Genomic DNA, 54407 nt, shown 5'->3' on the forward strand with positions numbered 1-54407 from the left:
CGTCAAAGGTGGCATTGGACGTCCCCTTACAATATGGGAGGTTACAGCAGACCCATTTGATGTGATTGTCACAGGACAGTGTGAGACTCAAAAGGCATAAGGGAAATAATTCGCTAAATCTGATGTCATAAAAGAAATTCTTGTGCATTAGGTGAAAAAACCCACAACGATAAAACATAACTGACAAATGGAAAATATTTACAATGTCAAATTTAATGAACCACAGATCAATAAGAAAGCAGCCCAAACCCCAGAAGTAAATGGACAAAGTATAAGGACAGGAATAAACATGTAATTAAAGAAATGGAAGAAACCACAAGAAATGAAAGTTGCTCGAAGGCGCACATTTCCAGGAATAACTTTCAAAAAATGCAATATTGTTTTTTGGCGAACAAATGGCTGGGGGGGAAATGTTCTTAAAATCCAGGGCTGGCAAAGATGTAAGGAAATGTGCATTTCCAAATACGGTCGGTGTGACTTGTTACAAACTTTCTGGAGGGTACTTCGTTCTTTTTTCTTGAAATTTAAATGCCATGTTTGTCAGGTTTGAGCCTTGGGTCAGAGGTGCCGTCAAGATAGGGAGGGAGGGCTTTGCTCCCAGACCTGTGGGTCAGGTGGCCACACCCTGTCCTGAGGACGGCAGGAGGGCAAGGTCGGTGTGGGCTGACCGGATCAGGGTGGTCGGGGGGAGGGGGGACTCTCAGGAAGCCCACGTCTGCTCTTGGCCTCCTAAGAGCAGGACTCCCCCCCTTGCTGCCAAGGCTGAGGGGGCTACCTCTAGGGGGTTTTGTGGAGCCCCCAAAAGATGGCCCTGGGACACGGGGGCTGGGAGGAGCCCTCGTCCTGCGCAAGCCACGGCTGCAGCTGCTGAGGCGACCATGGCAGCCTAAGAGGACCATTCAGATCCCCAGGTTACAGAGGACGAAACTGAGGCTCAGGCGGGTGAGGCCACTTCTGAGGATCCCCACTCAGTAAAGGGCAGACCCCGTCCCCGGGCAGGATGGGAACCACGGTGTGGCGGCATGATTCCCCTTCCCTTCGTTGGGAGAAGTGGCTGGATCGTGTCCTCACCCAGCACTGGGCCTCGTCCTGCTGCTCTGGAGGGGTGTGAGGACCCTCGGAGCTGTGCATGTTCTCCAGCAGGAGGGGCAGCCCCTAGGGGAGGAGTAGGAGACCGCTTCCCCTCAGTCCTGGACCCACCCCTCACCTCCAGGGGCCCTGACCCCACTGTGCTCACCTCCCTCCTCCCCACAGGAGGTTGGATGGCTTGTTCTAGTCTCAACTCTGGGCTGAGGGATCCCGTAAGAATCCCAGGGGGAGCACCTGGCCAGGCTGACCCTGCCCCCTCCCCATCACCTCCTCCAGGGCTGCTCCAACCTCCCAAGAGGCACTGTGGGACCATCCATCTCCCCGCACAGAACTCTGAAAGGCAGCTCTGAACATTCTCCCTTTAAAAAAAAAGAAAAAAAGAGAAAGAAGGAAGGAAGACAGAAAGAAAAGGATGGAAGGGAAGAAAGGAAAGAAAAGGAATATCACCTTGTAATTAGCTCTGATTTTGGCATCAAAGCATCCTGAGGTTATGAGTTCTAAGATATTTCATTTGTTTTGACCTCATTTCTATTTCTCTGCTTTCCTTGTGTTTCATTTTCCATTTCTAACTTTCTGAGCTGCATGTAGGCTCAGCTGCTTCTAGATCCAAAATTTACCCCAGAGGCAGTTCTAAAATTTCCACATGGTTGTTTTTGCTTGAATTTTTTCACTTGTTCCTAGTTTCACTGACAGGCAATTACAGAAAATAATCTCTGTTATTTGTACTTTTCAAAAATTTTTGAGGTTTTTGTTGTATAACAGTCCAAAATGGTGACTTCTAATGTTATGTGGTCACCTGATGTTATTAGCATATAGATTTGCATTTATTTTAATTTGTTGAATATTTAAATTTATATAACACGTATTTATATTTTAAATTATGTAATTTGTAATTCAGATACTCCTGTGGACAGTAATTTTAAGCTTTCCTTAGGGAAAGCCACAGACAAGAGAGAACAAAAATGTGTGAATACTCAGGAATGGCAAACGGTGGTTTCCTCCCTCCCTCCTTCCCTCCCTCCCTCCCTCCCTCCTGCAGTCCAAGACTTGCATGGATCATGGAGCACCGTGCCGCGGGCCCTGGGGACATGGGCCGGGGAACCCAGGGGTTACATGTGGGAACGTGCTCACAGCATGAGCAGTGAGAGGAAGGGCTCACCAGACAGAGGGGACAGTGCGGGCAGAGGATGGGAGATGGGTCCTCAGAGACCACAGAAGCAAGGCTTCAGCAGAAGGCAGGAGGGTTGAGAGTGTGTGCCTTTATTGTTGCTGTCCTTCCCTGCCCCCCTGGTTACCAGGCACAGGTGTGTCCCCTGGTCTCCTCCCTGTTGTGGCCCAGCAGACCATTGAGGGTGGGGGCCCTTCATCAGCCTGGGGAACTAGGGAGGACTTAGCCTCCCATGAAGCTGTTATAGCGGCAAACCTAGGAGATGCTGCGGAGTTTCATGGCAGGAGAACCTTCCGTATGATATGAGGCCAAGTCTAACTCTCCCTGGATCTCAGTGGGAGATGCTGGAGGGTGCTGTGGTAGGTGTCCTGATAATAGTTCTCTTGTTTCTGATGGACTCGTTCAACCAGTGGCAGACATTCTTTACAGGGAGCTGAGAAGCATGCCAGTAGCAGTTCAGCACTAATTCTAGGAAGATGTAAAGCCCTCATCAAGTTTTGTCCTGGAATAGAAGACCAAAGCCCAGAAATGTCAGATGTCCTGGACGTGTCCAAAATGGATCTGGAGCTACAGAGAATGATTCAGAGATCTTGGAACATCCCAGTGCAGGGGGCCCTGGTCAGGGAACTAAATCCCACATGCCACAACTAAAGATCCCGCCTGCCACAGCTAAGACCCAGCGCAGCCAAACAAATAATTAATTAATTAATATTTTTTAAAAAAACACACAAAGCTCTTGGAACAAAGCTGGAAAGATCCGTTTCTTCTTCTCAAAACAGGATTCTGTCCCTTGAACTGAAAACTCATGTTCATTGAAGGCTGAAAGAAACAACATCACCTCCAGACAGGAGGTGCAGGCCCAAGACAAAGAATATCGGAAACAGCGATTACACCAGAGTTTCCAGCAGGGAGATCAGGATGGCGGAGTAGGAGGACACCGAGCTCACCTCCCCCCACGAACGCATCTGTAATACATGTGGAGCAGCTCTCACTGAAAACTAACAGGACTTGCAGAAAGCCTCTTCCCCAGTCAAGGCTGTAAAGAAAGGTCCACATGGAGTTGGGCAGAAGGGAGAAGGGATCAGGTCAGGAGCTGTGCCCCTAGCAGGGGACACAGAAGAGGAGGAGGACTGCATGGGCTTGGAGATCCTCCCTGGGGAGTGAGGGGTTTGAGCCACACATTGGACGCCCCAGCTCTGGGGTCTGATGCGGGGAAGACGAGTACCCTTAGCTGGTTTGAAAAGCCGTGGGACTTACTGGAGGGCTGTAAGAGACCTAGACACCACCCTTGAAGAGCGCACACATACTCGTGCTTAGTCCTGGGAACAAGGCAGAGGAAGCAGATGGAAACCTCCCCCGGGCTCTGGCCAGTTTCATGCGTACCCCAGCCCACAGCGGGAGCCTGCCCAGCCACTCTTGGCTCTGGTGCAGCTGTCCCCCAGGGCAAAGGCTGCCATTGCTAAGGAGAGAGCACACTTGGTGGGGGGATGAAGATGGCTTGAACCTGGCCCTGGCTCCAATAGGGTGAGGGCTCCTGTAGGTGGCGAGCGTGCAGAGACAGCAGGTCAGCAACGACCGGGGCTCTGACGGGCTTGCTGGAACTGTCCCAGAGCGTACTGCAGCCCACAGCGGGCACCTTCTGCAGCCTGTCTTGCTCCAGTGCTGGAACCAGCTGGGACCTGACCCTCAGGGCTTCTGCACCAGCACCTGGGGCCCTGACCATGCCCCCAATAGGGACTGATGGCCACTGAGCAGAGGAGACACCCCTGCTCACAGCTGGCTCCAGCTCTAGCCCCTCCATCTCCAGCCCTACCCCCCACCGAGGTGGTAGCTGCCAGCACACCCTGAGGGAAGATGTGACCCACGCTCACTTCCACCAGAGCCACTGGGCACACGCAAACTGCTTAGGAGCACTCTCACACAAGGACACACCTTCAAGACGGGGGTAGGTTACTAACTTTCACCTAATTTTATAGAGACGGTTAAACAGAATGAGAAGACAGAGGAATTTGTTTCAAACAAAATAACAAGAAAAAAAATGCTGGAGAAACAGAGAGATTTACCAGATAAAGAGTTAAAAGCATTAGTAATAAGAATGCTAACTAAACTAGGGAAAAGAATAGATGAACACAGTGAGAATTTTAACAGAAAATATAAAAAAGAACCAGTCAGAGAAGACTACAATAACTGAAATGAAAAACAGAAGGAATTACCAGCAAACTAGGTGATACAGCAGACTAGGCGATACAGAAGAATGCGTAAACAATCTGGAAGATAGAATAATGGAAGTCAACCAATAAGAACAAGAAAAAGAAATTTTCTAAAAAGGAGGATTGTTTAAGGGGGCCTTAGGGACAACATCAAGTGTACTAACGTTCACATTATGGGAGTCCCAGAAGGAGAAGAGAGAGTGAAGGGGGTAGAAAATGTACTTGATGAAATTATGGCTGAAAATTTCCCAAAGCTGAAGAAGGAAACAGATTTCCAGGTACAGAAAGCACAGAGGGTCTCCAACAAGATGAACCCAAACAGACCCACACCAAGGTATATGAAGATAATTAAAATGGCGAAAGTTAGAGAGAATTTTAAGGGCAGCAAGAGAAAAAAAAGATTCACATACAAGGGAACCCTCATCAGGCAATTTTTCTGCAGAAATTTCACAGGCCAGAAGGGAGCTCTTACAGCTCAATATAAAAAAACCCGAACAACCCAATAAAAAAAATGGACAAGACCCGAATAGACATTTTTCCAAAGAACACATACAGGTGGCCGACATTCACATGAAAAGATGCTCAACATCACTAAGCATCAGAAGATGAAAATCACAACCACAATGAGATATCACCTTGAACCTGTCATAATGGCTATGATCAAAAAGAGAATAAATAAGGAGTTCCTTGGTAGTCCAGTGGTTAGGACTCGGTGCTTTCACTGCCATGGCCCGGGTTCAACCCCTGGTCCGGGAACTAAGATCTCGCAAGCTGCGCAGCATGACTGAAAAAAAAAAATCCACAGAGAGAGAGAATAAATAATAAATGTTGGTGAAGATGTGGAGAAAAGGGAACCCTAGTACATATACCATTTGTGGGAATGTACATTGGTATAGCCACTGTGGAAAACAGTATGGAGGTTCCTCAAAAAATTAAAAATAGAACTACCATATGATTCAGCAATCCCACTCCTGGGTACTTATCTGAAGAAAACAAAAACACTAATTCAAAAAGATATATGCATCCTAATATTCATAGCTGCATTATTTACAGCAGCTAAGATAAGGGGCAAACAAAGTGTCCATCAACAGAGGAATGGAAAAGAAGATTTGGGACGTATTTACAATGGAATATTATTCAGCCATAAAAAAGGGTGGAATTTTGCCATTTGCAGCAACATGAATGGACCTGGAGAGTATTATGCTTAGTGAAATAAATCAAACAGAGAAAGACAAATACTGTATGTTGTCACTGATATTTGAAATCTAAAAAACAAAACTAATGAATATAACAAAAAGGAAACAGACTTACAGATACAGAGAATAAACTAGCGGTTTATTTATAGTAGAGAGAGGAGCGGGGAGGGGCAAGATAGGGGCAGGATTAAGAGGTAAAGCACTATCTTTAATATAAATTGGTGACAAGGGAATATTGTACAGCACAGGGAATACAGCCAATATTTTATAATAACTTTAAATGGAGTAGAGTCTATAAAAATATTGAATCACTGTTGTATACCTGAAGATAATATAATGTTACAGATCAACTATAGTTTAATTTTAAAAAAAACAAACAGAGCTTCTAGACTTGGGTCACACATCTGATGATCCAGATGGAGCACTTATCAGGGAGCACATGCTACCCGAGCCCTGGGCCCTTGTTTTTCTCCCCCCACTTTTTCCCTCTGTGGCTGCCAGGTGTTCCCTGCCCCTCCTCTTCCTCCACGCTGTCCAGTGAATCCACATGTGGAGTTCATGGTGGGAGGATGTTTACTTCCACCCCTTCCTCCAGGAAGCCCAGGCGGGGCCCTGAGCTGGCTTCTCACCAAGGGGTCTTTGTCCTCCCTGTCGTCCTCCCTCAGGGGCTGGGTCTTCCCTGAACATGCTCATCCAGAACGTGCAAATGAGTTACCTCCTAGCTTCATGACCAAATCCCAAATCACACCAAGGCCCACTATAATAGCTCACCTTTGTCCAAATGTAATTTTGAATTATCTATATTTGTTTTTAGTTTAAAGAACTCTTTTTACATAAGTTTTTTACATTTTCTCAGATTGTATCTCAATAGAATTATAAACAAACTTCTGGATAGTATTTAGTAAGTAGCGGGTTGTTTTTTTTTTTTTCTTTTTTTTTTGCGGTACGCGGGCCTCTCGCTGTTGTGGCCTCTCCCGTCGCGGAGCACAGGCTCCGGACGCGCAGGCTCAGCGGCCATGGCTCACGGGCCTAGCCGCTCTGCGGCATGTGGGATCTTCCCGGACCAGGGCACGAACCTGCGTCCCCTGCATCGGCAGGCGGACTCTCAACCACTGCGCCACCAGGGAAGCCCAGTAGTGGGTTTTTAAATGATTCTCTTCATATTTTAATTTCTAGAAAATATAACGGGTTAAATTTAAGTTGATGACACAATTCACTATTTCTTAAACAACTATTCTCTGGGAGGAGTTCAACCACCAGAGACACTGGAAATATCAGAACACCTTCTCTCTGCCGATGCTTCTGTGTTGCTGGGTAATAAGAGAACAGTGGGGATGATGTCATGGTCTCTGTAGTTGATTAAAGAATGGCTGGGCTGTGCTGATTGTGTGGGGAGCAGGTGTGTGGAATGAGGGGCCCAGGGGGCTCCTGGTGTTCTGGGCCCAGTAGAGCTGCTGCCCTCTGGTTGTCAGGGCCCCTGGCCAGGGCTGGACTGAACTCAGTTACTCAGGGCTGCAGAAGGTGGGTACAGGCTGGGATTCTCAGCTCTGTTCCACCTCTCCAGGGCATCTGGGTCTTTTCAGCTAGAGCAAAGAGCCTGCTCCAGTGGCACCACCGGCTGTGCAGTGCACCTGCTGAGGGCCTTGCGGGCAGCCTGTACCAAGCTCTGGGCCAGCAGCCTTGGGGCCGGAGGCTGGGGTATAAGTGGCTGAGCTCAGTCTAGCTGAGCCAGGATCAAGCATGTCCAGGGATGGGTGTGGATTCTAGGCAAAGAGCAAGGCTGGAGCTTCTGGGGGATACAGTAAGCCGTCCTGGCACCTGAGGCTTGGATGAGGTCCACGTTGCCAGAGTGACAGTCCAGGAGGAGCCCATCCAGGGCCTGAGCCATGGCTATGGGCAAAGAATGCACTGGATCTTCAGGGAAGCCATGCCTAAGATGCTGTGGGATCAGATGGAAAGACGTTTAAACCAGGCTCTAGAACCTGCAGGCTGGACCACTTCTAGTAAGTTATGGGAACCTCACTGAGACTCAGTGTCCTTCTCTGCTCTAAGGGGGTAAAGATGGGCCCTGTCTTCCAGTGAGTCTTGGAGGGATATGGTAGATGTAAATGTACCTAGCAGGTGTTCAGGAATGGACACTGGTTTATATCAGCCTTCTCTGGGGCACAGCACTGAGTCAGCCTCTGTGGACAAACAGGGATGGGACGATTAGCAAGAAGAGCCCTGACAAAGGGAGGCCCACAAGGGTGAAGACTCTGTATCAGACTAGGTCAGGAGGAAGCGGGGAATAATCCTCATGGATACAACCAGGGGAGTCAGAGGATTAAGTCAGGGCCTATCACAGCACCTGATACAAAGTAGCCCCCCGTGAAGGTGGAATCAATGAACCTGGAGGGTGATGTGCGATGTTTGTCTGCACATCCTCTCCTTTGACTGCAGTTTTTCATTCAGCCACCAGAAGGCAGAGCTGACCCATACATTCCTCGTGGGATCGAGGCCAGGCTCCCTCTTGGGAGTTCTATTGGGGATGATAAGCCTCAGAACTCAGGGAGCACCGTTCCCCTCTGTAGGTACGGAAGCCATTCACAGCCCCTGAGAGGTCAGAACCCTTTTCTCAACATTCCATCTCTCTGGAACAAAAAAGTCCAGTTGAGGCAAATGTTCCTGCGCCAGTCTGATCAGATGTCTCAGGGCTTTGGTGTGCCTGTGCCCCCTCTCATCCCAGGGAGTACCCCCTTCTTTCTCCTTTGTTAGGGGTGCACTGTTCTGGGGGTGGGGAAGGATTATGCACATGAGAGACTGACCCTCAGGTTCTTCAGGAAACCCGGGGGGGACACAGATGCCATCCAACATTGGTGTCTGCTCTCAAGTGGAACTTAGAAGGGAATGGGAATTCCTGATCAAGGACACTGAAGCCCCAGGCCCAGGTGCCATCCCCCACCCTGCGGCGAGCCAGGCCTCAGGGGCACAGCTGGGAACCGCGGGCTTCCTGAGTGAGGATTCTCCCCAGGGTCATGAGTCTGAGGCACAGGCAGCAGCATTTGTGGCACTGTGTCCTACCACTCCCTGGCCTTTTGTGACATGTACCAGCCTGGGTCTCCTTCCCCCCGTGGGCCCCTCTATTCCTCCCATGTGTCTCTCCCAATCTGGCTAACTCTCCTTGGTTCTCCGGGGTGGACCTCAAGCTGTGTGCAACCCTCTGCTGGTCTCTCAGTTCCCTCTGCATTCGCAGGGTGTGCTTGCGTCCTTGTGGGTCTCTGATTAGTCACCTGCTCCCTTCCCTGGTTCATGTTTATCCGAGACACTCATCCTCAGGTTACCCTTCCACACTTCACAGGCAGAGGCTCTTTCTCCTCCAGCTTCAGTATCCCTGTTGCTCCTCGGACCAGGCTGGATGCTGGGTCAGGATCTCATGCAGATTCCGTGTTTGTCCTATGGATGTCTGCAGGGCTGTGTACAGACAAGCCACGGCAGTGGGCACAGCCCCAGGACAGTACCGCTGGGTTGCTGGGACAAGGCTTTGTGGTGGAAGCAGATGTGGCTGGTGGCCAGTGGCCCTGCAGTGGTCATCTCCATAGTTGCACTCCTGAAGGCCCTGCCTCTCTGAATGTCCCTGCAGGCCTGGCTCCTGACCTGGGGCAGTGTGGGGTCCATGGCCCAGCATGTGCCCTCTGGTCTTGAGTTGGGGCACAGCCATGTAGCTTAGGAGGGTCCCAGCTCTGGCACATGGTGGGGCTGTGCTCGCTTTGCAGAGGGCTGAGTTCCTCTGGCTCGGGTCATATATGAAGCACAAATTCAGTTTTTTATATTTATACTCACAGTCATAATTTTTATATTAACACCATCTCCCAATAAACCAAGATGTGTTTGGTTGAAGCTGTTTTAAATACATGTTGACTGGAAGCTGGAGTCTTTATTTGTTCCTAGTCAGTTTCTCCCGGGTCAGTGAGTAACAACTCCAGCACCCACCCAACAGATCCTCTGCTACAAGGGGCCTGGAAAGCAGCAGCCACACACCAGGGGGTAGTTTCGGAAGAAGACCCTAGAGTTAGGAGTGATGCAGATGCCAGGGAAGCCCTGCCTGCCCCCGCAGAGGGCGGGCATTGGACGGGTGCCTGAGGAGCTGGTCCCTTCACCTCTACAGAGGTGGGACACTCCGGCAAGGATCAGATTTTCCCCACACCAGTCACCCTGCCAGGAGCTCTACCTGAACTGTCACCTTTTATCATCTCTTCAGCCCAACCAGGTGGAGCAGCCTGTGGTCTGGCTGCCCTTCAGGATACCCTGAGGGAGCAGGGTGGGCGGTGCTGAGACCTCCTTCTCGGGCCCCATTCTTGAGCCACTTTTAAGCTGAAAGCTCCAGAGAATGCCCTCTCTTCTTGAACATTCAGGTCTTTTAGAAAATGAAACCCAGACCATAGCCAGTCTTAGGCCCACAACTTGGCCTGAGGGGACATCGCTCCGACATCCCAGATCACTGGGACAAGCGTTGCAGGCCTAAATGCCGAGAGGCTTTGGTCCCTTCTGAAATGTTTTCAAAAGTCTAGAATGAGTGTGTTGAGGTATTGTTGCTGTAATCTGAGGTTAATTAAATATAGGTGGACTCACAGAAGGGCACTGCACACGAGAGAGTAGAACACATCCAGGCTGTAGGACCAGGAAGAAGGAGCCTCTTTAGAGAGCTCTGTGGACACGCCCACAGCTGACGCCACGGTGTTCCGGGGCCTGGCTCCTGGGTGAGCCAGGAGGGGGCCGAGGCTGTCACGGGAGGGTCACATGGGTGTCAGGATGTGGGCTCAGGTGTCCTCTGAGGACAGTGGAGGCACCGGATGAATGCAGTGAATGTGGGGGAGGAGTAGGGAGATCCATGATGGGAAAAGTCCCTTCAGTTCCAGTGAAAACACGAGGCTGGGATCAGACCAGAAGCTGGTTGTTCCATGAAGCAGGGCGAAAAGAATCCCATGTTGTCCTGAGCCTGGAATTCCTCCCAGGGGAACAGCTGTGACTGTGTAGAGCACATGCTAATGTACCTGTTTGATTCTGAAGACCAGGGCCTCCTTGATCCCGTGATGCACTGGAGTTAAACTAAAGTGTTGTCCATGAAGAAGCTTGCAGGCCATTGAGAGTTCTCTCCTGTCGCAGTGTAGGTGGCAGACGGTTTCTCTAGCTCCCTACGGCTGGGACCCAGGTGCAGCCCACCCTGCATCTTTCCTGGGGAGAACCCCAGCCTGCTTGCTGCCAACCGCTCCCTGCCCCTGCTGTCTGCCTGTCCTGTCCCGTCCCACCGGCTGCTCTCAGCTTTGTCTCCACCAGGCAGCCTCAGGTAAACAACCACCAGGGCCTGAGCCCTGGCTAGTGCCTCCTCTCTGGGCTTTGCACGTGTTTGCAAGGCATCTAGAGCCCACTGCCCCAGAGAAATGGACACTTAGACTCTGTGAGAAGCCTGTGCACTTGGTCACCATCCCTGCTTTGATGGACACTCATCCCCAGGAAGGCTGGTCGGGACCTGCAGCCACACCTGGTCCCTTCCTTTGCTCTGTCCTACTGGGTCTTACCTTGCTGTCCTCCCTCCCAATGTAGCCATGGAAACTCCTCAGGAGAGTCATTCTAGTCCAGGTGGAGGCAGGGATAAAGCAAATCCTGGGCTTTCTCACCCCCGGCTCCTGGATGTTCCCTGCCGCTTCAGGAGAGCTGGGGTTTGTTTTAAATACCAGCCCCATTTGTAACTCATACACTCCACACTTCAGCCCCTGCTCAAAAGCCACACAGAGGTCAGGAAGACTTTTCATCCATATCTGAGCCAAAAATCAGCAACTTTGACAATGTGGGCCCAGACTAAACCCATAAGATGACAGCAAGCCAGAGGAGGTCTCTCCTGCCTCCCCCAGAGCCTCTGCTTGATGGTACCTGCAGGTAGGTTTGCCAGATAAAATATAAGATGCCCAACGACACCTGAACTTCAGATAAACAATGAATAATTTTTTAGTATAAGTACGTCCCAAATGTTGCATACTTACAGTAAAAAATTATGTGTTCCCTTGTGCACTGTTGGTGGGATTATAAACTGGTAAATGGGTCTAGCCACTATGGGTAACAGTATGGAGGTCCCTCAAAAATTTAAAAACAGAACTACTATATGATCCAGCCGTCCCAGTTTTGGGTATATATCCAAAGGAAATGAAAACAGGTTTTCAAGGAGATATCTTCACTCCCATGTTTATTGCAGCATTATTCACAAGGATGGAAACAACCTAAGTGTCCACGGATACATGAATGGATAAAGATGTGGTGTATACATACAACGGAATATTATTCACCCACGAAAAAAGGGAAATCCTGTCATTTGCAGCAACATGGATAGTCCTTGAGGACATTATGCTAAGTGAGATAAGTCAGACAGAGAAAGACAAATATTGTATGACATCCACCCTTTGTTGTGTGTGGCAGAAAAGGCAGTCAGAACACTCCAGACAAGAGAAGAATCATGCTCAGAGGAAGAGCGCCGTGGAAAGCACCCCTCAGTTCTGTGAACTTGGGGCATCCTCTTAGAAGCTGGAGAAGGAGAGTGGTGGAACACAGGATGAAGAAGGAGGTAAGGCTAGGTAAATAATTAATTAGTCATTTTATTAGAATTTTTATGACATACTTTAATATATTGGCATTAAGCCATGTGAGTGACTTAAGTTAAACAGGTGACTTAAAAGATTAAATAAAATACCCCGTGATACTCTTTCATGTTTTTAAGTAAAAATAATATCTGAACCAGTGTTAATTTCTTGATTTTGATGGTTATATTGGAAAACATCTTCATATGGAATATAAACTAATATACTAGGGTGATGGAGTGTCATGTTTGCAACCTACTCTCATAGGTTCAGAAAAAAATTTGTAGTGCACCTGCCTCTTTCTTGTAGGTTTGTTATTACTTCAAAATAATAATGTCAAAGAACCCCAGAAAACCATGGCTCAGGAAGTTATATAACCTGACCTAGGCCACAGGGATAACAAGTGGCAGCTCCAAAGTGCAGCTCAGGTGTGTCTGACTCCTTAGTCCACACCCTTCCCCACCAGCCATGGCCCGGACCTCCAGGCTGCCTCCCCCTAGACCCTTTAAAATCTGCCCAAGAAGACCCCTGCTCCCATTCCTTCACCTGCAGAACCGCATTGCCTCCAAGCCGAGTTGTGGTCCTTAAGCTGGAGCTGCTCCCCAGTTGCCCCAACCCTGCGCTGGCCCTGGCTCCCCATCCTGTGCCTGACAGGGTCGCAGGGCACGTGACAGGCGGCAGCAGGGCAGCTGAAAGCACTCAGGGCTCCAGCGAGGCTCTGACAGGCTCCCTGCTCCTGGGAAAGGGATTCCATTAGCTGAGCTCCCGCTCTCCCTGAGGATCTCAAGATTTTTCAGACCACTCACGGGTAAGCATGGCGATTTCTTCCTGTCTCTGTTCCCCATCGTTACCATCCTTATGTTAGAGATTCCCTCCTCATCAAGTGGCTTGAAGAGGGAATCTTATCAATTAAGGCTTCACGTGTCATTCCACTACTTAAAGAAACCACCACTGCAGGTCGTCAGACATCACCAAGGCCGAGACAGAAACTGCTGTCCTCCTGTGACCTTCCAGCCCCCGCCCTGCTTCCCCACCTCTGAGCCTGCCGGGGCGGAGGGCTGGGGAACCCGCCCAGGGTTCACCTGTACCGGTGAACCATGCTCTGTCAACTCAGCTGCAGGCCCCGGAAGCAAGAGCTGGGGGCTCAGTAGGGAGCCACGCCCCATGACAGACAGTTTGTTCCAGCTCACCCTGACCACCCTTTGGCTTCAGACGTGACCTCTGCACACTCTGGAGCCCTATGGACACTTCCAAGAGCCAAAGAGGCTCTGGAGCTGGAATGGCCCCAGGAGGAAGCCTGCCTCTTTGCTCCCCTGGGAAAAGAGTCCAGCCCTGGTATGTTCTCTCCAGCTGGCGGGCTTTTGGGGGATCGTGATTCTGGGGCTGCGAACGTATCACGAGCCAGGACCGGGAGGCCAAGGCCCAGGAGGGAGAGGGCTCCCTTTGCCACGTGGCTCCATCGGTTCCCGTATAAGCGCTCTCGTTCTTCACTGCTTTGGGGAAAGTGGGTGGAGGGAGAGTGGGTGGCCTCCGGTCCGTGGGAATTGTCCCTTCTTACCGATCTGGAGTTTCTCTTTAGTGGGTTTCCTAAGTGGCCCTCCAGCTGAGTGCCCTGTGGGGAAAAGTACTGGGTAAACAAGATGACAGCTTCCTGCCTGGCTGTCCTGGAGTAGAGGTCCTTGTGGCAGGCCCCTCCCTGGGGTGGAGAGGAAGCCTGGTAGCCTACGTCAGTATAAATGTTGCTGTCCACCTCGCCACCTGGAGGCAGATCTGGAGGCAGAGAGCCACATAGGCTCTGTTCGTGTGGGTGAGTTTAGCCCCACCACTGGGACTTGTTCCACAGAACCCTAACTATGGGTACAGGAAGGTGGGCTTGCGAATATCCTCACCGTGCACCTGGGCCGGGCCCACTGGCCCCAGGGATTCAGCAGGGCCTGCAGGGTGGAGGCAGGGGGAGAAACAGCCTGCCAAAGAGAAAGCGTCCCGAGAAAGCAGGGAGGAGGGGACTCCCTATCACTGACCACCGTGGGGTGGCCAAGACGTGGGCCCTGGTCATCTCTGCTCATCCTCAGGATCATGATCCCTTAGAACTCAAGAGCAACGGGTAGCTGAGAGGATGAGGGACAGATGGAGCGAGTGGATATTGACCACATCCTTCCTCCCAACAGCCTGGGAGGGACAGGCCAGGATTGCCTCCAGGACAGAAGTTTCAGCTGAAGCCAAGAGAGGTGAAGTGAGTTCCCCACGGTCACACAGCGAGGAACAGAGACTCCATTAGAACCGAGGTCCTCTGACTCTCCAGAGCTCTTTACCACTGCTCACCTGCCCAGGTACCACTCCACCTCCAGCCAGAGGGATGGGGCATGAGACCATGTTAGATACCAGATGATGCTGGGAGTTTCCAAGGATAGTATGGGTCTTTCCAGAGCTCCTGTCTGTACCTGCCCTGGCCCTCAGGCTCCATCATGTGCCTGAATCTTGACAAAGCACAGCAAGGGGAGACCTTGGCAAATGCTTCAGGTGAGCCACAGCCTTTCCCTTCCACAGAAGGAGCCGCTGGAGCAGGCACCATGCTGCTGTGCTCTTTGACCCTCACCCTCATCTGGATGGTGGTTTCTGGCCTTGGGTACAACATGACGGAAGTTTGTCTTGGAAGCCCTGGCATCCCTGGTACTCCTGGATCCCCTGGCCTGCCAGGAAGAGATGGGAGAGATGGCATCAAAGGAGACCCTGGACCTCCAGGTACTGAGTGGGAGCTGAGGGACAGTGACCTGTTTTCAGGGGGACTTGCTGTCCAGGGTTCTGGGCTGCGTTCAAGGGTCAGCTGGATGGTGGGAGTTTCCGGGGACCCATAGACTGGAGCAGCCCTGGAGGGTCTACCCTCAAGGTGCCTGTGGAGTGACAGGTGAGTCAGCCTGGCTGATAAGGGAGGTCCAGTCCCATCAGCCCCAACCCACTGTGGATGATAGATAGCATACATCCTTGTCCCCCTCTCTCTGCAGGCCCCATGGGCCCCCCTGGAGGAATGCCAGGCCCCCCTGGGCGTGATGGGATGATTGGAGCCCCTGGCCTCACTGGAGAGCGTGGAGAAAAGGGAGAGCCTGGTGAGAGGGGTCCTCCAGGTGAGCAGGATGTGGCCAGTGGACAGAAGCAACTGGACACCGTGCCCATGTGGTCAGTTACTTGAGGGATGAAGGGGAGCAGACAAAACCACGGAAGTCCCCAAAGGGTATATGTTTCAACCTAGATAAGAGAATATGAGGTTGAGAAATCAGAGGGGTCTGGGCCGTGGGCCACAGCGCAGGGACTGGTGGGTAGTGGAAGTGTTCCACACATCACAACAGCTGATGGGGAGACACAGGGCGTCAGGTGTGGGAACTGGGACAGCACTGCGAGGAGGCGAGGCACTTCCTAGTGCTGAGGCATAGGGGCATTCTGAGGGCGCAGGGGCTTATGTGGACCAAGGACCAGACAGATGATATCACTGGGAACCCCGCATGTCCAGGGCAACTCTGCAGCTCTGAGCAGTAATCAAGGTCCATCAGGAGAGTCAGAGAGAACCACATTTGCTCTTGTGATTGGAAGGTGGGGAAGGGGGCCCTGCCCAGAAACTAGAAAACCCCGCAGAAGTGGACAGACAGAGCCATGAAAGGATATGGCAGGAAAGAAGAGCAGAGAGGGGGCTGAGCAAGTGCGAGGCTGCATTAAAGGACAAGTGTGTAGGGAGTAGGAAACACACTCCAACCTCGGGGACCCTTATGACCTGGGGCCTGGGCAGTGGCTCTAGACAAGTGAAGGGCAGAATGGCAGGCTTGCAGCTGGCCTCACACCTGCTTGGCACAAGTGGGGGTTTTTGTTGGCCTGCCCCTCTTCTTGCTGGGGATCTCTCTACAGGGCTTCCATCTTATCTAGACGAGGAGCTCCAGAGCACACTCCTTGAGATCAACCATCAAATCCTGAAGATGATGCGCGGTAAGGGGATCCCTTGGGACCCTCTAAGGGTAGGGTGTTCCCATAAGTTCTCCTCGTTCTCAGCATCAGGCTCCAGACTCTAGAGACTTGACAAACAAGTGTGGACATGGAGGTCCTTGTTCAGATGTTCCTGAACGGCTCAGAGGAGACTGAGGTAGATGTGGATTCTCTCCCTATGTCCTGGGGAAGCAATGTTCCTGGCTGTACTGCTCTCTATTGAATCCCAGGAAATTGCACAGTTTCAGGCACGTAATAGACGGTCAATAAGTAATTGTTAAATGGGTGAATGGATAATTAAATGATGGGAGCATGGAGGGGAATCCAGAAAGACTAGGATTGGAAGAAGGAGGGAAGAAGGAGAGAGAGGAAGAGGTGAAGAGATTGCAAAGCGCATAAAGGCAGAGAGCATAAAGGGAAGGAAAAGGACTTGGAAACAAAGAGGCCTGTGGCCTGACCCGGATTCCTCTGCTGTCAGTCCTCAGTCTGCAGGGGTCCATGCTGGCAGTGGGAGAGAAGGTCTTCGCCACCAGTGGGCAGTCGGTCAATTTTGATGCCATTAGAGAGTCGTGTGCCAGAGCAGGTGGACGCATTGCTACCCCAAGGAGTCTAGAGGAGAATGAGGCCATTGCAAACATCGTGAAGAAGCACAATACTTATGCTTACCTGGGCCTGACTGAGGATCCCACTGCTGGAAACTTCTACTACCTGGATGGAACCCCTGTGGATTACACCAACTGGTACCCAGGGGAGCCCGGGGGTTGGGGCAAAGAGAAGTGTGTGGAGATGTACACAGATGGCCGGTGGAATGACAAGAACTGCCTGCAGTCCCGACTGGCCATCTGTGAGTTTTGAGCAGGCACCATGGCCACAGGATGGAGAGGGTCCTGCCTTGCCTTTCAGCCCACGTCCTGGGGAATCCACCTGGTCTATGAGGTGCTGTAACACCTTTGTAGCTATAAGAGTTGGAGGTATCTTAGCCACGGCACTCCCCGCTGGGCCCTGACTCCTCCCCCTTGATTACTAATCAGTCTGACTCCCCCCGGAGCCCCTTCTCAGCTTTGCACTCTAGACAGCCACTCTAACTTCGCCCTTTGGCAAGAGGGGGAGGCTTCTTTCTTCCTCTTCTTGTCCAACTCCTTCATTTATAGATGGCAACAGTGAAGTCCTGGGATGGAGGTTCCCTCCAAAAGCACACACAGGGTGCCTGCTTCCTGGCCCCTCTACTCTTTCTTTGCAGCCCACTGCCTGCCCAGCCTTATCAAGATTTAGCAGTGCCGCTCAAGCATAATGATAGATGGGTGGACTTCTGGGAAATTCCAAATGTGTGGAGCTAAGGATACATTCGGGATTATCTGGCAGCCTGAGGTCTGTGGGGCACATCTGCTCAGGCTCTCCATGAGGTCAGAGGGCCGGGTGGTGCCCCAGCATGGTGGAGGCCAACCCACCCCTAGTGATTGGCATGTATTATCCACTCCCTTGACTCTGGGGGTACCAACTCAACTCCCTGACCTAAAAGCAGCCAGCCTATGCCTCTAGGGAAGATCTCACTCCCACCTCAGGCATTACCCAAGTAACTTCCTGCTGATGAACACATCCCCACCACTTCAGACCTCAGTGAAGTGTTTATTGAGCATATACTATATACCAAGCACCTTGACAAGCACTTCTAAGACATCTTATAAACTATGATTTAATCTTCACACAGTGCCATGGAATGAGCATTATTTTCCCCATTTTTTATACAAGAACACTGAAACTTAAAGAAGTTAAATGTTTTGAGTTTTGTTACACGGAGCAAGTGACAGAGGCTGTTTTCAAACCCATCTACCTGAACCTGAAGCTTATGCTCATCACCACCCCATCCTCTCACTGAGCAGAGATGATTCAAGTGTAATAAATCATGAATATGTTAACATGAGTTTCCATTGCTTTGGTTTCAAGAAATATTTCTGTGATTTTAGAAATCAAGTTAACTCTGGCTCTGAGGCCCCGCTTACCTGAAAAGTGGAAAGTTCAATCTCAGGTTAAGCTTTCTTTGTTGGGTGGAAGGGGCAACCTGCTCCCACCCTCAGGTTGTATGGGCAGATGGGGGGTTACAGAAATGTCTGGAGGAACAGAGGAGCATTAGTGTTGATGGCTGGCATCCAGATAGCTCCTGATCTAAGTCTACATGTTCCATTTGAGGGTGGTGATATCATGCCTTCCGTTCCCCACTCAGCCCCCTGGATGTTTGCCATGGCCCAACAGTGGTGGCATTCAGGGCTCTGTGAGCCACCTCAGTCTCAGGACTGCATGGAAAGGGACCATGGCCCCCATGTCCCAAGGCTGTGTGGGAATTGGATCATGTCTCTACTTGCTTGAGGAGGTGACCATATCTATGTCCCATCTCCAGAAAGGTCCCCACTTCTCCCACCTTCACGTAATGCCCTCCCTCACTGCATATACTTCTTTTTCGGGACAAGAGGAAGTTCTGGATCACAATCCACAAAACCAGATGGGAACGAGCAGAACTATTTCTCATTCTTTCATGAATGTCAATTTTTAATCTGGTCACCCTGCCACATGAGCTTAGGGCCCAGCACACAAATTATTGAGCCTTCCCCAAAATTCAAAAAAGTACGGAGAAACATATTTCCCGTATTTTACGGAGGAACAGTCTAAGTCTCTGAAAATCGTTGTCTTCTCATTTCTTGTTAGGTTTATTTTTACTTCCTTTATGGTGTTATTTGCAATTGTTATTATATTATTTTTATCGCATTTTAAATTAATTATTGCTGGTTTATAAGAAAACTATTGATTTATTTTTGGTTGATTGTATGTCCAGCCATCATTTTGGATTCTCACTTTCCCTCTAATATTTCTAATAATTGATTCTCACATTTTATAAATATATGCTTATATTTACAAATGACAGAAGTTTTGCCTGTTCCTCATGATATTTATATTTCTTATATATCATTCTTACCTTTTTGTAGGGGCCAGGAGACCCTATATATTGTTGAAGACACTCAGTGATGAATGTTATCTTTAGGGGCGCATTGAATGTATCATGAGAACATTTCCAGTATTTCAGCATGGAGTTGCTTGTTTTAGGTTTCTGATGCCTTTTATCAAGGCAAAGTTCCCTCTTTTTCCTAGTTTGCTGAGATTCATTTTCATCATGAATGTGTACTGAGCTTTATCGGGTGATTTCTTTGGCATTTCCTTTAAGCTGTTAACATCAAAAGGGTGTCAAGTGTGAGTTGAGTCATTTCTTGTTCCTGGGTACTGGCATCTAGAGCCCACAGGTGAGAGTAAAAGGGTCATCTTTTAATGAGTCCAGGGGGTTCCAGGGACCCCACCATGGAACCTGCAAGGTGAGGGCCATTCAACGTGAGTGGTTTAGTAATTCGCATTCTGTTGGTCAGTATAAGGAAGACTAAAGAGGCGAAAGCAAGCTGACCTTCCATGGGTGACATCTGTACTCTCACAATGGAATTTATCCCTTCCTCTCCTCTCCCTGTGGCATGGGGGAGGGGACTGTCCTATCCTCCTCCTAATTTTTGCAAATAGGGATGCCCGAATTACTTTGCCTTCCTTCCCTCATTAAGTCACCTAAGGCAGGAATCTCCTGTTCTAAAATTGCTGAAGAGCTGAACCAGCAGAGGGCCTGATCTTGCTGAGGCATGGGGAGATGGAGAAGGGGGAGAATAGAACCGTTAGCAGGTGTGTTCTGGGGCAATGTGGATTTCCACCACTTGGATGGAATTTCCCAGGGGCTGCCAACGTCGATGTCATGGAAGCTAGCCAGAGTTTAAGCCCTACTCACGAGCAGATTGCTTCTTGGAACACAGGGACTTGAAGAGCAAGAGACTATGAAGTGACGTGTTCACTGATGTCATGTTGAGGGTAGGGAGCAGGCAGCTGGAGGCTTTTACAGAGCCCCTTATCTGAAGGACCAGCTCCTGGGAGGAGCTGTCATTTATAATCAGTCATACAGAGGGACCCAACAACCAGTTAGGATGGGCCGAGAAGCAGCAGTGTTCCCACTGATATATGGTGCCTCCTGTGAGCAGGTATTGCCACCCTGGGCACCATCACTCTCTCTACCAACCATACATGCAAAAAATAAATAAATAAATAAGAGAGGAGGCACTGTCCACCCTTCACTTCAAGAAGCCGCCACTCTATGGCCAGGGTGGTGATGAATCAGAGATAAAACAGATTTTAGTGACAAAACTAAGGGACAATAATCATTTGGACTATATTTGAACTCAACCCTAGAAAGTTTGTATTCCAAGGGAAGAATAGGTATGAAGAATTTTGAGAGCATGTATTAGTTTCAAGAAAAGGGTGAGCTTCAAGCCTCAAGATTGTACATATCTGCATTAAGATTCTTAAACTTGTTATATATTAAATTAGTGAGTTAACTGGACTATGTTTTGATGTTGAACCATCTTTGCATTCCTGGGATACCCTACGTGGTTTAATGGCTGATACTCTCATCACACTTACCACGTACCAGGTATTATACTTCCATTAACTCATATAATCCTCATTAACCCTATTATGTAGACGTTATTATTACACCCAATTTACAGATGAGAATATTGAGGCACGTAGAGATTAAAGTGATTGTCCAAAGATCATGCAGCCAGTTCATGGCAGTAGTGGGCTATGAATACAGGAAGTCAGATTCCAGGGACTGTGCTATTAACCATGGATGCATGGCTGGACTTTAATTTAAACTCTTTTTTTACTTCAAGCTTTCAGGGGAGTTCCTGTTCGCTCCACATCATTTCATTATTCTGATATTAGTGGCTACTGGGGACATATTCTTCCCACATTTAAAGCTGCTGCTCCCTTAGTGTCCGCTCACGGTCACATGGCCAAGGCAAATATCAAAGGGGTTGGGGTGTTTACTCCACATACTCCAGTGGGAGGCATTGCAAAGTACCATGGCAAAGGGCATGGATATATATTTCTATGAAAAGAAAATGTGGAAATCAGGAGAGTAATTCAAACCACCAGGGTTATGTTTGCCAAATTTGTTTATTTTTGCAAAGAACGAGCGTTTCTGAAATTTTATTAATAGCTCTATAGTTATTTCCTTATTGTAGTTCGAGTTTCACTGTTTAATTTTTATTTATTCCTTATTTATTTATTATTCCTTCTTTATTCCTTATTTATACTGTCTTTTTAAAAATTAAATTTATTTATTTATTTTTGGCTGTGTTTGGTCTTCATTGCCTTGAGAGGGCTTTCTCTAGTTGTGGCAAGCGGGGGCTACTCTTCCTTGTGGTGCGCGGGTTTCTCATTGTCGTGGCTTCTCTTGTTGCAGAGCACAGGCTCTAGGCACGCGGGATTCAGTAGCTGTGGTGCGCGGTCTTCAGTACTTGTGGCTCATGGGCTCTACAGCGCAGGTAGTTGTGGTGCACGGGCTTAGTTGTTCTGCTGCATGTGGGATCTTCCTGGTCCAGGGATCGAACCCCCGTCCCCTGCATTGGTAGGCAGATTCTTAACCACTGCGCCACCAGGGAAGCCCTATACTGTCTTTTTAAAACTATCAATTTATCTGTTGTCTAGAGTTGACAGCATTCCGAGGCCTAGTTTTGAGTCTTGTGTCAGTCAGATTTCACTCTACTTATTTTTCACTGTGTTCAGTAGTTTTTATAAGGTGAATTCTAATTTACCTGATCTTCATCTGAGAAAATCCTGAGGTGCCTGGGTTAAGGGTAAGGTCCTCCATTGCTTTTACGTCCCCATGCTACACTAGATTGTGATGAGCTGGGACCCTTGAAAAACAATTTTTCATCTTGGCATGAAGGGAAAATTTTAATAATAATAATAATAGCAAAATAATACTAATAAGCATAAATTCAAACCCCAGATCTATGACAGGACAGACCCAATGGATACGCATCCTCGAGGGGGGGCTTTGTCCCACCAGAGTCAAGTATTTCTTATTGTCCCTTTGCTCGCAGTGCATATCCCTCCCTCCTCCCGTTCTATCCTCTTCCCTCCTTCTAAAGCCATCTTTCCTCTAAGTCTGTAGGACATATAGGGTCCTGGTTGTATGTAAATCTCTCAGCTTCAGATTTCCACCTTTCTGGGAGGTCTGCTCATTTGCCGTAGGGTTTGAGAGTTCTTTGTCCTCTGAGCCTATGGGCCCTTCGGAGTTGTGTCAATGGCATCAGGAAACACAGCCCTGAGGGGGGGTCTTCTTTACAAGGGGCCCCTCTCAGTGCCTGGCAGCCTCCTTGATAAGAGGAACCTGGGGGGCTTGCTGAACAGGGCACAGTGACTTGAGTACACAAGGGCCGATGACTCTTGAGGGTCGAAAGCAGCAATCACAAGGCAGAGTCCAAGGGAAACGGCCCTACCCCTGCTCCACCGCAGGAAAAAAGCAAACCTCTAGAGTTGTTTGGTGAGACTAAGTGTTTCAAAGAGTGGGTGTAAGTTTGGGGGAAGGCAGGAATCAAAAGTTATATCAGTGACTTGAAAAAGGCCACTTGATCAGCCTCTGGAGATAAGAACCAGACACTCCTGGAAACCCAGGCGTGGAGGAGCCGCAGACTGATCTGGTGTCTGCCCTGCTCAGCGTCTCTGCTTCCCTTCTCACTCTCTCAGTGGATCCTCCCCAAGTGCCCAGCCCTGAGTTACACCCTGGAGACAAGGAGGGGAATCAAATACAGCTCCTGCCCTAGAAAAGTGGACACGATGCCACTTTTGAGGACACGATGCCGGAGGATTCCTCTGTTCCACAAATGTTTGAGCGTTGATTCCGTTTCCAGGCCCTCTTAGAGGTGGGGAAGCAAGATGCCTGTTCTCATGAAGTTCCTGTTCTAAAGGAGTGGGATGGTCGATAAATATGCAACCAAAGAAATAGGACAATTTTACATAGAGAAGAATTATAAGCAGATAACTAAAACAGAGAATTATAATTTTGTGATAGAATGGTTAGGGAAAGCCCTTTCTCCAGCAATAATATTTAAGATGAAATCTGAACGACAACAAGCAATTATGCAAAGATGGAGAGAAGTGTCCTAAGCTGGAAGAGCTAGTGCAAATGCCCATGTTCAGCTTTGAATTTGAGTTGTCTACAAACACTTCCTTTCCTTGTGCCTAGCGCTGCGACGCACCGACAGGGCAGCTGACGAATGTTCTGAATGACAAGGGAGGAATGAGGTGACTCAGTGCTGTAGGTGTTTAACTCCTTCCCTCCTGCTCCTAGTAAATTAAATATGAATGGAAGGGAGAACTAGGCAGAACAACTGATACACAGGTGTACGCCTGTACATGTGTGTCTGCATGAGCACGTGTTTGGTAGGATGTCTATGCATGTCCCTTCCAGAGACAAATATTTGGAAAGAACTGTCCTCTGGGATTCTGATCTATGATCTGGGAATCTGTGATTCTAGAGGATCAGATAGCAGAGCTATAGAGACAGATGCATGGGAGGGAGCAGTGGGAGGAGTCTGGGGTGTTGCAGTAGAGAGCTGCCCCGTGCTAAGCTGGAGACCCCACCAGCAGCCCTGGAGAACTGCCCAGGATACAGCGGTTCTGAGGATGGTTGTTTATTAATCTGGGGTTGAAGGCCAGTCCAGCACTGTCCCTGGTCACCAGACTAATTGGGGCTGACATTGCTGAGGCATCTGCCAGAGGCCTAGGCTGGAGGACCAGCTTCCCTGCCATAGCCTCTGTGCTCTGAGGAGGCCCCTAGTAAGTCATTTCTGAGGACAGAAGAGGAGGCCTCGGCCAAGAGTCTGGCCACTTGGCTTGACCCTGGTGAGTTCCAGGCAGGGGCTGTGGTGGGGTTGTCAGGCCCCCTGAGGGCCTCTGTCTCTCTGACCTGGGGCCTTGTGCCCTTCCTGGATCCAGGTTACCATCTGCAAACTAAAGGTGGTCTTTTCAGCCAAACAGAAGAATGGAAGTGGGGTGTGTATGCCAGCAACATGTTTAGCTCTGGCTTTGGCCTCCCACATAATCAGGGGAGCTTAAGAGAGAGGGAAGGTGGAGAAGATTTGATCAAGAAAATTCCCTTCCGGGACTTCCCTGGCAGTCCAGTGGTTAAGAATCCGTGCTTCCACGGCAGAGGGCACGGGTTCCATCCCTGGTCAGAGAACTGGGATCCCACATGCCACACAGTGCAGCCAAAACAAAATAAACAAACAAACAAACAAACAAAAACAACAAAAAAGAGAGAGCACATAAATAAATTTAAAAATTAAAAATCCTAAAAAAAAAAAAGAAAGAAAGAAGGAAAGAAAGAAAATTCCCTCCCAACTTCCTACTTCTCACTGAGTCCTGGAGGGAAGGAAGGGTTAAGGGAGCTGACAGGCCAAGGTGGCCAAGGACAGATGCAGTAGTTGTGCAGGGACGTTGGAATTAGAGGTCAGAGAGGAGCAGAGGGATAGGCCCATGGGGGCTGGGCTGTGAGGCTTCCTGGAAGGGGACCAGCTCGAGCAAAGGCTGGATGCGAATCTGATGGCTGGATGGGGGCACAGAGCCGGAGAAGCGTCTCGGAAGCATGCAGAGGATCCTGCCAGGAGGAGTATGAGCTGACCCTGCTGGGCCCAGGGTGAACAGAAATTTTAGGAGCCTGGGTTCTGGCTGGAAAAATGGCCTCTCGGTGGAAAATCTCAAAGCAAGGGAAGGAGATAAATCTAAGTGGCAACTGGCCAGGATCAATGACCAAAGAAGGTTCCATTCTCAGGGTCAGAACAAGTTTCCATACCTCAGGGTACTCTGGGTCCCGAGTCCCAGCAAGTGCCTGTCACAAAGTAGAGACTTTATGAAACAGGATGATTGACAAGTTGTTGGGGAAACAGCTGTGATTCTGGGGGTGGTTGGGGCCCTGTGGTGTAAAACAGATTTTTATGCGACACGAGACAACGGATGTTGTAAAACAGGTCCCGCCAAGCAATGGGTCACATGCTATAGTTTGAGTCTACCTTTAGCGTCCATAGGAAGGAGAAGAAGAGGGAAATTTAGGCTACTTAGGCCCTCAAGAAAGGGAGTTGAGAGGAGAGTAGCCAAAGGTCATGCAAGAAATGAGCTCTCTTTGCCGGGCCATCGGGAACAGGGCTTGTGTGGCATTTGTAGACCCTGTGGGCTTTCGTGCTTAGGGCTGCCTAACCAACTAAGCCTTGGGCCCACAGGGCATGAGAGCCCCAGGGAAAGTGGGCCCCTGTGATATTACTCTTGCATCTATATTTGTTTTAGCACTGATCTAACTCTAATACATCTTGCCTGTGCTAGTAATAGTTTTCCTAGTAGCCTGGGAGTAACTCAGGGCCAAGAGTTGTGACATCCCCCTCTGTGTCAGCTGCCCCGAGCACAGGGTCCAACACATCAGAGATGGTAGCAAACCAAATGAGATGGAATTATTTTCTTTGACTTTCTCCACTCTAAGGTAAGGACCATGTTCCTGTTTTTGTCACTTCCTGTCCTCCTTCTGTGTGTGGTGACAACATCCTGCTCAGAAACAAAAGCCTGTGAGGATGCCCAGAAGACCTGTTCAGTGGTGACCTGTGGCATCCCGGTCACCAACGGCACCCCAGGCAGAGATGGACGAGATGGACCCAAGGGAGAAAAGGGAGAACCAGGTATAGGACAGGCCGCTCTGACTTCTTCAATCTTTTACCCCAACGGGAGGGTGTTCTCTATAAGGGATCTGGCACAGAGACATGAGGAGGCTCACCTTTCATTATGGTAGGTGACGATTCATTCAGAAAAACTCCTGTAAAAGGGCATTCTCTCCAAAATAAAGATGCTTCTCTGGCTCTCCAGGATCCCTCACTGCCACCCAGGAATTGGTGATGCTCAGGGAGCTGGCCCTTAGGACAGGCCATCCCCTGAGACGCAGGAGGATCTTTCTTCTTTGGATCACTGCTAGCTGAGTGGTGGTTTCTTGGGGTCAATCAAATATTGAGCTTTTGGAGAAAGAGAATGAGTGACAGACACTGGGTCACATTTCCTTCCTCTTCCAACAGGGCCAGGGCTCAGAGGCTTGCAGGGCCCTCCAGGGAAAATGGGGCCTCAAGGAAATATAGGGAATCCTGGGCTTCCAGGACCAAAGGGCCACAAAGGAGATCGTGGAGACAGTTCGGGTAAGGAGCTCACCCCAGCAAGTGATGTGGGCTGTGGGGACCCAGGACCTGGGAATTCCAGGGCCAGGTGGGAGGTGCCCCGTCTCCTGCTGCCCCACTGGAAGATGCTCAGCTCTGCTTCCTGACCCAGCGCCCTCATTCCTCTCAGTTCCTTGGGGCCCAAGGGGATTCCCACTGGTGCCCGGGTATAGACTTCCGAACCCTGCCTGCCTCACCCTCAGCAGACCTCTGTAGGACATGTGCCCTGGCCCTTCTTCAGCTGCAACAGTCCAGTACGTGGTTCCAGGCTGCAAGGGAGGAAACTGGTCCTCTCTGCTGTTGGATTTTGTCTGTTGTCACAAGAGTGGCATGAAAAGGGTTGGCCTCATAGGACCCCTGGATAATGGGGGACATCACAGCAACTTAGTTCAGAGTAAAATAAATTCAGTAACAACAAAACCAAAAGGATGACCTCTTACTTATATTTGTCCACTGGCCTATCAGAATAATAAACGTATTAAAGAGTTTGCCTAGAATAGGAAATGAAAATATGATTAAGAAAAGTTTTCAAAAAGGAGAAAAATTAGCTGGGCCTTTTCTTATAAATAATTATAATATTGCAATATTTAAGCAGTATATGAAGAAAAGGATCCAGAGCTATAGTTTATGGTATTATTATTATTATTTCCAGAGTTATAGTTTACAATAGTTACTAAGTATATCTGAGAAGGCAAGAATACAGTTTTTTTCCCCTTTTGCTTCTTTTTGTTTTCTTATTTTTCTGGAATACGAATACTTTTCAGCAAGCTCATTTTTTTTTTTTCAAAATACTCTGCTCTCCAATTGAGGGTCTTCTTCTAAATAAATATCCTCTCCCTATTGCTTTATAGTTGCCGAGGCTAAGCTGGCTGACTTAGAGGGACGGATAAGGAGCCTGAAATCACAACTGGATCACATCAAAAAGTGTAAGCTTTTTTTCTGTCCCCAATGTGTTCTTGACTCTAACTTTTTTCTCCAGAATGCTCTAGGTTTTGGGGGGACGGTGGAAAAGAACTTACACTTATGACAACTTATTATATACTAGGTGGGAATTTTCTCATAATTTGGTTTTATTCAATCGTCTTGCCATCCCTATTTGTGGGTATTACACCCATTTTATTTACAGGTGAGAAAAAAATAGGTCCGGGAAGTATAGATAATTCATTCAACAGCATACAGTTAGGAAGTGGGAAGGAGGATGGCGTGGAGGTCTGCTGACTCTGGAATCTTTGCTCCTTCCTTAGCACCCACGGGCCTCAGATGGCGGTCCATGCCTCTTTCTCATCCTGGTGCCCATGTCTGGCAGTGGGGCTCAAGCATGTTTCCCTAGGTCCACCTGTACTGGAACAGTTTTTAACAGATATTTGTCCTAAGGATGGGATATGCCAGGAGAGCCCCGGCTTGCTGCCAGGGACTTGCCTTCCACCTTCTTACTAGGATCTCACCAGAGGTGGTAGAGAATGGGGCTCAACCCCAGACTCCCAAGTTCCCAGAGAAGGGCTTTTTCATCTGCTGTCCCAGGCTGGGCTTGAAGCCAAGTCAACCCCACCTACATTTTGTGATTTCAGTGCAAAGCTTCTCCTTGGGTAAAAAGTCTGGAAAGATGCTCTACGTGACCAATGGTGAAAAGATGCCTTTTTCCAAAGTGAAGGCTCTGTGCGCTGAGCTTGGGGCCACCGTGGCCACCCCCAAGAATGCTGAGGAGAACAAAGCCATCCAGGACATGGCCCCTGACATTGCTTTCCTGGGCATCACAGATGAGGTGACCGAAGGCCAGTTTATGTATGTAACAGGAGGGAGGATGGGCTACAGCAACTGGAAGAAGAATGAGCCTAATAACCATGGCTCAGGGGAGGACTGTGTCCTCCTCCTAAGAGATGGGCTCTGGAATGACATCTCCTGCTCCTCCTCCTTCTTGGCCATCTGTGAATTCCCAGCCTGAAGAGGCAGGTTCCTCCGCCCCCTCCTTGGCTCCCTGCTGAGGTCCCTGCTGCTCTGAAAGAGAATTCAGTGCCATTTTCCCCATGTCCAGTGTTGATTCATTCCTTCATGGGGATGGGAGAAAAGCAAGGGGACATATTTGACTGTGGGGGGATGAAGTGAAAAGAGACTGACAGTGGGGCATGAGGGTTTCTGGTCCAGTCCAGTCCATGGCAAAGGACACCTTCTGTCCTGCCAAAGAGCACAGCATTGGGTCAGAGTCAATCTCAGAAAAAGCACATTCAAACCCTCTCCTTTTTTAGTGAGGACACTGCAGCCCAGCAGATGGATCAATGGAGGTCCACATCTGTGTCCGAGCAGGCAGTGTCTCAGCTTCCAAGAGATCCAATTCCCATTTTTCCAAGTTGCCACTACCTGGTGTCAGAGTCTCCTTCCCATGGCTAGCCCAGCCCTGTCTACGACATGCGTGTTGTTTTTAGCTGTTCATGAGCTATACACTGAAACTGTGACACCTGGCAGTGTCCTACATGGGTGACAGCGAATAGTCCTAGGAATCCCCTCACTTGCCCAAGTGGCTGTGGCCTCCCAAGGGTCATTAGGGTGATCTTGGGAACAAAGGGCAGCCTTCCCTTCCCGCATGCTTTTAGGAGACTCTTTTGATGTTGTGGCCTATGCCGGTATCGCGGGAGGAGGCAAATGGTCAGGCAGGCTGGGTCCTTCCTTACAGGGCATCATCGGTCTTAATGCCTCCATGTTCAACATCCCCTTTCTTCTGTGACATCCTCATCCCATTATAGGTCAATGGGTCCATTATTCTTAGAGACAAGAGGGAAGATCTCCCTAAAGGTGCATTTCACACACTGGGGGGCAAATGAGGCAGCACCGTCCAGTCAGCAAATAAAACCGCCCCTCTGAGCAGAGTTCTGACACCGTCTTGGCCCACAGTCAAGCTCATGACAGTGGATGTTCTTGAGAAATCTCAGGGTGGACGGAGCTGAGATTCTATGGAGCCCAGGCAGCAAACTGGGGGAAGAGGGTGAATTCCGCTTCCAGCTGTATGCCAATCACAAAATGAGACTGAAAATATTTCATGAATGGACTAAGGGCCACTTTAACTTCATGAAATATCTTTGCTAAATTAGTTTTCCATTTTATTTTTCTTTGTATCCGAACTACCAGAGGGAGCGCCTCACACTTGGTAAGTGCTTGATGAGTGTTTGTTGCATGGGTGCACCAAAGAATTACCAAACGGACGAGTGGGTGGGATACTGCACATTGAATATTCTAGGGTAGAGTTCTCTCTGAGGTGTGCTTCTTCTGTGAGGCTGGCGGGGTAGGGGTGGAGTGTGCTGAAGACATTGGGGCTGGCAGGGGGAGGAGGACAGTACCTGTGTCCTCAGCCTCTGGCCCACTTAGACTGTCACATCACTGAATTTTCAACCTCATGAAGCTCTTCTTCAGGCACTGCACTTGGGAGCAGTGAGAAGGGTACTTTCGTGACGTACAGCAGAACCATTCACTGTTTGCACTTCAAATCCAGACTGCTTGCCAAAGGAATGGGAAACTGCCTAAAATTTAGAGGCACATATGAAACCTAGGTAACGTAGGTTATGGCAAATAGAAAAAGGAAAGACCAGAAAGTTTTTAGAAGGAAAGAAGATACATGTAAGACAACCCAGAACAAGAGAATTATCATAATCAAGCATGAAAGTTGCACCTGCATTTTCTCATTGCCAAGACAAAAATGAGAAAATGGACAGGTAACCATTATATCATTCTTTCTATTTTATGTAAGGGGGGACGGGGACCATGTCTACCCTGAGATGATTGTCTCCTTTGTTTATACTGTGTATAAAGGTCAGTGTACAAGACGCAGTCATGTGCTTCACAGGAATTGTTTCCCAGCATGTAATGAGTGCCCCCTCAGTCAGGGAAATGCAACAAAAATCTGTGGATGAGCTCAAATTCTTCCATTTCCCTTTCAGTCTTCTCCTTCTAGTTCCTTCCATGGTGCTCCCTTCCCCCTTCATCCCTCAATCACTAGAGCCTCACATTCCTACTCTGAGAGCTTTCTATGCCACCCAAGACCTGACCCTGCTCCCCTACCCTTAAGTCATCCCCAGTGGACATGAAGCTTTCTCCCCAGGCTCTTGGACATGTGGAGCTGGTTCTCCCCCTGACCTAGCACCTGATCGTCTTTTCAGATCTCCTCTGTCTAAATGTATCCCCTGGCCGGCATTCTTCCCTCAGTCTAGGATTGAGGCAACAACCTCCCTGTATTTACTTCCCAATTCTTATCAGCAAGCAGTGGGCAAATCGGCTCAAGAGAAGGTGGGGTTAACCTAAAAATGGATTCTCATGAGAGTCCAAGGATAGAAACTACAGTTCATCGAGGCTTTCCAAGACCTGAAACAGGAGGGAAATTATGGATTCAAGAATACTGTCCAGACCATCTCTTTCATTCTCTCAAGGGCTGAGGGCAGGCTGTTTTCCTTTACTAAGGGACATATGATGATTGACATCTCTTGCACAGGGGACCTATTGAAGCCAGGTGCTCCAAGGACAGACCTCAGGGGCCTCGGGCAGCACATTCCCCTTGGGACTTCAGGACTCTGAGCAACTTCTTGAGCCCCGTTGTTTGTTCTCGTGAAATAGGAGTCTTCGCCATGGCATGCTGGCTCCCTGGGCCTCAGTTTCCCTATCTGTAAATTGATCAGTAATGGCTTCTCCCTTTTAAAGCTGGATGAATCAATGATCACACACAGATGCAGACCTGCAGGGCCCTTTCAGGCGCAAAGCTGCAGGATCCGAGAACTGTCTTCCGTTTTTGTTACCTGCCAATTTTTTCCAAACTCATTGTGCCCTGAACACTTATCGCCAATTTCTCAGTTCTATAGAAAGTCAGTCTGAGTGAGTTAGAATGGCAAACACACCCTGCTCTTGAGATGGGGACTTTGAGTTTAAATTATGTCTATAAGTCAACAGTCTCCCATGAAGGTATATAGATACAGCCAATGTGATTGCAATTTGCTTCCTTTACTAGAATGAAAATAACTACCAAAACTTGCAACATAAAAGGCCCAGGCTCTGGCCTGGATTCTGGATCCTGGTACGGCAAGGCCTTGTTCCCGCAGGACCGACTTTCTTTGGAGTCTTCCAGCTCTACTGTTCTCACATTTTAGCCATGCCCAAGCCAGAGCACAGGGGCTTGGGGTACCAGCTGAAGGCCTAGCATTCACACTCCTCAAATCCCCTTCCTGCCCAGGACCAGCCTGCCTCCCTTCTCTGGCTGTCAGAGGTGGGCGGGAACCAGGGTTCACAGTTTGCTCATTGCTGTCAAGGTGTTTGCTCATTATTGTGTAACTGAACTATGCTTTAGAACCTGCCAGGAATCAGGGATTTTTTTTTCTTTCTTTTTTTTTCTCATTAACCAGGAAGGGGTTGAACATTATCATGGAGTGTGGGCTGGAGATGCCGGGAAGTGGACTTTGAAAATTGATGTTGTCCTTCTAACCCTAAGTGGCTGGTGGGGTGCTGGGAAACGAGGAGGATCTCAGGGTGGGGTTCCACCTGGACTGGGTGCCCTTAGTCATGGTGGCAACCTGTGCGGGGAGGAGAACAGTATCTCTAACTATGGACCTGTGATTTGTCCAAGCAAATACAAGTGTCATGCTCAAAAGCAGTGAAATGCAAGTAAGCATTTATTAGCCTAACAAACGCCTTGGGCTGGGCCAGCTGTCACCGACCCCAAACCCAGCCTGCCCTGTCCTGGCAAGCACAGCGCTAATGCCACCTCATGCAGCTCTCAGAGCAGCGACCCACAGAATTGCCTGGAATGCTAGCCAAAGTCATAGGCTCTCAGCTCCACTCTGCACCCAGCGAATCAAAATCTCAGAAATCTGTTACGTTCGCGAGGCCCCGAGGTGACCCGGGTTTTTTGTCAGTTTGGGAAACGACTGCCCTAAGAAATATAGTCACCATAGCTGCTTTCTGCCTCCCCCTCACTTTCGCAGGAGGGCCTAGAGCCAGGAAGCCAGGCTTCTCCTTTCCTTGTAGACCCTTCATGAGGTGAAGGGCGTCCTGCTTCCCTCTGTACACTTTTTCTTCCGTGTTTGTTGAGATATAACTGACATGTAGCACTGCATAAGTTTAAGGCGTGCAGCCTGATGATGTGACTTACATACGTCATGAAATGATGATCACAGCAAATCTAGGGACCATCCATCATCACATATAAATAGTGCTTCACTCTATATTGTCAGACCTGAAATAATCTCCTGTCAGCTGATTGACGGCACTAGTAAAAAGCAGCTGCTGACTGAAATCCTTCCCTATGCATTTCCAGGGTCTTCTTGTGACCCCTGGGAGTGGGTCTGGGCCTGGAACAGCCCTGGGGAACGTCAGAGGAGGTGAGGCCCTGGGCAGGTGAGACTCTGGGTGGGGAATTGTGTGTACATGGACTTGGGGGTATTCGCATGTATTTTTGAGCGTGTGTGAGCGTCTGTAGGAAAACCAACAGACCCAGAGCTTGAAGTTCCCAGCATCCTGTTGTTAGGGGCCTCAGCCTCTGCCCTACCCCCAGCCTGTGTCCAAGCTGCTCTCTGCACACCCTTCACTGAGGACCATTGTCTCTGAGTGGTTCCAGGGGCTCTGGGTTCTTGGTTATGGACTCAAGGGTCCGCAAGCGGCTGTGAGTTGTGTGCTGGGACCCGCTAGGGCTCAACAGAGACCGTCTGGGTGCTACTATGATCCTCCGCCCCTGCCAGGTCTCAGATTGTACGTCACCACTACCCCCCACCCCAAAATCCTTATCTGACCACTGAATCAAGGTTGACCTAGCCCCAGTCACCATTATGATGCCCTATTTTATTTTCTTATTGGCAATTATAGTCACCTGAAATCAACTTGACCATTTACTTGTTTAAGTTATGTCAGTGTAGCAAAGTCAACGAAGAGCCAGACCGCCTGGATTCAAACCCTGGCTCTGCCACATTGTAGCTGTGTGACCCTGGGCAAGTCACATACACTCTCTGTGCTTTAGTTGCCTTCTTGGTAAAATTGGAATAATAATGGTGCTCACCTCACAGGGTTTTCATGAGGGATAAATGAACCATACAAATAAGGCACTGAGGTTAGCACTGCCCTGCAGGAACTGCAGGCAGGCGTTCATTCTTGCTGCTCTTGTGATTATTAGGAAATTCGATCACTCACCTCTGCAGTCCCAGGGCCTAGAAAAGGACTGGGAACCACATGCACACTCAATAACTGTTGAATAAAGAAAAGAATGAACAAACGAATGACTGAATCTAAGTCCTCCCCGCAAATGAGTGTGACCCAACTCCCTTCTCTGGAGCTTGACTCAGCTCCAAGCTGGATCAATGAGAGAAGCAGTCAAATTTATTTTGGAACACGGCTGTGGGCACAGCCTCCGTTCTCGGGTTATCGGGTTCAGTGGCTTTGTACCCCGCCAGCTACAGCCTCCTGCTGCCCTCTGCTGGTGTCTCTAAGACAGCGCCAGCAAACTCAGAGCTCATATGGCGAGCCAGGTGAGAGGCGGGGTCCCGTGAGCCCCTTGTCTTCGACTTCAGATGATCCCGTTTTCCTCTCCTCCCTCTTTCCCCGGGTTGCTACACTCCCTTGGAATGCCTTTGCCTAAAAGTCCCTACCCTGCAGGGCCAGATGTCCTCGCCCACTGGGGGACCACACGTCTCTGGCACCCTGGACCCAGACAGCTTAAGACCATGCTCACAGTTACATGGTCATTCTAGATCAATGCACTGAGGCTATGGGCTAAATTCCAGATAAGAGAAAAAGCAGTGCCACTTCCCTCCTCCCTGACCAGGGAGCTGTCAACCCCCTGGAGCCCCAGGGCAACAGGTGTCAAATCTGACCCCAGGCCACAAAGTAAAGGTTAAGGGAGGGCTGAGGAGAGATGCCGAATTCCCTTCATCCTTGCCCTGTTTAATTATGACCAGTGCCTGAAAGGAGATGAATATATTGTTTTAAAGTTCTCTTAATCTTTCTCATGTTTGTGGTTATAGCACCTGTTTTATCTCTACTACTCTGCCTGTTGGTGTTTTGTCTTTTTGGGTTTTTTTACATAGATTTATCAGGATATATTTTTCTAATTTGCCTTTTAAAACGTCTGGTTTCTGGGTTAATTGATCATTTCTTTTATTTTTTAAATATTTCATTAATTTCACTTTTATATTTATTTGTTTTGGCCTTTATTTTTTGTTGTTTTTAAAATTTGTTTTAAAAAGATGAACACTCAATTCAATTATTTTCAGTGCACCTTTTTATGGTTTTTTAATTTTTAATAACAAAAGTAAAGTATATTTTCCTCTGACTATAGCTTTAACTATAGCTCATAGATTTTGGATACTTATTACTGATTAACTTGATTAATTAAATTAAATTAAATTAATTACTATTAAGATTGTGCATTTTTTCATATTTCCGTACTATTGGCCATCAGTATTTCTCCTTTTATAAATTCCCTCGTCTCATTCTTACTTATCCCATTTTTTCTACTTAGATATTAATTTTCTTATTGATTTATCTGTTATGTACTTTGCAAATAAATCAGACTTTTCTGATTTTATGTTGTGTTTTACTTTTTGGCAGAGACGTTTTCTATATTTTTGTGTGTAGATATATCAATATTTTATTTGGATTTTCTTCTCTGATAGTCTTAGATAGCTCTTTTCCCTTCTAAGACTACATAAACCATACTTACATTTTCTTCTGATTTTGATTTTGATATATAACTAAAAGAATCTGACTTCATTTTTCTTCCAAATGCTTAACTTTTTAATTCAGTATTACTAATTGAACAATTCATTATTCTCCTACAATTTGGGTATTCTATTTCTATTTTTATCAGGCATATATAAGATATATATGTATATATATGTATATTTGGACCCGTTTTGGGAGTCTGTGGTTCTTTACATTGTTTTGTCTAGTCCTGTGTCAGTAATACACTGTTGTAACTATGTTAGCTTTCTAAAACCCTTTAAAATAAAATGACCACGTCCATTCTCCTTATGTTTTTAAATTAATGTTTATGACTGTTCTAGGATGTTTCTTCTTTCATCAGAGCTTTGGAATCATTTGATGAAGTCCTCACAGCCTCAATCACTCTTTTTTGGGGGCATTGAATCTTTGGAGAATTCACATCCCTCTCAGACTCTCTGTAGCTGGGGACCAGGCATCCCAGGCTTGCACAAAACCCACCACTGGTTTTCTTCCCTTTCCTGCCCTGGGCCATCTTTCTGGTCACAGGATGCGTTTGCTTGGCCTGAAGTTGTCATCTGACCTTTTGGCCCTGGCCTGGCCCCAGCCACTTACCCCTGAAATGAATGAAGTATTCAGGGGGTTAATAAACGTGCAGAAAGTCTGGCAGTGAGGTCATGGTGCTATTTCCTCATATCAAAGAGCCTGGAAGCATCTTGAAGGCACTTTCTTCAGGCCTACGAATAGACTTATAAGCAGGAATTAAGGATTTCATTCATTCAACTCTTCTACTTATTCACTTGATTCATTCTGTCTCCTTACTAAATAAACAGGAAAAGTACCATTCTGCTCAGGCAGGGCCCTCTTGAGTCCTTCTGTGCCTTCAGGCAGTCTGAGAGAGACTATACTGCTTAAGTAAATGGAGATCAAATATGTGAGTATTCAAAATGTATCCAGTAGGGATGGGCTACACATGCTGCAGTAACAACCCCCAAACCCCAGTCAAAATCCAAGTGGATCTGGGTGATCCCCAAGGGCAGTTGTTTTCCATCCATTTGCTCAGGTGTCCAGAATCCTGGCTCGTCCAACTTAATAACCACCAACACTTCTGTGCTCACCAGGGCAGCAGAAAATTGGGCATTTCAGAAATGTGCACTTGCCCTCAACTGCTTCCATCCAGAAGGGATACATGTCACAGGGTAACGCCTGTCTCCATAAGGCCTCTCTTATTGAAACAGTGAAAAACAATAAAATCTACCAAAAGGTACCAGTTATTAGCTATACAGAGGCCTAATAGTCACAGGCAATTAGATTGAACAATAATAAGTGTCTTGGTCTCTGAGTATCTTGGTGCCTTCACAGGAAGATGGCTCTCCTCTATTCTCCTGGTTAAAAGGCTCTATAATCCATCCACTCATTCCCAATCTACCCCTCGAGCACCTTCACTGCCCGTTGCTGAAGCACAATTCTACAGCTGGCCTCTAATGTTAAGGAAGTGCAGGGCTGTAGCATATGTGAGGGCATGACCAGCTGTTTCCATCTGTGTATCCAGTGCCTGGATAAGTCTTTGGCATATAAATTAATATTTTATTTCTTCTGATAGGTACCTGGTATCTTTGCTCTACTATATAAAACACGAGTAACCCAAAAAGATCCAGTACACGATTAAACTTGAATTAAGGACATCTGGAAGGTAATAGTGATTGAGAATGCTCTGAATGTAAGCAACTCAAATGCCAGTGATTTATTTATTTATTTGTTTGTTTTTTAAAGTTAAGTATTTTTTAAATTAATTAATTTATATATTTTTTGGCTGCGTTGGGTCTTCGCTGCTGCACGCGGGCTTTGTCTAGTTGCGGCAAGCGGGGGCTACTCTTTGTTGCAGTGCGTGGGCTTCTCATTGCGGTGGCTTCTCTTGTTGCGGAGCACGGGCTCTAGGCATCTGGACTTCTGTAGTTGCGGTGCGTGGGCTCAGTAGTTGTGGCTCGCGGGCTCAGTTGTTCCACAGCACGTGGGATCTTCCCGGACCAGGGATTGAATCCGTGTCCCCTGCATCGTCAGGGGGATTCTTAACCACTGCACCACCAGGGAAATCCCAATACCCGTGTTTTACGTCAGTGGAATTCAGAACAAAGATAGAATCCTAGAAAAGTAAACATCAGAGGGCTTCCCATAGGCTGCTCAGTATGGGATGTGGGCTGATCTGGTGACAGGAGGGTTGAGAACCAGGACGCAACTTGAGAATATACTATAAAACAGGGACTTCCTCGTGTGGTTGTCCCCTCTCCAGGTATGGAAGGCTCCCAGCTTGCTCCCATGATGTCACCTGGCATTGCGAGTGTCATAACATCTCTTGAGAATAAGGGTCACACAGCTCTGGCTTCATTTGGCACCTAGGCTACCAAACTAGGGACACGGCTTCTATGGTTGGGGTGGGGCTGACATTGTTTAAGTTCTATGTTGACCTTTGCCCATGAATGATGGTGTAGGAGAGACCTCTGTGCTCAAGAATGGGTAAGGACCTGCATTTTCTGAAATACTTGCCTCGATCCTCTGCTTTAATCGGGCTGTGTCTGCAGAACCCAAATGACCCACCTTACTTATTCTCTGCGCTGGAAAGCCAACCAGAGCCCCGCGGCCTGTGGTGCCGGTTGATCTGAAGCTTCCTCCTAGGCTTTGGGGTCTCAGCGTTCCCGGCCTTCAACAACACAGGAGATTTTTTTTTCTTCCTATGCAGTCACATAGTTCTGCCACTCTTTCCTTCCCTCTTGTCAAGAAATAGGCTTGGCTTACATATTGGGATGAGTAGTGATCACCCATAGAGCATTGTCCAGACCACCATGACCTCGCAAGGATCCCAGTGGCCATACTGTACAGTGTGGCTCCTCCCCAGCCCCCAGGGTGAGCTGATTGGATCAGAGGTGGGCATCTGAGACAAGTAGGTGCATTTCTACATAGTTTTGAATTGATATCAAGCAAGAGTTTCTGATCTCTGGGACACACGAGAGACCTGGACGTGGGTGGAGGAAGCTGGTGTGTAAAGGAGGGAAAGAGGTGAGGATGGGCAGAGAGAGGCAGAAGCCAGGGAGGTGGCACAGCGGTGCCTGTGCACCCCCAGTCCTTCGTAAGTCAATTCAGAATCCTCTGTTCTTTAAGAACACCCTCTTTTTGGCTTAACTAGATCCAGTTGTTTTTCTTATTTGCAATAAAAGCAGTCTGTTCTAAGCTCCAGGCCTTTGTACTGCAGAGTTGTTTGCTCATTATCGTGTAACTGTTTATGTTTCAGAAGCTGCCAGGAATTGGGGATTTTTTCAAGTAACGGGGGAAAGATACGAACAGGGAGGCTGAGCTGCATGCTGTTGAGACGTGTGGCTTTTGTTCTCAGATGTGCCGTCCCATATATGAAGTGTGGCTGCAAGAGTGTTGGGAAGACGGGTAGGGCTCGGGGGTCCCATTCAGAAAGGGCCAGAGAGGGCAGTCCTCCTGGTGCCTGGGAGCAAAGGAAAGAGTGGTAGGTTTCCTGTCTGGGGGAGGGGTATTCGTTGCCCCCTCCCATGAGCCTATGGTTCATCCAGGCGTCATTCCAATTTCTTAAGCACAGACGTCATTTAAATCTTCCTTTGCAGCAGTGTGTCAATAAAATGAACTAAATATACAGAGGCCTTTGGCCTAAAAATTTACAGGCCAGAAGTATAAGCTCTGGGGTCAGATGGCCTTTTTCATGAGCTGTAGCACCGGTACTACCTGTGCAAGTTCCCTCCCTCTCTGTGTCTTAGTTTCCATGTCTGTAAAATGAGAAGGGTTTGAGTAGATTATCTCTGAGGCAGAGTGGAGAACATTCCCGGAACTGCCAGGCAGGAAGAGGTTTGGGGATGAATTTGAACATGGCTGGGCACCCTCTGTGTCTGACATTTCAGAAGGGATTAGGACTGTGCAGATGGTATGTTCTCCCCTGAGCCAACCACAGTCACACTGTCATGGGTAGAGAGAGATCCTGGGCGGTCAAGGGTGAGGGGAGCCTACTGGGTGTAAGGCCACTCAATCTGGCCAGAGAGGAAGGTGCCTCCCTGCCAGGTCATCCCTCTGTAACTGTGCAGTTTCCTAGGCTCAGGGCTTGAAGCAAGAGGCAGACACTGAGACCTCCCAGCCCCGGGGCTCCAGATTGCATTGGCTGGAGGAGTCTGGGGTTCGGGGGGAGGTCTTGAACAGGGCTCTACATGGGGGAGGTATCAATAGAAAGGATTTGAAGCCGTGGGAGAGAATGAGCCCAAGCCTGGAGCGAGAATAAGGAGAGAGGGGAGCTGGAGCTGAGGCTCCCGAGCTCCTCTGTGGAGCAGTCCAGGAGAGGAGGAGGGATGAGACTGATGCAGAGCAGCCAGAAGGATAAGAAAATCGCAAGCACAAGAGGAAAAGGGAAGGAGGAGGCAGTGATCAGCTGGGTCAAATGCGGCCGATGGCTGGAGGAGGTGGAGGGCAGAGGAGGAGACGCTGGATTTTGTAACAGGAAGGTCTTGGAGATCTCATTTTAGCCCTTGCCCTGGGAAAGCAGGCTGGCCCCCTTTTCCTCTGATAGGTCTTCCTGGTGTGAAGCCAGTTTCAAACTTTATTCTGAGGGAGGCATTCCATAGCAGCCCTGCCTGCTGGGCTCACCCATGGCTCTGTGGAGAAGCCCTGGCCAGCAGAGGGTCACCTTTTTTTTTTTCTTTTTTATAAATTGTATTTATTTATTTATTTTTGGCTGCGTTGGGTGTTTGTTGCGGTGCACGGGCTTCTCATTGCGGTGGCTTCTCTTGTGGCGGAGCACAGGCTCTAGGCGTGTGGGCTGCAGTAGTTGTGGCTTGCGGGCACTAGAGCGCAGGCTCAGTAGTTGTGGCGCACGGGCTTAGTTGCTCCGCGGCACATGGGATCTTCCCGGACCAAGGTTCGAACCCGTGTCCCCTGCACTGGCAGGCGGATTCTTAACCACTGCACCACCAGGGAATACCTGAGGGTCACCTTTTTATTGGGACATTGGCAGCACACAGCTCTGGGCAGTGCCCCACCCTCCCCAGGGGCTCAGAACTCGCAGATCACGAGGCACCGGTCTCCGCAGGCCTTGTCGTTCCACGTGCCATCGGGATAGATCTCCACACAGTTCTCTGTGTCTCTGTTGTTGGGCTCCCCGGGGGCCCAGTTAGAATACACCAGGGGCTCCCCTGTGGGGTAGGTGAACGTGCCTTCCTTCTTGTTGTCGGTCATGCTCAGGAAAGCAGACTTGTTCTGGTCTGCGACCAGCTGTTTCAAGGCCTCGTTCTCGGCTGCAGAGCGTGGGGAGGCCATCTGTCCCCCGGCCTGTGTGCATATCTGCTGTGCATCCTGAAAAGTTTTTTCAAAACCTCCCATCTTGAAGATCTTCTCCCCGACACTCCGGCCACTGGGAAAGAGGTCCACTAGGGGAAGAGGAGAGTCAAGTTGGGGTGTGGCAGCACCTGGACCTTTGTGCTCCAACCAGAGCCCCCCAGCCTCCCATCCAGGGTACCAGGGCACCACATAGGATGGAAGCAAGGCACTGGTTCCAGAGCAGCCCTGGCTGCACGATGCGTCCTGTGAGTGGTGCTGTGGTCTCCAGTTACAGGTGAGGACCCTGGAACTCGGGGAGCTTACGTAAGAGGCCCAAAGTCACACAGATGTCAAATGTAGAGTGAGGATCAAACCTTGTTGGATGTGACACTAAAGCTTAGACGTGCACTTTCTGTTCCTCCCCATGTCATATGCCAGAAATGGTTTTTCAATTACTGTGTAGATTGGAATGACTTTGGCCAGGGAAATGACACGGTGCTGCCCAGGGCAGTTCCTAAGAGTGTGGGAAACACCATGCAGGGGGCTCGCTCTCACCCCTGCATGATGGCTGGGCATGTGGGGTTGTCAGAAGGGGGTCTGTGCTGTGTGAAGGGGTGAGGGGAAAGGAGAGGAGAGGGTGGGGCATCTGAGAGCAGCAACATGCTAATCTCTGCACTGGGGGCAGCCCAGTGTTGGCCTCTTGATATGCTTACGGGTGATACCCCAGCCAGTCAGCCTCCCTGGACCGCTGGGCAGGGGATGAAGGCTTCTGAGAGGTGTGTGTGGGAATGGGGGGCAGGAGTGGGATCGGCGCTGGAGAGACCCCTGTTTGGGAGTCAGAAGGCCACGTGTTCAGCCCCAACCTGACAATGACGGTCCAGGTGGGCAAGGGAAACTCACTTCCCTTTTCAGGGTTTCCCATTCCTTATTTCTAAAGCAGGTGTACACTACATAAAAGCATCGCCTGTGTGACATGTTAAGTATTTCTTATTCCTCCATCCTATCCCCATCCCTGTGACTTCTAGGCTCATGCATGGAAATCTTCAGGGCTCCTAAGAGGGCTCACTGGACTGGGTAGGAACCCAGACTACACCCTGACCCACTGCCCTTCTCCTCTGAGTAGTTTCAACAAGGACTCAGAGGCCAGATTCTCCACGGGGTCAGGATGGCACCCAGAGCAGCCCTGGACAAGGTCAGTGCAAGTTCATGCGCCATAATTGGGTTTATGTCCCACGCATCTGGGTGGGTGTGCCTGTGCATGCGTGAATATGCCCATATATCCATCTGGAGGTACACAGGTGGAATTAAGGTCCATCTGGATGGGTGTGCATATTTGTGTGTGCATACGTGTGCCTGTGTGCACATGTATGTAGATGGTGTGGAGTGAACGATGGTGTTTAAGTACCCACACATGTGGCCGGTGCCTATGCTCATGTTCTCCTTTGTTTACATCAGTGTGCATATGAGCAAGGGAACGGGTATGCAAATATGTTTGTAGAGGGAGAACATCAAACGCTGGAAACTCTCATCCTTACTACTTAGGTACTTAGTTGGCTTGAGCCCTTAGGAACCAACCCTATATCCCACCCCTTTATGCTCTACTCCTTCAGAAAACTCTTCTTTTTTTGGATCATGAGGTTTGATGAATGATGTGGACTCAAAGCTGATGTCAGGGAAAGCAGAGAAGGGGGAGGGGCAGTTGGGGACTGAGGCAGAGAGTCCCAAAGGCACCGGGCGGTCAGGTGTGCACTCCAGGAGGCCTCTGCCTCCTTAGGATTCCAGGCTTAGGGAAGAATCTCTGCTTTAAACACCCAAGGAGATGCAGGGAGAGTCCAGCACTGGCCAGAGACTGGAGGCAGCCTGCCCCTGCCAGACCCAGGGGCATCTTTAGGGTGAGATACTCAGTGGCCACCCAGCAAGGTTGGGCCCCACCAGACTTGAACCCCATGAGCAGCATCCCAGCCCCTGCTCACAGGACTATGTCTGGATTCTCTGCTGCCTGGGCTGTGCAGCTGCATCTCTGGGTACTTGCATACCTGGCTCCACAGAGGGAAGAGATGCATCGTGGGTTGGGTGTCCCCTTGTCTATCATAGGGACATGCCCAGAGTAGGCAGGGGTGAAGGTCTCCTGCATTGGTGACAAGGACTGCATTCTCCTCCTTTTCCCTTGCATCTCCTTGCAGCTCCTGGAGTACGTGGCTGCACTGCTGTGTCCCAGCCCATCCTTAGCCCCACTGCCTGCCCCAGTTCCAGGTCCAGTCCTAAACATGGTCCCAGCCAAGTTCAATTTTAGACCCAAGCCCAGCCAACTCCAAGCCAAGACCCAGACCTAGGATGAGGCCCACCGTTGGTGTCTGGTTCAGGTTCAGGTCCAGGAACTCACCTTTCTTATAATGAGAGAAAGCATTCTGGAGGCGTTGTAGCTGTCCCTGTAAGGTCTCCATCCGCTGCCGGAGAGCAGTGATGTCTGCAGGGCAGAGAGGTCAAGTGAAGAAAGGTCCAGCACAGCCTGGGATCAGCTCAGAGCCCGGGCCTCAAGGGAAGGGTACCCAGTTGCAGACACATATTGGGGGTGGGGGTAAAGAACTGGGACAGAGCCCTAGGAAGCCCACATCTGCTGACATAGGTGGGCCTGTGCTGCCCACAGGATTTCCTATGTTTCTGCTATGAACACTGTTCCCTGAGCAGGTCCCTGCACCACACTGACACTGAACCAGGTGACACTGTAATTCCAAATTCTAGGAACCTGATAACACTTCCTTTTGGGGGGTGGGAGTAGAGGAATACATGTAGCTCAAGTACTTCCCATCCACTGGGTTATTTGAAGTTCAAAGCTATCTGATGAATTGGGAAGGGAGGTGTGCTCGTCCCAAAGATCAGATAGAAAAACTGCTCAGGTTGCCCTCCAGCGAGTCATAGAGGCTAAGACCAGCGTCCGCTTTGACTTCAAGCCCCCCACCTGTAACTAAGGGGGACGCCTGAGAGGAGGGCCCGGGAGGGCCTCCTCCCACCCTCCGTCCCCACCCGTGCCCTTGTGGGGCCCCCAGATCTTCCTTACCTTGGAGTCCACTCTCTCCCTTCGCTCCTCTGTCTCCAGGAGCACCTCTGTCCCCCTTCAGTCCCGGGGGGCCCCTGGCACCTGGAGGTCCCTGTGGACCCATGGCACCAGAAGGCCCTGGGATCAGAGAAGAAGAGTTGGGTGAGTTCTGAACACATTTTCTAGCATTTTCACCTCCCCCAGTACATGGACTATCTTATCGTCCAGCAATACGCCCTCCCCATATACATATGTCCCTCTGTGCCCTGAACCCAGCCTTGCATCCTCTCTGTGTACTGACTGTCCCTGTCACCCAACAACCAACCTTCCCTGTACATAGACGGTCCCTGCTACTCGCCCTACCCTCTCCCTAGAGACAGACAGTTCCCAGAGCCCAACACTGGCTGTCGCCCTGGAGTGCTAGCTCTGACCTGGCGCGTGGTGATGGTGGGCACAGGGGAACAGGAGCCCAGCCCAGCTTCCATCACTCACCTGCTGCCCCAGAACTTCCAGGGGCTCCGCGTTCACCGGGGGCACCTCTCTCTCCTTTAAGACCTGCGGGGCCTCTTGCCCCTGGGGAGCCCTGCATGCCCGTGGCACCCACTCCTCCTGAGGAAGGAACAAATTGGGACGAACACGGCTGAGAGTGCGCTCAGCACTTAGCATTGCCTCGGAAGTGGAGCTTTTCACCCACAGCTCCAGGTGAGAGAATGAACTGGGAGACGGTGCTCCGTAATGCCTGGCCTCCTCTGGGGAGGGTATCGGGGAAATACGGTCAGTGTGGGAATCTGTGGAGAGAGACCCTGGCAAGGCCTACCCGCGGCAGATGGTCCGGGCTTTTCCAGGCACTGTGCGCATGCCTTAGGCCCCATCACAGACTGCCACGCCTCCTTCCCACACCTGTCACATACCAGACACCTACCACTGGGTCCAGTCTCGCCTTTGGGGCCTGGTGCACCTGCAGGTCCTATGTTCCCCTGCCTCCCTGAGGGACCGTCTCTTCCAGCTGGACCAGGCATACCTGGAGGTCCTGGAGGCCCTGGGGAAAAGGACCAGCCCAATTAGTGACACTGAATCTCCTTGGAAGTGGGAGTGCATAAAAGATGAGGGCAGTAATAGAAGTCTGAGAGGCAGCATCCTCCTAGAGTGCCTAGACTGCCCCACAGCAGTCTTCCCTGAAATAACCCAGCGCCACCTTGAGAACAGTCTTCTGCCTCCTTCCTGGGTTAGAATCTGTGCATGCCTACCGGCATGTCCTAACGACACCACACCACCTGCAGACATCTGCATTCCATGCCCAGCTGCTCACCAGGTGGTCCGGTGTCTCCCTTTGGCCCGGGTTCTCCAGCAAAGCCATTGTCCCCTTTGGGCCCAACTGGGCCAGCTGGTCCAGGCATCCCTGCTTCTCCTACAGGTCCTGGTAAACCTGTGGCAGCAGAAAAAATGGGCATAAACCTGGCCCCAGGCCCCGGAGGAGCCGGAGGATATTCCTTCAGGTTTCTATAAGGTGTAGACACTTCACCTGCACAAGACCCGGTCCAGTGGTGATCCAGGAAATGGGCATCCACATCCCCATTTTACAGGTGAAGAAACAGGCTTGCCAGAGCTGGAGGCAGATCAAACCAAGACCTGCCCTGACTTTCCATACAACGCACCTTCCCCTGCCCCAAGGCCACAGTATTTATAGCAGGCAAGCCTGTCAGCTTTTGCCCTTGATCATGGACTCCTTGCCCTCCCCCTTCCCAGAACCAAAGTTTATATCAGAAGTGACACCAGATGCTAATCACCAGAGAAATATAAATCAAAACCACAATGAGCTACCACCTCACACCTGTGAGAATGGCTATTATCAAAAAGTCAGCAAATAACAGGTGTTGGAGGGTGTGGAGAAAAGGGAACCTTTGTGCACTGTAGGTGGGAATGTAAACTGGCACAGCCACTGTGGAGAACAATCTGTAAGTTCCTTAAAAAATTAAAAATAGAACTACCATGCAATCCAGCAATTCAACCTCTGTGTATTTAACCAAAGAAAATGAAAACACTAACGCAAAAAGATTTATGTGCCTCCAAGTTCATTGCAGCATTGTTTATAGTAGCCAAGTGGAGGTGGCCTAGAGCCTAGGTATTCATGGATAGATGAATGGATGGAGAAAATGCAAGGCGTATATACAATGGAACATTATTCAGCTGTAAACAGGAATGAAATCTTGCCATTTGCAACAACCTGGGTGAACCTTGAGGGCATCATGCTAAGTGAGATGTGTCAGACAGAGAAAGGTACCATACGATCTTACTTACATGTAGAATCTAAAAAACAAATGAACAAAACAGCGTGCTCATAGATACAGAGGACAGATTGGTAGTTGCTAGAGGTGGGGTTGGGGAGTGAGCAGAACGGGTGAAAGTAGTCAAAAGGTACAAACTTCCAGTTATAAAATAAATGAGTCCTAGGAATGTAATGTACAGCAAGGTTACTATCGTAAATAATACTGTGTTGCACGCTTGAAAGTTGTTAAAGGCGTAAAAGTTCTCATCACGCACACGAAAAATTGTAGCTCTGTGTGTGGATGGATTTTCATAAGGCTTGTCATCATTTCACAATATATACAAATATAAAATCATGATGTGGTTCACCTGAAAGTAATATAATATTATATATCAATTATACTGTAATAAAAAGAAGAGAAAAAGCTATGTAACATGCTCTTAAAACGATAGAAATTAGACCAAATTATTATGCATCATTAAGTGATAAAAGTATGCTATAAACACTCTATTTAATATGATTCTGTTTCCTAAATATGTCCATGAATGTGGAGGGCGTGTGCACACGTAAAACACATTGGCTAAACCACAAGAACAGCACATACAAAAGTGTTAACAGTTGCTGTTTCTAAGTGGTACAATTAAGGTATTTTTAATTTTCTTCCTTTTATCTTTAGTGACCACTTATTATTTTTTTTTACACATATTATTTTTTATTGGAAAAATGACCAAACGTTTTAAACTTGTTACCTCAAGAAAGACTGCCCAAGTCTGAAATTATATGAGATCTACCTCGATTTAAGAATTTTACACTCTGTGTAAAATTGTGAGTTTGGTTATTCTTTCACTGAGATGAAATTCACATCATATAAAATTAACCTTTTTTTTTTCGGCTGCCCGTGCAGCTTGTGGGATCTCAGTTCCCTGACCAGGGATCGAACCTGGGGCCCGGCAGTGAGAGGGCTGAGTCCCAACCGCTGGACCGCCAGGGAATTCCCTAAAATTAACCTTTTTAAATTTTACAAGTCATTGGCGTTTAGCACATTCACAACGTTGTGCAACTACCACCTCTATTTAGTTCAAAAATATTTCATCAACCCCAAAGAAAACCTCATATCCGTTATCACTCTGTCCCTGCTTCTTCCCAGGCCCGGCTACCACTATTCTGCTTCTGTCTCTATTACTTATTCTGGACATTTTATGTAAATACATACAATATATGAGCTTTTGTGTCTGGCTTTTTTAACTCGGAGTGACGTTCTTGAGGCTTATCCAGTTTGTAGCACGTCTCAGCACTTCATTCCTTTGTGTGGCTGAGCAATGTTCTAGAGTATGAACACAACATGTTCTGTTTATCCATTCACCACGGATAAACGTTGATGGACACATGGGTTGTTTCCATCCTTCGGCTGTTGTGAATAAAGCATTCATGTGCAAAAAAACAAGAGAAGAAATGACACCTGTCAGGTGCTGCTAACTTATTCATTCACTTATTTGTTCATTTCCTCATTGTTTCATTTATTTGTTCACTGGGAAACGAACTATGGAACATAACTTTCTGCTTAGCACTGAGCAGGATGTAAATGTTAGCACCAGGTCCTGGTCTGCAAGGGATTTGTCACTGAATTTTAAACTGTGAGGCATGGGTAACGAACGAGGAAGACAGTTTATGAGATGTCCCTCCTCCCATCCCAGCACCTCCAACCCCAGCACACACACATAGTCGGAGGAAACAGGACTTCAAGGAGAAGAGAGGTGACATTTCAGATTTGGAAACTGTGCCCCAGGGTAAGAAAGGCCAGGGCCTGCCTGGGCCAAGCATGTGCTGGTGGTGGGAGACTGTGCATTTGATGGGTGGCTGAGAGCTTCTGTGCTGGGCATCGTGTTCTGCTTTTACAATCCTCACTAGGCGTGAAATGGAAGCATAGAGGATGGGCCCCGCATCCCAATCCCACAGTGTGCCGTGCTCAGGCAGAGACATCCTGGCCCCAGGCCAAGCCTCTCTTGGGCTCCCCACTGGCCGGGGTGGCAGCAGGTACATGGGAAAAAAGCCACTCCTTAGAGGGGAGCATTAGAGGTTGCCCATCCTTGTGCACAAACTGTGGAGGCCATGAGAGCACCCTTTTCAGCAGCAAGAACCATGCCTCCCAAAGCACTCATTTTGCATCCTAGCATCCCCCGAAGTCCTAGCCCTGTACCTTACTGTCACCCGAAGTGAAGTTTTATGCACCACCGAAATGGCCAGTCGTAACTGTATTAAAATTCCTCCTGTCTTGGCAATTTACATTCATTTATTCCACAAGTATTCACTGAACTTCTACTAGGTACAAAGCACTGTCCTAAATGCTGGGATTTTATTAGTGAAAAAAAAACAGGCAAAAACCAAATCCCTTCCTCATCGAACTTAAACTCAACTGCATAGAAATAGATAATCAAAATTAAAATGTACAACATATGATAATTTATAAGATCAGAATAAGTGCCACAGAGGAAAAATAAAGCATAGAGTATTGGTGGGGCCGTGCAGTGTTCTCTCTCCAATAGGAGGGCCAGAGAAGGACTCTGTCTGTGACTAAAGCCATGAAGGAGGTGAGGAGTGAGCCATGGGGATGTGTGTGGAAAGAGCAAGGCCCTGAGGAGGCAGGGGGCCAAGCGTGCTTAGGGACCAGCGACAAGCCAGTGTGGTCAGAGCCCAGGGAGAGTGGGAGGAGTGGAAGGAAATGAGATCAGAGAGATCAGCAGGGGTGGAGGGTGGTCTTGGGGACTGCTGTGGGGTGTGAGGTTTTACTCCAAGGGAGATGTGCGCCCCTGGGAGGACTCTCTCACTGAATCCTTTCGGGCGGTGGTCTTGGAGGTGCTGAGGAATGAGGGAATTGTCCTTGGAAATTCAGCCCCCCAAGCAGGGTCCGGGTCTCATTGGCCCTGCATGAAATGTCTGGAGCATCACCAAGTGACCCTGCCCCACCCTCTACCTCTGCCCAAGGGTCTCTCCTTTCAGGCCCATTTTGTCCTTTACAGCAGGTTCTTGGGACCACGTGCATCAGAATCTTGTCACCAGTGCAGACTCTGGCCCCACCCAGACTTACTGGGTCAGGATTCTGAGGATGCTCTGATCTCCAGGAAATCCTCAGACCCATAACAGTTGAATAACTAAAGTGCCTGGGACTGAGGAGCCAGAGAGGAGCCTGGTCCTTGGTCCAGCTGTGCAGTGTTCTCTTTCCAAGCACCGACCCAAGGCCAGGCTTGGAACGCACAAGAAGGGGGGCGCTCAGCCACATCCATGCTGCTCAGAGAGCCACTGTAGGAAAGGCTCCCTACCCCACACCCTGCCCCGGGACTCCAGTCAGGGCCCCACTGGGAGCTAGAGCGAGCTGGCACCTTGAATACCACCCTTCTCCTGAGTTCACTTCCAGGCAACCTTCTCCAAGCCCCAGCCCAGTTATGCTGGGAACTACTTTCTGTCTGTTAAGGACAGACCGATAATTGTCCCTTATCCTACAAAGCCTGGGGATGTTACCTATTCTCTCCAGCGTAAATGCTGCTCGTTTTCTTCCTCCCCAACCAAAATGCAAACTCCAGAAAGATAAAGACCTCAGTTGATCCCTGCATAGCCCTGGCCTAGTGCCATGGTGGTCCCCTTGTTCTTGTTGCTGGTTCATTGAATTCTCACTTCTTGCCAGTAAGACCCAGATCCTCCCCTGTGGGGCAGTATTTCTCGGACAATTCCCTTAATAATCAGTACCTTTGGAAACCTCAGGAGAATTCACCTGATTGGTACAGCAAGAAGATGCAACTTTATCCTGAAGACTCAACAGGAAAATGAAGCCCTGGCTCAATTATTTGTTGCTGTATAGTAGATATTATTCCCATCTACAGATGAGCAAACTGAGACTCAGAGACACTGAGTGGCTTGTCTCTGGGGGGTCCCTGCTGTGGAGCTGGAGCTAGCAGTCGAGCACAGATGTGTCTGATGCAGAAGCCCATGTCCTTTTCATCTTCCACGTTGGGTTTCATATAGCACCTTTGTGTCACAATTTTCCTACCTATCAAATGAGATTAATACATCCCTTGTAAGACTTTTGGTGGGATTAAATAAACCACTCAAGTGAACACCCAAGCACGGGGCTGAACAAAGAAATGTCAGCTGCCTTTCCTTCTCTCCTCTCTCCATAATGTATTTAGGGAAAATCCTTTTGACCAGGCCTGAGTATGGGGCCACAGAGCCTCATCCTTTCCCAGTAGAGTTTAATTGCATATTAAAAATATTTAACATCCTGCAGAGGCACCATTTAAGCAGAATGAACAACAGTTAAGTTCTGGAGTACGGTTCTAGAGGACCCCAAATACCAGTCGTTTACTCACTGTTTGCTCCTTCTTGGGTGGGTGGAGTCAAGATCCTAGGGGAGGAATCAGGGCAGCTGCTGACGGAGCTGGGGGCTCGAGGCAGCCCGTCTTTGCCAACCAGTAAGGCTGTGTTTTAAGTGGGCTGGTTATCTGGGGGAAACCCACCCATGCGGGATGAAGAAGACCATCTCCAAGGTTTACACAGCAGAAAATCCAGAGTTTCTGGGTTGGTTACAATTTCAATGCCCACCCCTTCCCACCAGGACAAGCCCATGGTCCCAGCTCTACCTGGATCCCCCTTCTCGCCCTGGGGGCCTTCTCTCCCATCTCGTCCATCACGACCAGGCAGGCCCTTCTCCGGAGGGTTACACATGACCAGGGTGCAGGCGTTGGCCAGTGTTTTCTGGGAATAGGTCTTCATTTCTTCCCCCAGAGACCTTGGGGGCTGTGAGAGCAGAATCAGCGTGGAGAGAGGGAGGAGAAGCATGTCCTAGGCAGAGGAACAGGAAGAGAGGGGCCATGCTTTTGGTGCGAGGATGTGGATTTTAGGGCTTGGCCTAGCTCCTGGAGGTGAGGAGAAGCACTTCCTCAACCTCCTCTCCTCTGCTCTAGGGCCAAGAGCAGCGGGGCTCTGAAAGCAGTTTAGGGACAAGGTGGGCATAAGGTCTGGCCTGAGAGGACATGAGTTGACCAGCTGGACTTCTGACGGGGGTGACCAGCAGCATGAACCTATTCTTAGATGCTCTGTGTCAACCCTTCTTGTGCCTCCCCTTGGGCACTGCCATGGGCACTGTGGCAAGGATGTAGAATTCCTCACTGAGGCCATCTGTCACATCAGGAAGGACTCACTGAGAGCTCTCGGGCGGGACCCTTCCCATCTCTGGACCTCCTTCTCCCTTTCTGTACCAGTAAGTTGGTTGACTTAATTCCGACAAGGCAAACTCGTTTCCTCTCCCTTGCTGCCTTGGATGGACTAGTCCTGGTGGTCTCAAGGGCTGCCTGAGAAAAAGCCAGAGTCCCGAGCACTGGATGGGTGAATGACTGCATGTTTGCCAGGTGATCTGCCATTCCCGGGCTCCATGAGGAAAGTCCATGGGACACCTAGAGTCCTGTCCAGGCCTCCTGAGAGGACTTGGAACAGGGGCCTCATGGAGGAAGGGGATGTGTGAGACGGGCACAGTCAGGGGAAGGCTAGTCTCTGGGAGGAAAGAGCAGATGTCCAAGAGCGCATCCAGCTACCATCGGAAAGGGACTCAGGAATTAAGTGAGGTCAGGGTGGGTGCAGGACCTGGGCCCAACATTGGGCTTCTTTCCTCTCTCAGAGAGAAACTGTAAAGTTACGAGCATGGAAAGGGCTCATGGGAGTTGCAGAGGCTGGGAACAAAGCCTGAGGACCTGTGCAAAGGACAGGGGGTCACCAGGCAGGCTGAGGTAGTGGGAGGGGAGAGGCTTCCTGGCCAGAGAAGTACCTCCTTCCAAGAGGAAGATGAGCTGTATTTTCCACAGGGGCTTCCAGACAATGGCATCTGAGGTCTGGTTGGATGTCACATCCAACTCACCCAACCTCTCCCAGCCCAGGAAACACATCTCCCACCGAGCAAAGGGAACAGAATGAAGAGCGCTCCTTAGTACTCCATTGTGCCCTCACCTGCAACAGCTACCCTCCGAGACGGGAGCAGCTGCACAGACCTGCCTTCCTCAACACCCCTAGGGTAAACCACCCAGACAGGCAGGAAGATATTCACCAGACATTGGGAAAACAGAATGAGAGGCAAGGACAGAGACACTCACTGTTGCTTCCTCTAGGGCTCCAGAAGCTCCAGGCAAATAGAGTTTCCTGGGCAGGCACTGGCTTTTTATACACGCCCTGTAATGTAAGCCTCCCAGCCCCGGTTTTCCGAGAACTCGCATCAAGAAGCGGGGCAATTCCTTGTTGACACAATTTCACTTCCTTGTTGACTCAATTTCACCCCACCTGGGTCCTGGACACCTGTCACTGATGTTCGTAAAACTACACACACATCACCTTAGAGTTCATAGAGCACCCTCAGCCCACGATTTCATCTGCACCTCACTGCAGCCCTGTGAGTTCAGTGGCAGCATCAGTGTCTGTATTTCACAGATGTCCGGGAATTCAAGGTCCAGAGAAGACCAGCAAGTTGTACAATGACCTCCACGTCTTGCAAAAGCAGCTTGTGTCTGCAGAGTCCACTCTTTTGCTTCCTGCTCTAGATGTAGGACAGCCTCCCACTTGCCTTTTATGGGATGGCCTCCCCTTAACTTGGTTGCCCGAATCTCTCCACCTTTTTAGCCAGTGTTTGTCCATTCCATGGCTCTAGTGGCCAGTTTGGATCCCTGAGCTGCTAATATACTGTTGCAACCATCCCCAAGGAAACTCTAACTTCCAGTGACTGTGGGGCAGCTGCTGGCATCTCTGCTTGCTTTTAGATCCCTGTGACTTTATCTCTTCCATCAACCCTTCGCCTAGGTCTACACACCAGCCACCCTAGGTCTCCAATCCTCTCCTTTGGCCACCCCACTGGAGGTGCTGACTTGCTCCTGGGTTTTGATGATCCCTGTATATTATGGAATCTATAATGCCAGCTTTCCTCAGTTGGTAGGGAAAGGTCTTCTCTTTTCCATCCTGCAATTTTTTGAAGGAGGATCCCATAGTAGAGAACATGGGGCCCTAATGCTTGAGCTCTTCCATTATTAACACACAGCCCTCTCTATTCTAAGAGGTTCATGTGCCCTGCCCCCTAGAGATGTAGGTCAGCATGGAGGTTGAACTGAACATTAGCTCTCCTCTCCCCACAAAGCCTAATTGTCAAGTCTTATCCTGGTGGCTAGACAAACCCTCCTTATTTATGGTGACTTTTATTTCAGAAGTCCTATACTTTGTTCCTTCCTGCAAGCTGGCTTCTACTAACTACCACCTCCTAGACTGTCAAATACATCCCTCATGATGCCCTCAGGCCCCATTATAGCCCAGAATATGGTGTTTCCTTTGTCTAACTTCACATTCCAACAGAATCCAGTTCTATTTATGATCAAGCCCAGACACTCGTGTGGCAATGATAACCTTTGCTTTTCTCAGTTCCACCAACACAGGTGAGAAGAATCACAATGGCTTTCACGCAGAGGGTCACTGGACCACACTGTCTTCCCAATACAAAGTCCAGGATGACTGCACAGTTTCTTTGGGAGCTGGTCACTGGTGCTGTACTGCAGCCGCAGAAGTATCTGCACCCCGTGGTGGACTTCATCAGCTGCACTTTTGTCAGAGCTAAGCTGTAGCCTCTGGTATTTTACCGGCTGCTCGTCCACATTACTGTTGAAACACCCAGCTCAGTGGGCCCATGTAGGGTTAGGCCATTCAAGATGGCTGTTCTCTTGCTCTCTCTACATCCCCCTGCTCGACCAGTCCCTGCTTCACTCACATGACTATCCAATCCTTTTAATTATAGGGCTTAATTAGTAACTGCCTACCCACTGCCCCAGCTGTTGGTTTCCTTGGTAACTGATGAGCCAACCTGACGTCAATTCCCCCTATAAATGGTAGCCTCCTCCCCCGCCCCGAGTGGCGATTGTTACGTTCTTCCTGCTCTCTGCCGAAGGTGGTATGTTGTGGCTCTAGGACCCTTGTGCTTTGGACGTGTAAGATCCCTTGTCCAATAAGCCACTGAGGTCTTTGTCACTATCTCCGGGCACTTTCTTCGGTCACAAGGCTGGGCGTCAACAAGGCTTGCAGGCCTGCGGGGTGCAGCTCAACAAATGGTGAGTCAGCCAAAACGCTGAGGAAACTCCTGGGAGAGCCGACATGCTGGGGAATAAGGACGGGGAATGGAAAGTTGCGGGGGTAATCCTGGGGTGGCCGTCCACCGGCATGTGGGGCCCCACGGCAGCTGACTACTGTGAGAGTTGTCTTTCTGTCCCATTGTTATTGATGACATCCTGTTAACCTTAGAGCCCCTTTCCAGTTTAAAAGCAGCAGCCCAGTGCATGAGGAGGGCTGGTGAATACAGACAAAACGCAAGAGACTTTCTGGGTTTTTTTTTTGTTGTTGTTATCTACAAAATACAAACATGCCCCTGATCTGCCACCCCCAAACAATTACGGACACAGGCTTTAAGGATATTCACTGAGGGACAGGCTTGTGAATTGGACGTGGCCAGTTACCCTGAAGGGTTTGTTTGAGGCCTGTGACAACCGCAAAACAATAAAGGTACCCTTGGGCTTCTGGTCCCAGCTATGGCAGGGGACAGAGCAGCAATACAGTGTGATGGAGCAAAGCTATATGCAGCCTACGAGGCCTTACAACAGGTGGAAGGTATTACAAAAGGCCTACCCGCATTGTTAAGCAATGCAAAAAACCCCACTTTAGCGGCCATGAAGTTCAGGCCTGGGCCGATAA

At 49.2% G+C, this 54407-nt stretch overlaps 3 protein-coding genes across 3 annotated transcripts; 2 read left to right on the forward strand and 1 right to left on the reverse strand.

The window, feature by feature from the left end:
- The first annotated feature begins 12002 nt into the window (after positions 1–12002).
- On the forward strand, positions 12003–18153 carry LOC113632529 (pulmonary surfactant-associated protein A-like). Its single transcript, XM_027129736.1, has 7 exons — positions 12003–13603; positions 13848–14075; positions 14437–14598; positions 14816–15010; positions 15271–15390; positions 16163–16240; positions 16716–18153. The coding sequence occupies exons 4-7, from the start codon at positions 14839–14841 to the stop codon at positions 17090–17092; spliced, it is 747 nt and encodes a 248-aa protein (XP_026985537.1). The 5' UTR covers positions 12003–13603; positions 13848–14075; positions 14437–14598; positions 14816–14838; the 3' UTR covers positions 17093–18153.
- A 6310-nt stretch (positions 18154–24463) lies between these two features.
- LOC113632530 (mannose-binding protein A-like) lies at positions 24464–28372 on the forward strand. Its single transcript, XM_027129737.1, has 4 exons — positions 24464–25827; positions 26215–26331; positions 27201–27275; positions 27918–28372. Exons 1-4 carry the CDS (start codon positions 25644–25646, stop codon positions 28289–28291), a joined length of 750 nt encoding a protein of 249 aa, XP_026985538.1. The 5' UTR covers positions 24464–25643; the 3' UTR covers positions 28292–28372.
- Positions 28373–40083: 11711 nt separating this feature from the next.
- SFTPD (surfactant protein D) lies at positions 40084–50480 on the reverse strand. The gene is made up of 7 exons (XM_027129627.1): positions 50282–50480; positions 44694–44810; positions 44307–44423; positions 43877–43993; positions 43406–43522; positions 42731–42814; positions 40084–40457 (listed from the first exon to the last, which is right to left on the reverse strand). Exons 1-7 carry the CDS (start codon positions 50478–50480, stop codon positions 40084–40086), a joined length of 1125 nt encoding a protein of 374 aa, XP_026985428.1.
- Positions 50481–54407: the final 3927 nt, after the last annotated feature.

The sequence above is a fragment of the Aethalodelphis obliquidens genome, unplaced genomic scaffold (assembly GCF_003676395.1).
Source record: "Aethalodelphis obliquidens isolate GAN/ISIS:26980383/991018 unplaced genomic scaffold, ASM367639v1 scaffold37, whole genome shotgun sequence".
NCBI lineage: Eukaryota > Metazoa > Chordata > Mammalia > Artiodactyla > Delphinidae > Aethalodelphis > Aethalodelphis obliquidens.

Excerpts from the sequence above, each read along its gene's own strand:
- LOC113632529 (XM_027129736.1), top strand. The coding sequence starts at position 14,839 with ATGCTGCTGTGCTCTTTGACCCTCACCCTCATCTGGATGGTGGTTTCT. Across the intron at positions 15,011-15,270 it reads AGGAGACCCTGGACCTCCAG|GCCCCATGGGCCCCCCTGGA; the intron begins GTACTGAGTGGG and ends CTCTCTCTGCAG. Across the intron at positions 15,391-16,162 it reads TGGTGAGAGGGGTCCTCCAG|GGCTTCCATCTTATCTAGAC; the intron begins GTGAGCAGGATG and ends ATCTCTCTACAG.
- LOC113632530 (XM_027129737.1), top strand. The coding sequence starts at position 25,644 with ATGTTCCTGTTTTTGTCACTTCCTGTCCTCCTTCTGTGTGTGGTGACA. Across the intron at positions 25,828-26,214 it reads GGGAGAAAAGGGAGAACCAG|GGCCAGGGCTCAGAGGCTTG; the intron begins GTATAGGACAGG and ends CTCTTCCAACAG. Across the intron at positions 27,276-27,917 it reads ACTGGATCACATCAAAAAGT|TGCAAAGCTTCTCCTTGGGT; the intron begins GTAAGCTTTTTT and ends TTGTGATTTCAG.
- SFTPD (XM_027129627.1), bottom strand. The coding sequence starts at position 50,480 with ATGCTTCTCCTCCCTCTCTCCACGCTGATTCTGCTCTCACAGCCCCCA. Across the intron at positions 44,811-50,281 it reads GGGCGAGAAGGGGGATCCAG|GTTTACCAGGACCTGTAGGA; the intron begins GTAGAGCTGGGA and ends CTGCTGCCACAG. Across the intron at positions 43,523-43,876 it reads TGGAAGTTCTGGGGCAGCAG|GGCCTTCTGGTGCCATGGGT; the intron begins GTGAGTGATGGA and ends CTCTGATCCCAG.